The 72,089-nt window shown below is 39.0% G+C and overlaps 2 protein-coding genes across 2 annotated transcripts; both read left to right on the plus strand.

Moving 5' to 3' along the window:
• The first annotated feature begins 830 nt into the window (after positions 1–830).
• pdhx (pyruvate dehydrogenase complex component X) lies at positions 831–25,247 on the plus strand. The gene is made up of 11 exons (XM_044036759.1): positions 831–977; positions 2,850–2,933; positions 5,818–5,918; positions 11,289–11,494; positions 12,645–12,743; positions 16,659–16,824; positions 17,785–17,932; positions 20,383–20,441; positions 21,432–21,590; positions 23,438–23,502; positions 24,330–25,247. Exons 1-11 carry the CDS (start codon positions 842–844, stop codon positions 24,583–24,585), a joined length of 1,479 nt encoding a protein of 492 aa, XP_043892694.1. The 5' UTR covers positions 831–841; the 3' UTR covers positions 24,586–25,247.
• Positions 25,248–33,835: 8,588 nt separating this feature from the next.
• On the plus strand, positions 33,836–43,184 carry cd44b (CD44 molecule (Indian blood group) b). Its single transcript, XM_044035372.1, has 4 exons — positions 33,836–34,038; positions 42,113–42,278; positions 42,839–42,981; positions 43,119–43,184. The coding sequence occupies exons 1-4, from the start codon at positions 33,972–33,974 to the stop codon at positions 43,160–43,162; spliced, it is 420 nt and encodes a 139-aa protein (XP_043891307.1). The 5' UTR covers positions 33,836–33,971; the 3' UTR covers positions 43,163–43,184.
• The last annotated feature ends 28,905 nt before the right edge of the window (positions 43,185–72,089 follow it).

The following is a 72,089-nucleotide window of genomic DNA, read 5'->3' on the forward strand; positions in this document are numbered from 1 at the left end:
TCCTCAACCTCATCATGGAATTCATCTGCCAGGGGTGTCAAACTCAATAGCAGTCCCATCCGCTTCTGTCTCTGTGTTTTCAAAGTCGACATTTAATTTATTTCAATCGGTACAAAATCTGTGAGCCAATGGAAAATGTGGAAAGGCATATGTCGCGGGCTGAATACAATTGCATAGCGGGCCGGATGTTGCCCGCGGGCCTTGAGTTTGACACCTGTGAATACAGAGAATCTAAAAAAAGGCTTGTTGAAATATGACTTATATCTACATGGTAAATTTGCTTCACATGCATTACAATCTTAAATCTTCATATTTGGACATGTATCAAAACACTTAACATAATTCAATGCCAATTACATGGCTGTAATCGGCATTGAAGCAATGGGAGTTTGAATTTGGACATGGGTTGGATCAACAACATGCAAGATTCACGTACAGCAAAAAGCTGATCAGTTGCACATAATCAAATTTTTGCGAGAATGTACAGAAAATAATTTTAATCTTACAACAGGACGCAAATATCTACTTTCCACGTCAGCCTGTGGCAATGTTGACAGTGAAAACTGATTATTCCGAGCATTTGAATTACGATTTGAACGCAACAGAGGAGAAGCGTCCTAGAAGGACCCCAAAAAGAGTGACTTATTTTAGCCTATTGGTTTTAATGTGTTAAAACATATAGCAATGCATTTTACAAAATTATAAATCATTTGAGCCAACTTAATTTGGTGCTAAAAAAACCCAAAACAATATATGTTGAGAAAAGTCACATCAATCCGCTCCATGCTTTTACTGTCAGGCACCTTTACGGACACAACCCACCGAGGCTGAGGACGACAACATGGCGGCTTCCTTGCGTCTGGGTCGCCAAGGAATTTTATTTGGCCTCAGATTTTCTAACTTAAATAAATGTTTGTGGGCAACAAACCCATGGCAGGAGCACGTCCGACATTTCTTTCCATCACCATGGTTCCTCGGTGAGTGCTGACAGCCTCATATAAGGATTACTGATGCCTTTTCAATGCTGACATTCTGTATCCTCGTAGTCTGTTTAGGTCGTGATTGTGATATAATATTACTTAGCTGTCGTTTTTCAGCAATATGACAGTTAACAACAGTTTTGTTAGCTATAGCCCCAACTGTATTATTTCAGGCTTTGGAGCCAGGGGAGGACTTGTAACGCTTGCCCTCTTGTGTTACACTTTTTTATAAGAAAAGCCTAACTGCGGGTTATTCAACAGAGCGTATTTAGGAAATGCTATTAGTGGAAGCGTTTTGCCCTTTTTTAATTTAAAGGCTGCATGTTCCATAAGGTAAACTGGTCACATAATGAGCATGAACCATAAGTGTATATATTGCCAAATGGTTACAATGCATAACTTAATATATATGTATGTATATGTGTTTATATGTGTATGTGTTTATATGTGTATGTGTATATATGTATATATATATATATATATATATATATATATATATATATATATATATATATATATGGATATACATACATACATACAGTACATATATGTTTATATGTGTATATATTTTTGTTCTGGCTGTGTGTTACTTTTCATTCACATGAACAAGTTAAGTGGAATGACTGGTCAGACTGATATTTTTGCTTGAAGTTGAACTGGCATAGTCTAATTATTATTGATATTAATTTTGACTCCATTCCACTGTGGCTGAGTCATAGACACAGCTGTGCGTCATGTACAGAAAAACTATATGGACTTTGCTGACCATTTCAGCTTAATAAAGAATGATGTTGGTGATGATCAAGATAGTAACATAGATATCATAGTTAGTTCACCTGTTTTCTGTGGTGGTAGTTCATAATTGTGTTTAATAAAATGTGTATATGATGTAGGTAAATGGCCATTATCAGCCATACAGAGGGAAGATAACTAGATATGTTTGTGTAACAGTCGTATCATGCTAGAAAATGCTGGTTTGAAGGATGATTAAAGTAAAGACATACATGTTTTGGCCTTCCTTCTGCACTGTGACATTGCCAAATACCCAGCAGATGGCAGCATTGCACAATGTGGAAAAAGTCCTCTGTGGAAAGTTGAATTTATTGGCATAAGGCAAAGGCATTAAACTTTCTATTAAATGAGGGAGAAAAACTTGAAAGAAGTGACAAAACCACTTGCACAGTTTGATTTTTGATGTATTGTAGTGTTGGTACAGTGGAAATTGTACCTCCTGGGAATTGCATTTAATTGATTTAATTGTATATTTAAGAGATATCGACATCCATTTTCAAGTAGGCACATATCACTTACTTTTATTGTTAGTAATTTTATATCTTTGTGTGCTAGTCACTGTGCATACAGAATTCCTTTTGAGTTCAGCTCTGTAGGCTAGTTATAAAGCTGTGATGCCACCACAGCTTGGATTTGTTTGCTTTCCTCAGGACAGCCTCAAGACCCATGGTGCAACACAGTGTTTGAAGTCAGTTAAACTCTGGCTTTAGAGTGGCTACAGCTGGTGACAGACGAGGTCTTTGTTGGTAGCTGGAAGGCCTGCAGGCGTATGTGCATCTCTGTAGCCTCTAGTGCTGTGTCAGCCAGAATAACAAACAAATAAGTCACCTGCCAGCATTCTTCTTTCAACCCTGAGGTTTATTTAGCAGCCAAACACAGTGACTACTGGGCATGTTTCTTGATGCAGTTTGACATTTATACAGCTTAAAGTTAAAAGACAAAGCTGTAGGAAAGTTCTGAAAATCTGTATATATTTTTTTTTGTGGGAATAGTTTTGCCTTAGCCCCATGACCCACACATGACATTGCCACAGCCAATGCCTCAGTCTAAGTTGCATTAATCTCTTCAATCCTCTAGGTGTCAGCCCACTCAAAGTGCAAATGCCTGCTCTCTCCCCCACCATGGAGGAGGGAAACATCGTCAAATGGCTGAAGAAAGAAGGTAAAAGAAATAGACTTTGTTTTACCATCTTTGTTTTACAAGCTTGCTATATACATGTGTTTTTCTTGAATCCTAATTGTCCCCCACAGTCACTCAGAAAAACAAGCTCTGCATCCACTTTAAGCAGAATATTTGACTCTTCTCACAGTGATGGCCCAACATTAGCACTACTACATAATTTAATATGTTACAGTTTCTTCTGTAAGGCGTAGGTCTGACCAGTGGAGCAACTGAAGGTCTCTGGTGGCTCATTGACTCAAGGAAGCACAGCAGTTGCTATTTATCACTGCTTAGCAACTCTACCCAGCCATGCGCCTCAGTCACTCTCTCATTTATCAGCAGACAGCACACTGAATTCTGATTGGCTGCTCTCCTGTGTTGCCATGTGCTTCTGTGGCTCGGGGTGAGACATGTACATGTGTTTGTAAAGGAGAAGGGAAAATAAAGAAAGATAAATTCTCAAGGAAAAGCAAGAGACATCCGGGAAGGAACTGTCTCGCTCCAAATTCATCAGAGCTTGAATCTTATTTCATGTTACAGCAGCACAAATAGTTATTTTATTCTCTCAGCTTTTCTCTGTGCATGTCAACACAATTTTGTTGTTTGTACGGATACTACTACTACTACTGGTTCCATGAGACTCAACCATGTGTTAAGTTTAAGGTCCACTGTATACAATTTGGGTGACATAATTTTCATTGAGCAAAAAATGGAGATAAAGTAATTATACTTGATTTTATATAAATGTACAATTACCTTATTGGGCCTTATGTCACAAACCTGTTCAGATCTACGAAGACAGCCACTTTGGACCACCATGTTTTTATAATAGTCTGCAATGGACAGACTTGACATCTTTTGAGACAACAGTCTGTTTTTGTTTTTACTGCCTTTCCTTCTAGTGCATCTAGGTGAAAAAGCCTGAGGTCACATGTTTAATCTTTAATACTTCACAACACACCTAACCCCTGGGGTCGTACAGTGTTAAAGCCTCATACAAATCCAATCTTAACTCCACTACTGCTTGCTCTCAGGGGCTTCCAACATCAATACTGCCTCTGCTCTTTCAACCTTCCCCTCACCCATCCTGCACACTCTTCCCTTGACCCACCCATTTTCATTCCCATACAAACCAGCCTTCAATGCAATCAGCCTGGCGTTTACAATTTAGATATTAATTTAAGGTTTAACAACATTTATTTTTTACTCGCGTCATTGCTGGCCTTGATTTTTCTGCTCTTTGGTATATCCCCAGATGATGACCTCTTACACCTTTTACTGCCAGAAAAATGAGACCTGACCAGATGTCAGATCTCAATAACCCTTGACCTTTAGCCCATATACCCTTACCTTCTCCCTGCATCTTAACAAATGGACATATGTCAAGAAGATGACTCATTCACACTGTGCATTGCCTCAAATGTCTAAATATCAGCAAGTGCTGCAAGCTGTAGCGAAACCAAAGCATTCACGGACTTCAACATTGAGCTATTGATTCCTGCCAAAATAAGACTGTACAGCCAAACTACAGCAAAGTCTTCTTTTTAGTCTTGATTAATATTTACATAATAAGAGAACATTATATGACTCTTCATTATATACACTATATACAGATAACGTATATTATCTGATTGCACTTGATGCAGTGGCTGTGGTTGTGTTAGACAATATATTCACTGCACTACACCACAGTAGTATAGTATAATAGTATTCGTTATCTAGTGTAGTGATTTGATATTTTTAATAGAGTTGGTTAGTAATTGTGTTTATTGTGTGTTTTTATGCTGCCCAATTTACACCAAAACAATGCAATTTACTGCCTTTTTAGATAAAAGAGAGCAAATTAAATTGGGGAAAATAATAGCCCACCCCTGATGTAGATTCACCTCAATACAGTGAGCGGCTGAAACTGAAAAAAACATTTTAACTTCTTTAACTCCAATGTTTCATTCTAAAAATCTCATAGCAGAAGTTAAAAACAAATGAATTCCTCATAGCAAGAGTGGGTAATGGGAGGAAAAATAATAGCAGTGTTTTTAAGATTTTGGTTTTACTCAGCCTCAGTGGTTTCCTTAGCCATTTATCTCCTCTCATAATTGGCCTAAAAAGACACTTGTGTTTCCAAATCCTGGTCCTCAGTGAGCCCTGTCCTGCATGTTATACAATATTCAAATAATCAGCTTGACATCAAGCTCTGCAAAAGCCTGACAACAACCCGTCAGGTGTGGTGGAGCAGGGAAACGTCTAGAACATGCAGGACAGGAGTCCCCGAGGATCAGGACACTCAGTATAATTAGCGGATTCACAGAAGTACTGAACTTTAATGTACCTTTACCATATTAATTATGTGATATATTGATATCTCACATATTTTCTTTTATCAGGGAAGAGTGACCATCTTCTTTTTTCCACAAACACAAGAGGGTGAATTTGTCTCTGTGTATTTCTAGAAGAAGCCCATGTGGGCTGTTCCACAAACTGTTAATAACAATGTATTTAAGAATATAGAAGAAGTGAGGAGTTGCACTTAATTGCCATCTTTTTTTCCCCACTGCTAAGCAGATGCTAATATATTCCAGCTCTGTCATGTGGTAGTGCAATGGGAATTCACTGGGCCTCGAAGATCTTGACTTCTATGAGATTTACTGCATTTCTGTATCTTACATTTTTTCCCATGAAACATTGATTCGGCTTTTCGTTTGATATGTCAGCCGCAGTTATATTCCTGCGTAACCTTTTTGTACCTTCAGTGTATGAAATGCTCCATTTATAAAAATGTATCCTTTTTAAATATGTTCATAATGGAAATAATGTTTTGGGTTGTTATTTTATAGCCAACTACATTGATTGATGTTTATTGCTGTATTGTGTTTCTTTACTTCAGGTGAGGCAGTGGCTGCAGGTGATGCCCTTTGTGAGATTGAGACTGACAAAGCTGTCGTTACCATGGAATCTAATGACGATGGCGTCTTGGCAAAGATCTTGGTGAGTGAGGAAAAGCTGATGATAAGATTAGATTATTTTATTTACAGTTACACATGAGTATGGCATTGACGTGTTACCTGGAAACTGAGGGTTTAGGTTGCATTATTTAAATTAAAATCTGTTTATATTGACTATCATAAGTTCTGGTGTTATTTGTGTGCAAGTCGTTTAGGGATCATTCTTTGCATGCTAATTGCTACACAAATCTTTTTTTCCCCCATACAGTGATGGCAAAGCTTTGACAAGATGTCTTCAATGACAAATATGTCTCTCCTTCCATCCCCCCTTTGTCCTGTTTGTTGTTAAATTCTTAATAAGCAGCCAAAGACGGAGCAATCAGTTGTCTTTCATCAGTATTCCAGCACGTTTGTTCGTTTTAACAGATGGATGAGGATGTTTAATCTTTAGCTTTTTCACTATTTATGAAGAGATCCAAATACAGTAGTAATTAAAATAATATGCAGATTGTTTTTGGTTTCAGTGTTTTAACTGAAGGATGATGGTGAGATGTTGGTTTTTTTTTTTTGTTTGTTGCACAAGAACCAAAAGCTAGCTCCATGTCATAAAAGAGCCCCCATCTCATAACACAACATGTACCTTGGCTGTGTTATTTAAGGCACCCTAACATTCTGGTGAAGCCCGAATGGAGTGGGGTTTAATGAGGCAGCGTGTCTGTCTGTGAGACCACCGTCATGCAAAAACAACCAGTCGCCACTAGCAGATGTACATAACAAATGTCCACCCAGATACACGCTGCCCTTGCAGTAGTTAAAATATTGAATAAATAATAAGAGGGATGAACTGTCTATTAGGAAGAATAGGCTTGTATTTCATTTCATTGCATGCCTCTCATTTCATCCGCTCCCTTTTTTTTTTTTCCACATTCCCCTACTCCATCCTTGTCTTCGCTGCTGTGGGGATGAGGTAGTTTCCATAGCAACCATCCAAGAACTCGGGGTATAGGGCCTTGCAGCTGAAGCTGGCAGAGAAAGATGGTCTGCATTAGATAAGCCGCCTAGCCCCCAACCCCCTCACAACCCTGATGTAGAGTATGTGTGTATTTATTGAGGAAAACAGTAACCAGCTTGTGGCATTATTTCAGAGATTTGTACACTCTTTTAACAAAGTACAGGCAATGTGCCATCCACTTTGTCTGGGTCCGAGTACATTAGCCCTCAGTGGTGTAATTGTGTCACCCCCAAGCACCCATTAGGTTTCTAATTTAAAGGCTTTGTAATTACCCGCCTGTGGCCAAAATGCTTTAACAGGCTGTAGTAGACATAGAACTTCCTGTGCTCCATAGGGATTATTTATGGGGGTCAAATACTGCTGTGGCCCTCTAACAATTTCCAGCCATTGCTCTCAGGGGTTTGAGAGAAGGGAGAGCGAGCGCAAGATCTTGTTGTTACTGGTTTGTAGGGGGTAGGAGCTCTGGCACTGCAAGCACAGATTACTGAATCTCATCATACTTGTATTGTGTTGCCTTACCCTGACCTGGGGGGCTTCAATCTGAAAATCTGCCTCGGCTACAATCAATCATAGCCTGTAGGAATTGGCACACATTTACAAATGCAGCACATGGATGCACATTGCTCCTTCGGTGCAGATGTATTTAAAAATTAATGCTACAGAGGATGAAATGTAGCCTGTTGTGATTTAAAAAAAAAAAGATGTACAGGTGTATGAACGAGTATGTTGTATGAAGTGCAGATGTAATGAAAAGATACAGTTGATGAATGTATTCATTGATGGAGATATCAACACATTCTGCAATACTCACCTGTCAGTTTCCCTCATCATTCCCTTTCTCCCCCTCTCTTCATCTCCTCACACTGTAAACCCGTGGATCATTCCAAACACCAGCAGCAATGTGTCCCCTAAATCAATATTTAGTATAAATCACTTTCTTAACCCTCTGAGGTCAAAAACATTTGTCATATATCTACCTGCTTTTACTTTAATGAAGATCCTGGTACAATTTAAGAGAAAGACAGATATTGCAATTGTGATTTGTGAACCTTTTTTTTGAGAAGCTTTAGTTCTGTATTAATAATAATAATAATAATAATAATAATAATAACAATAATAATAATAATGATAATAATAATAATGACAATAATGATAATAACAATAATAATAATAATAATTTATCATGTATTCTAATGCAAGGATGAACTTAAATATATTATTAAATCAAGCAAAACCAAGTTACTGTAGCCCTGAAAGAGTCAATTTTGTAATTTTGGCATGCCTTTGTGTTTTTGAATTATAGCAGACGTCTGTTGCAAACACAATTAATGTTGCTGCAATCTCATGTCTCACTTTGAAGAAGTCTTTAACTTATCTTTTTATGTGCAACAGGAAGATAGTACAAATCTATCTTCCTGTTGCATGAAAATCTACTCACACACTACAGGACCTGATGTCTCCTGTAGTTATCAGCCTTTGTTGAATATGCTAAAGGCTTGACAGTATCCTGTCTGATGAAGTTATAAGTTGCTAACTGTGTAGACCAAGGTTAATGTAATAGAGCCATGTGGACTCTCAGGAGGCTTTTATGGCTGTATGATAACAGTTTGATTATAAGTAGGTTAAACCTCTTAAAAAGGTCTAGACTAAATTTCTTATATCATTATCCTCGCTGATGGGCTCTCAAGAGGTCCCTTAAGAGCCCTATCTGAGATCTGTATGATTTACAGTGAGAATGATGCCACTGAAAAGACTAACTGTATCCGAGTATAACAAACTGTCCTTGTTAATGTCACAATGAATTAGTTTGCATTTACCAATGGAGAAAAGATGGACACTACATGAAGATCAGATGTTGTGCATTTCACAAGTTGCACATCATGGTAAAAAAAATCTATTGCTATTCATTTCACTTCGTTTTTGCATCTTTACCCATTTTCATTGTTTTGCTGAAACATGTTATTTTCCAATTTGAGTAAGATTTTTTTTGGCTGTCGAATCCCTGCAGTATTGCGAAATGTCACCGTAATGCTGTTTTGACACACATGCTGTCTTTATCAAATAATTGCAATGCATTTCAAATTTGATATTTCACGTGTTGCACTTTCAATTATTTTGCTATCTTAATTGTGCAGCTTTACGTATTTCCCATTAATTTCACTCCAGAAGTCGTCCCGTTTAACAGGCTATGAAGGACACATTAGCATTTTGTAAACTGTGAAGGACGATTTGCTTTATTTGTATTGTACAAAAATGACTTGAAGGGTGAATGTTTCTAATATGTCATGCTCACAGTGGAGGTGGAATTTTAATCTCACTTACTTCGCTTAGAAATAACCTCTTTTACCAGAAAAAGTTTGGTTATGAGGTGTGAGCATCACTTAAACTTCCTTCCTATAGGTTCTGTTCAATAACCATTTGATGGCAGTGTTGAGCTCCACTCCACTACAGTGCACTAAGCATTTGTTTATGCAACGACTCACTATGCCAACTGTTTTGGAGCCTATGATCTTCCCTTGTGCTATGGCAGCGATCATGCACGTGTGTCTGCATGATTTGCAGGAAATAATGTTATTCCTCCTGGGAACGTTTTTTTTTCTTTCTTCTTTTTTTTGATCGTCACTATACTGCGACTTCAAACAGCTCCGAGCATCACCTGCAAAACTAATTTAAGAGTTCATTCTACTAAGGCTGCTGGGAAATATAATGTATTTATTTACCAATTTAAGCAAGCAACTTGCATAAATGTTGCTTCTTGATGGATATTAAATGATGACCCATTAGCACATGCTGTTTTTGTGTGTGTACATGTAATAATTTCACTTTATAATGAGTGTATGTACTATGTGTATCACTCCCCACTTATCTTATACAGATACTGTATCTTCAGGCTGTCATAAAAACGCATCACATATCGCAGAGATCCTCGTGTCACGATACAATGCTTATTGTTGTAAAATATGTTGCGTGTCCACTCTCTGAAATGTAAGAAAAAGAAATCCCTGTGGGACTGACGACAGGGACTGCGGAAATTTATTGAAGCCCCGATTTCTCAAAGTAGCCCTGAGGGCCTTCCCCATCAATCACCTTCTCCTGCCCAAGAGGTTCTTTAGAGACAATAAAACCATGTAGACCATGTGTTTGCATACACATGCACAAAAAGGTAGTAATTGACATCAAATCAGACCTACTGGTAAGAGTTTCATTTCATCTGAAAGGGTTGCTTATATTACAACCTGGAGCATTTTGTGTTGTGTTGGTTTCTAAGGGTCCGGATAGCTTTTTGTTCATCATAATTCTTTAGAATACTGCTTTATGCTGCACATTGTTATAATAAAGGCATGGACGTTTTATGCTTGGATGTCTTTCAAAAACATTTTTTTTAAGTACAAAATCACGTGGTTTATTGGGCCACAACTGGTCAAGGATGTATCGGTATTGGTAAGAAGAGGTATTGTGACATCTTAATCCAATGTAGGTAATAAATTAAATGGTTGGACCTCAATGCAACTAACTAACTTTAGCACAGTGGTGACCAGTGATACTTACTGTCTCAGGCTGAAAGTTGATTTACAGGAGACTTGGAACTACATTGAGCTGAAGCAGCACAGGATACAGGTCTTTGAACACAGATGCTATTCTACTGGCCTTTCCACTTAGGTTGATTTGTTTATCAGAGCCAAATAAAAGGAGCATAGTATAACTTTGGAGTACTTTGAGTTTTATATCCTTTTTTTGTCAGTTATTTGGGAATTACGCGTTATTACCTCTTGGCTGATGTTTGTTGATGAAAGGCGTTAAATGAAAGAAACATCAGAGCCAGGCTCAGATGCATCTATGTCTTCATCTTCTCCGTTTTCTTCATCTTTTGCTTATATTGAGCGAATCTTTTAGAGCATGGACACTGAGTAGATACCCTTTCCCGAAAGGAGATTAAGAGCAGCCACCCATCTCTGTGCAGTATTGTCCCTGGCCTTTCATTTAGACTGATCAATATTGACTGAGAAACAACACCTTTGGGGAGAGGAGCTAAAGGCTGGCTGTGGATTTGGATTACTAACAAGATCGTGAATCAATTGCTGACAGCTTTGGACCACATGAAAACACATCTACTACACTCCGAGTGTCAATTCCAGCATAGTCAGGTTTTTGTCACCTCAATAATGTGACAACATAGTGATTGAAATTGAGGCGAGTGAGAAAGCAGTGTCCCCTTCAAAAGGACTTCCAATAATGGCTGTCATTGACATCTTTTCATTGACCACTGGTTAACTTCATTACCACTTTACTTTTATTAATGTCCTTTTTTTATTCAAATTATACAGCAGAATATCTTATTCATTGCTCCGCTAATCCAGTGTGTGTTTTCAGTGACAAGTACCTCTCTCAAACTCTTCACAGATGGAGGAGGGCAGTCGCAACGTGCGCCTGGGTACTCTCATTGCTCTCATGGTGGAGGAAGACCAGGACTGGAAGCAGGTTGAGATCCCACCTCCAGATGCTCCAGCTCCATCTGCACCTGCACCTGCTATGCAAGTAGCCACTGCCCCAGTGGTGTCCCCGGCTGCTTCCTCTCCACCTCCAACAATACCAGCCACATCAGGACCGTGAGTGCTGATTTATTAATTTGAACTGTTCAAATCATACCCCACTACTGTATAGATTATAAAATGTAGAGACTTGCTTATACCTCCAGAGTGATTAGAGTTCTATGTACACATCAATGTGGATCACAAGCCAAATACAGTATGATTCAGATTTATTTGCTGTTTATATTAAACAAACTTGATTGTGTCACTTTGTCAATGTGTTGTATAAATAACTAGCCACTGGTTGAGTTTATTATTGGATGAAAGGGCTGTATAGGAGCCGAATGTGTTTGATTGTGGTATGAGGTTTTGGTGTAATTCACTCAATGTGTGTATGGGGTCGCTGTGCTCTCAGAGGGGGAGCTCAGGTGTATATAGGTGGCAATATCACTGTCCTTGTCAGGTTTTTGACCCGGAAGGGCAAACGGTTTTCGACCACTGTAGCGCGGAGGCGATCCCCATGAAACGGTTTTGATTGTTTGATGGAATTTAATAAAGCCAACATATTGCAACTCAATGAACAGCGTGGACATTCAGTCAAATTCAGACAAAGCAGAAAAGGAACGATCGCCAAGGCATAGCGCGTCAACCAGGTTATCCGGAGTTAGAAACCTCAGTAGCGGAAGTTTGAGGCTGAGCTGCTTTAATTGGCTGTGTTAGCATTAAAACCAAGTTATGCCTTTTCATTTTCAAATCCACTTTTTACATTCCCGCCCTGTGTGGTGTAAATATTCACAAGCAATGACAATGAGTAGGATGGTCCCATTTTTGTTTAGTTCAGTTTTACATTATTCCACTACCATCTAAATACTGAATAAAATTATCTTTCTCTGAGAGACTCTAATAGCCCCAGTTTACAGTTTAGATTCTCACGTGAGAAGTCAAAGGAGCTGCCACAGAACAAGCAGGGCTTATTTGTTAAGCAAATATTTTATGCTTATCTTGTCCACATATTCAGATTTGCACCTTGGCTGCATCACTGTATCATACTGACAGCAATGAAAGATGCTGTGTGTAGTGGATTATAGTGTATGATGAAATACATGCAGAAAAGGAAGATATGTTGTGTACAAGTATATGCAGTGGGAAAATATATTGGACAGCTTCAGCTTTTATTGTTAGACACTAAAAGCAAATGTGTTGGTTATCTCATGTTGTCCTTGTTCAGCTTACGCCTGAGTCCAGCAGCAAGACACATCCTGGACACCCATGGTATAGACCCAAAACTTGCCACACCCACTGGACCAAGAGGACTCATCACAAAGGAGTGAGTATAACCGAAGAATGGGTCAGCTTTAACATGGCATCCACACCATCATTCTTAAGTCATAAAACGCACCAATTTTGTCATGTTCGCATCTGGCATTTTCTTTTTTTCACCCATGGGTCTTATCAACCACAATGTATCCTTTCCTGATTATCACACATTGATCAAATAACCCTTTTCTGAAAGAAAAGAAACTACCCAAACTGCCATTAGTGAATGTAATTGGGATAACAAGCCAGTGTGCAGTTTAATTCTCCTCCCATTTTTATTTCCTTATACCCTTAAGTGTTAGTATGGTCACAAAGACAAAGCATGCTGAGGTCCCAATACATATGATACACACTGACATGAATTTAAGAATATTGAAAACTGGTAACAGAATTATATATATTTGCTATAATAAGATATTTCTTTAACGCTTTTTTATCTTGTAATTTTTTGTTTCCGTCACAGTGATCTGAAACAAAGCTGTTGTGATACAGGTTGTGGGGTGATAGATGTATTGTGATATGTTGTGTGACTATGACATGGTTTAGATTTAAGATGCTGCAATCCTGTTAAATTGTGAAGTCATACACACACACGCACACACACGCACACACGCACAGACCTCTAATGGGCACCTGCTGTCAGCAGGGACCTGATTGAATGCTCTTGTTACCCACCTAACACCCTGCTGGGGAAACTCATTTAGCAACTTCTGTCACCATAGCAACCAAATCTCCTGGACCAACTGGTGACCATAGAAACTAAAACCATATGTTTTTGGAGGGGATTGATTTATCATCCAGTAAACCAAAAATACATTGGAAACTTTATAAATCAAATATTTTGGATAAGTATTCGCGTTTCCTTCTTAACAGAAAAGCTAAGTTGAATCTTAATTTCTGATTTAACCGCATCAGTTTAAATTGTTATTTTTTTTGTGTTTTAAAGTCCAAGATTTTTTTTTTTAGAAATGAGGCTTGCATGAATGGCTTGGTTATTCTCTTATTGACATCAAAGCTGGCTAATTAGCTCAGAGACAAATGAAGGCAGATGCTAAAGGAAGGCAGAGGAAGAGTCTGGGGGGATGAGAGACTGCAGGCAAAGAGGGTTTGTGAAAAAAACGTGTGCCTTAGCTAAGAGGCCTTCATGAACTGAATGATTGGCTCCTCCAAACTGTTTTCCATATTCTGGACCAGGCATAGGGAAAAAATTAACAGATTTCAAAGCTTCTTATAAGGCATCTTCTTTTTCATGTATTTCTGTTTGGAGAAACCAAATTCAATGTGTTGAAAACACATTTTCAGAAGCGGATGGAACACAAATCTACACAGTACACAGAATATCTACAATTAAGAAACATCCTTACTAATAGTTTTTATGGAATCTCCAAAGATGACAAGCCAGGGATTGTAAGCTGAAAGTCACAAGCTCTGGTTGCATATGATTTTATGACTGTGGCATTCTCATGGATGCATTGATTATTGATCGGTGTCAGGTGGCTGCTAGCACATATGGAAATCTGCTAGCTTTATAACATCAGTTCATCTAGTTACAACTTTGGCAGCTTTATTCTTTATTATGAAATGTCTGAGATGAGGTATAAAATGTTGGCTGTTGGCTGTTTATTTTCTCTCCAGAAACCCAATCTTCTTGTGTGAATAGTTTCACATAGGCTTAGCTCCTTCAGGAGACCCGATTTTCCTTCCTTTGTCCTTTGGCACATCAGATAACACTGAAACCAAGGAATGGTACCCCTCCCATTCCGCAGTGTGCTCTAGTGGGGCCCCTCTATAGTGGGCATGAATAACTGAGGTCAAGCAAACCAATGCTGAGATCATAGCATGTTACATAATCCACTCCGTGCCAAGGTACCATTGTTGTCATAAATAGCAATGAAAGTAACGTGTAAAGATGATTGATGGTTTATACTTAATAAGGGATCATACCAGTCTTTGCATTTGCAAGTATACATTTGTCATCAACTCACTGATTTCCATTATTAAGTATGGTGTATTGAACAAAATATTGCTCGTTTAATCATTTGCAATGGTTCCTTTTGAGTTTTCTGCTATTTTTGTAAAAGCTGCTCCTTTTTTTATTGTGCTTTTCTGTATAAAATAATCCAGCTTTAATGTCAATATTCTATGATAGTGCTTTACTCCAGCATTCCATTACTGTGTAGTGTAACACTGACTTTTTCTTGAACAACACACTGGTATTTCTAACAGTTAGACTTGTGCTTGTTCCTTTGCTTTCTGATATGGACAAACCTACATCCACACATGATCTGAAGCTCACAGTTCAGAAAACACAAACAACCCAACAGTTAAAAACAATGTGTATGCGATATATCTTCAGTGTTATTCCTCTTTGACACAATGTCAGGCCACAACCTTTTTTTTTTTTTTTTTAAATTGCATAACTTTTTATTTAAGCTTGTTCCTTGTTTCAGTCCAGTGGAGCAGTTTTCAAGACTACACTGCTCTTTGTCCCATCTTAGCTTAGGAGGCAGTGCAAGATAAAGTTTATTCATGTGCATGTGTTTACTTTTAGTGCTTATTTTATTCGTGCCAATGTGTATGTGAGTGCTTCTCTCCTTCTCTATTTAATATTCCAGTCACCCTCTCCCAGTCTCTCAGAAGCTGTCAGTAGTGGTTTAAATAGTTGGTGTGAGCACATGCCAGCCTGCTACACAAAAAGTATCTATGGTGTCATCAAGTGGCTACTGTGCTGCTGCTGCTGCTGTTGACCTGACTTTTTTTATATATATAGACCTCATATATAATGTTTTTTTCTTTCTTGGTTGATCTGTGTGCGACCTTTACGTTGTATTTTCTCATTTTCTCAGTTTTTGTTTTTTTTGGTGAGATGCAAATATTAGATAGTTTTGTTCTCTCAGGCAACCTAGGGGATTTCCAAGTTGCCTCATTCCCTCCACAAACAAATACTCACACAAATGAAAGAAAAGGAGGAACTGGTCATGGGAGAGGAAAAAGGAGAAAATGGCTGTGGGGCCTAGACGCTTCCTGGCTACATGGTGAAGTCAGAGACAGCTGGTCCAGACAAAAGACTGCATGTATATGGGTAGCTGGACCCTAATGCATTGAATTAGAATCACTGAGCTTCAAGCAGGCACACCTGATACCTGCCCCATCCTATTGCTTTGGTTGTGGAAATCAGTGGGTTCCCTCAGTACTGTGCGTAATCATAAATACCAGACATTTATGCAACAAAAAGGCATATACACACCAGAAATTAAAATGTCTGTGCTATTCTTGTGCCTTCTTTAAACAAATATCACTTAAAGGTGTTAATGGGTCACTATACTAGTGGAGAGAGAAATGAATCCATGACTGTCACCTGATCCTTTCTGGTTTGATGGTGTTTTTTGTGACTTGCAAATTATTATCAGCATCTGTTCACACTAGACAAATATAGAAACCAGACAAAACTGCCACTGCATTAGAAACATTAGCTTGTCAGATAAGAGAATTGTGAGAGTTAATAATGTGATATTCAACATTGTTATGTACTCTCTCTCCTTTTCTCTACTTTGATTTATAATGGTAAAGAATAATTTTCTTTTCATCGAAAATGAAATGGTTGAATTCAGCTCTTCAGAGTAAATTTCGACCACCGTTGATTAATATCATAAAAAATGATGAAAAGACAGAATCTGCTAGGGTGCATGCTAATGTCTGACCCCCAACACAAAAATTTGACACTAAAAATTCATCATGAATTAATTTTGCATGCGCCACCAATGTTTTTTTGCTCCATTTTGTTGAAATGTTTTAAATTCATAAATAGTTCTTCCTAACCTGAATGACACTTAAAGTTCTTTTTTTTATGATTTGTTGAATTGTTGGTTTATAAAAATTAACTCCCTTTTTTGTGTCTTTTTCTTTCTTTTTTTTTTTTTTACAGAGATGCATTGAATCTTTTGAAAATGTCTCCTGCACCCAAAGCAACACCAGCTGTGGCTGCCCCATCTGCACCGAGTCCTTCTCCCTCCCTGGCAGCTACACCTCCGCCCCCAGGCAGCAGACCAAACATCCCCCCACTGTCTGTACCAGGGAAGCCAGGAGCACCAGTGAGCACTCACCACACCATCTCTCACTCACATACCACACTGCTGTAGTTTCATAACACTACCGAAACATTTGGCTTGTATCAGAACTCTAAAGGAATTTAAATGCCACTGCCTCTAATTGTCGTTCTGGCTCTTTAGTCTCATCCCTCTACTTGTTTTCCTCCGAGAACATAAATGTTATCATGTAATTTCTAATAGCTATGTTCTTTTATACCCCGTACTGGTCATAAAAACAGTTTAATTCCAAGTTATTCATCAATGGGAATGTGTTTTTTTGGCATTCACTCCCAGGTCAAATGACTGCAATGCATGCAGTTTTTTCAGCTTTCGGCATCAGTGGGGAATGTAAGAGCTCTATTTGTCAGCCTCAATGCTATGCATTAATATTTGCAGCGATGCTTTTTCATTACTATTATTATTATTATTATTATTATTATTTTGGACAGTGCTCAATATTGTTTATTTCATCAGCTGGATTGCTTTAAGGAGAGACTTAAGTAAGAGATGCAAAGTAGTAACCACCGTAACATTATCACTGAGAACAGTGAAGTTGTAATTGTTTTTTCTTCCAATTCCTTTTGTTGTTCTGTGAAATCACAGTTCACTGGAGTTGGAAGAACAGTTACTGGGAATGGGAATCATGAGGTTCAATCATCAATCATCAAGTTTGAAATCCTGGGTGTAAAAAAGTCTTTATTATCAGTATGATATTGTTTTAGTCTTTATGGGTGTGTATGCTGTGAAATAATACCCATTGATGTAAAAGACATATCAATAACCAGATGGACATTTTTTACACAATCAGGCAGGTTTAATCAATGCTAAACTCATTGACAAAATACTTTACGTTGTCAAAAGTTATGCATTTTATTCAGTGATTAATAGCAAGTGGGATACATCTGACTTTGGCTTTGTCCTTCCCTTTCCCCTGTGTTTTTTCTCTCTGTGGTCTTCCTATAGGGTACTTTCACGGAAATCCCAGCAACAAATGTCCGCCGCGTGATCGCTCAAAGATTGATACAATCCAAAACCACAATCCCCCATGCGTATGCCTCCGTTGACTGTGACATGGCCGGCGTCATGCAGCTCCGCAAACACTTGGCCAAAGGTAAATACACGTGACTTGCACTTCCTGTCCAATCCAACTTTATTTGTAAAAAAACAATAAAAGTCGAAGCAAATTGATGTACATCAGACATAAATAAATAAAACTAATCAAAATTATCTTATTGTAGTAATAATAATAATAAAAATAATAATAATAATAACAAAAAATTATGGAGAGCGGAGAAACCCAACAGAAAAAAACTCCCTTTTAACAGAAGAAATTTCTGACAGAACCAGACTCAAAGATCTGCAGCCATCTGCCTCGACCGGTTGGGATGAAAGGAAAAAAGGGGGACAGAGGAGAGGTGAGGGACAGGTGGGGGAGAAAGGACAAGGGTATGACAAGGGTGATGAGGTAGAGACAGAAGAAAATAATAGCCTCGAAAAACTGGATCTGGATCCTGCAACCTGCAAGATGAGGACACAAAGAGAGAGGAAAGAAAGAAAAGACTCAAACTGGGGCAAGAAAGAACAAGGTTAATGACATACAATAAAGTTAGTACAGAGTTCTTTAAAACAACCACAGTGAACCAATTAGCTCTACCATGTATGTGCACATTTTAACGTTGTGTCCTTCAGTAACATTTTTGTCGGTGATATTTTAAAACGGAAGCTTTACCATGAAGATGTGGATTTCAAGGTTTTCACATGACTGCTCATTTGACAAAGATGACAGTCTCTGAAAAGCACCCAAGCATGGCTTATAAAAACACTCCAGTCCTGATCTTAATCCTACTGAACATTTATGCAAAGATCTGAAAAATACTGTGTGCATCAGACACTTTTCAAACTGAAGATGACTAGAGCAGTTTGCTCAGGAAGACTGGGCCAAAATACTTGTTGGCAGAAGTCGCATTTTTTAAAATATTTATTTGAATAAAAAAACCCTGCATAGCCTGGTTTGTGTTAAACATGGAATAAATAATGATGAAAGCCAATTATTTTTGTCATTCTCAAGTTATTTCTGAGATAGTTGCGGGTTCTTGTGAGAGTACCAACATCGACAGATCTGCTCTCTCTTCATGCTATAAATCAAGATGCCAGGCTGATATCATAGCCGATCAGATGTCGATTAGACACACAGTTTGAAAATATGAAATCTCAGCTGTACTATGTTGGTATACATTTTCTGTCTAAAATGGAGTGAGCCATTACAACCAAACAAGCTCACTAACAAAAATTGTATAGGAAAAAAGGTGTTTTTATTCACAAACTAAGAAACATCAGTTTAGTTGTTTTGATGTGCTGACAGACAGGGGAGTTACTGTAAGTAATTATATTTCTATCTGGTTCAAAGTATTTCAAATGGATTCTTGAGTGTTGGCGCTTGTACGTCCTGTGTGATGAATGAAAGTATTCATGATAAAGAAGCGCATCGAAAGGCATATGTGTGAGGGCAGTGTGAGCCACAGGAAAGCAGCTGTGTCCATCTCTGAGATAGGTACAGATGGAGCTTCGGTCTGGTCGAACGCAAATATTAAGCAACATACAAACAGGACACAGTGAGATCTTTCCCATATTTTGACAAGAGAAAGTACACTTTACTTTCTCTACCCCACATCCTCCTGTAAAAAAAAACTGTTATCGAGAAAACCACAGGTTCCTGTGAACACCCATCAGGATGGGTGGTTCTGAGAAACAGCTATGTCACAGCAGTCACCCTTCAGCGCTTTGCTGTGTTAAAGCAAAACGACATTAATGTTTAATAACTGCTTTTTTACACAATTCTTAAACCTGAACTATGCTGCTTACTTGTATTCATACAGCAAGACTGCTGTTTCAGTTTCTTAGTTTTTTTTTTCCCCTCGCTGTCAAACTGCAAATCTCCTCAGTTCCTGTGTCTTTGATGGAGGAAACAGGACGGCCATTCCTGACCTATTGGCGAGGTTGTGTTTGCGTGCGTGTGTGTGTATTAGGGATTCGCTCTCCGGTTGTTTTTGTGGACTGTCTTTGTTCAGGAGCAACGCGATTTCACGGTTAGCTCGTTAATCACCCTGCTCACAGCGTTGATAGCAGTCAAGAGCAGCACTAATGGAGGCAAACAAAAGTTGGCAGCCATCGCCAGACCCAACCTGCTCAGCCCTCTGGTGTCATACAGACAGAGGGGAGGGGAGCAGAACTGGTGGTCATCACTCAGTCCAATAGAGGGCATCAACGGTTTTACACATGATTGAATGTCCAGTATCGTTCATTTACAAAATGTGCATGAAATGGAGATGCGTATCTGCTGTATATTTTCCATCGAGAATGTTGAACCTTTACTATCTAGATTTGTGTGGTATACCATGTCCCATGTCTTGTAATATATGTTGTCATCCCTGTCTTTGGCCTTACAGAGACAATACCTACCACACCAGATAACTTTAGAACTAAATAACTAGATGTGAAAAAGCAGGAAAGTTATTTATTGAGCTTGAATCAGACTCAATCGCTCTATCTCTGTCTTTTCAGAACAAATCAAAGTGTCTGTTAATGACTTCATTATCAAGGCAGCTGCTGTGACGCTTAAAGTAAGTATCGTTTAAAATGTTGTTCCTGGGTTTTGTGTGTGTGTTGTAGTTGTTGTACAACTAAACCTCCCACTATTATCAGGTCGTTTAGTCCTTAAATAGACTCAACACACAGTTCCTAGTCAACACTGATCCCTGTTGTCCCTGTTGCTAAATGTCCAGATGTAGCATCAGCTGCTAGAATTACTCTTGCCCTCTCAAAAAAAGACTTATAGGAAAACTTTAAAGAAAGCATTTTTTTTTGTGAAGTACACATGGTGGTAAATGCCGTTTAAAAACAGATGTGAACCTCTGGTAATTTACTTATTCCAGCAGGCAATGTCCCAGCAGCATCTGATAAGAACAACATTGCCTGTAACCTTTTCTTTTTTTATGACTAGGCATGGAATATCTTATCTGCGTCAGTGAATGTGGCCACCTTCAGCATTCGCATCGACCAGGCGTCACAAGACAAATACAGAGGGGAGACGTTCATAAAATGCTGCTGTAATAATAAGTGTGAGGAATGTGGAGTGTAAATGTCACGCAGAGCAACACAAGGCCATCTCATTGTCCAGAACTCATGTGTTACTGTTGGTACAATGTCCCTTTTTTTGCTTCCGCTTCAAACTGAGGGGCATCATTTGCAGAATTGTATTTTGAGGCTATTTCTTTGATACTGTTTTGATAAACTTGTTATATTTTTTATGCAGATCCCATAGAAATGTTTTACTTTTGCAGTTTCTGAATAGCCTCCACCAAGTCAGGATATCAACATTTTCTAAATACAGAGAATACCTTTTAGGTCAGCTCATATAGTAGTCACCAAATTTAATAATGATTTCTACTGCAATATAATAAATATTTATGCTGTCATATTTCATCAATGTAGATGTTACAGCTCGTGTCAAATATGTTTTTCCTCTGCTATGAAGACCATGGAAGCACCATGTGAGCAGCAAGCATATCCCCATCAGGCTGACTTTGGACGTTTCTTTTTAATCTTTTTAGGAGATGCCAGAAGTAAATGTGACTTGGTCTGGTGATGGACCCCGTGCACTCGATTCGATCCACATTTCAGTCGCTGTGGCCACTGACAAAGGCCTCATCACTCCGATCATCAAGGATGCTGCAAACAAAGGAGTGCAGGAGATCTCCGCTAATGCTAAGGTAAATGTTACAGGACCTGAGATGAGATGGGTCGATCCTGGAACAATATGGTATCGTATCGGGGTAAACTTGTGATGCGTTATTCTAGCTGTGGGGGCGTTCAGTGCAGGTGAAGACATGGAGGCTGTCTGTTTGTATGTGGTATTAGATATGGGAGTTGAGGTTTTTGAGTGTAGCACAGCTGTATTGGAGCACTATCCTTGTGTTTATCTGGCTACAGCTCACATATTTCCCTCTTATTGTGATTGTGATGAGAAGAAATCTACTTCAAATCATGTAGACAGATCTTGTTAGGTCCCAGGTAGCTTGACATTAGGTTCCAGCTCTCACTGAGCACAGTGAAGACATAAAGGACGGCTTTTTTTTCCTGCTCACAGAATATACAAACACACTCATTTTCCTATTGTCGTCATTTGGAAATTTGTCTTCAGCTCAGCAAGGCTAGACCATTAGCATAAAACACCAGAAAAGTACAAACTCAAAAGTGGAAAAACATCATTAAAACCAGTAGCAAAGAAAATCAACATGCCAATAGAAGTGAAAAATAATGCATCAATAAGAAAGAGCTGAGTTCTTAAAGTGATTCGATTTGTAGCTTTGAACTCTGTATTGCACATGTGATTTTCTGTGGTTGTTGAAATACATGCTGGTCAAATGTGAAAGGATTTAAAAGATACAGAAATGTTCCCAAACCAGGCAAATACTGTATGCCATATCTAATAATACTCTCCATGACAACCTGATAAAACATAAACATATTTTCATGATTTACATTTATGCATGTGCAGTCAATGTAATGTCTACTTGCCCCGTCTTTCCGATCTAATCTTGTTGGTAAATTGTGCAGTCACGTGCAAGCGCATATGCTGGTAAACAATGCCGTGGTAATTATTTGTTCTCATCTGGCAGATAGCTTTTGTTTTCGGTGTTGTGACAGAACATGGATTCACAGACCCTGGTTGCTCTAATGTGTTATTGTTCCTCCTCTGAGTGTTTCTTTCCTTCATTGATTTCATTTCTCAGTGCAATCATTTTCATTGATCTAAGCATTTGTTCTAACCTCCGTCAGGGAGGTTATGCTTTTGGCCTTAATTGTCAAACTGTGAGCGGCATATCTTAGACAGTAAAGGATGGATTTTGGCAACGTTTAATGTGGGATGTAGGTTATGGCCCAAGGAAGAAACTATGAGATTTTGGAGGTGAATTGGTGTTGATTAAGAGTTTAGAGAAGTGTTTTGGCACTGTGGGAAACTGAGTGACCTTGGCGGAGGTTTACTTTTGAGTGCGATGTCCAGTTGAAGTCTTTCAACAAAGAAATGTATCTGAAAAGCAACATTTTTGATTAACTGTCAAATTCTTTTTACTTACTGCTTGCTTTTAAAAATAGACCAGGTCTGCGGTGATAAAAATATAATAAAAGCTTAATTGGAATATTTATTTGTGTTTAGCTTTAATAGGAAAAGATGTCGCTTTGTTTTTACATCTCTTTAATACTAAGAATAATACTTACGGTGATAATAATAATGATGATGATAATATATTATTATATTCATATAGCACTTTCAAAGGTCCTCAAAGGCACAACTTTAGCTTACATTACTTTTGGGAAGACACATTTTGATGCATCACCATGAAACTATTGTGCAGATAAATAACAACAGGTCCAAGTTTTCACTGATCCTGTTAATAAAGGAGATAAATCCTGAGACGGTGCCTCTTTGTTATGGTATTGTATAACAGTTAGAGCCAATACTTAGTGTTTGCTTATGTCTTTTTCACATGAAAAAAAATCAAGAGCTCTGGTGATTTATCGTGTTTGAAAGTGATGAGTGATTCTTCTTCCCCAGGCACTGGCCCAGAAGGCTCGAGCTGGAAAACTTTTACCTGAGGAATACCAAGGAGGCTCATTCAGGTAAACATAAGAAGAGGCAAATAGAAAGTCGTGACTTCATAAAATTTGATGTTCTCTTTTTTCAATTTTCTCTATTCACTACATGTTATTTTTTTATGTGCAGAACAGAGGCCTTTTCATGTTTATCATTGTCTGTCTCACAATTCCCCTTCCTGCCCGTTGATTAGATAATCATCATCAATTCCCATTATTATCCCTTATTTCTGGTTTCATTGAGAGTCTGTTCATGATGCATTATGTATTCATTATGTATATTCATGTTTTCCTGTGGCGCTGCTCCGTGCTGTGGTCGTGGAGGGTCTTCAGTTACTGTGCCTTCAATTGCCACAAATAAAGTGAAAGCCAGGCTTTTTCAGCATATTAGAATTAATGGTGTCATTGAGACATAAATGGGGTTTCTGTGTCAGGCAGGAGCGATGTATTCCTGTGTGGAGATGCAGCCAATCCACTCATCCTCCTGAGGAAATGTGTGTTAGCCCTTCCTATATTCATTTCCCTTTTTCCCCCTGAGCTACAATTCTCATTAAGGCACAATTGCAAACTGACCTCTGTTCAGTTTTACTGACCATGCATTTTAGGGAGAGATGTGGAGGCTGGTTCCTGATCTGTGTTCTTTTTTATAAGTTGCTCACCGCGCTTTATATTTCTACGTTTAATTCACGCTCTGCTTTTACTCAATCACTTCAAAGAGTAATTTCCTTTTATTGCATTGCTGAGAGGGTTTTAGAATCACCATTATGTCCACTTTAATGCTTATTTCCCTCGCTTATTTGACCATTGATGTAATATGTCCGCTGCTCTCTCACCACCCATTCCCTCTCTTACAGCATATCTAACCTGGGGATGTTCGGAATCAGCGGCTTCAGCGCCGTCATCAACCCTCCTCAGGCGTGTATCCTTGCCATCGGGACATCCCGGCCAGAGCTGCGGCTGAGCGAGGATGACCAGACCCTGCGCACCCAGCAGCTTATGACCGTTACGTTATCCAGCGATGGACGACTCGTGGATGACGAACTGGCCTCGCGGTTTCTTGACAAATTCCGCGCCAACCTCGAACAACCACGGCGCATGATTCTAGCCTGAAAATTAGATAGAAAAGACGCTAAGGCACAGTAAAGGCTGCCTCATGTTTTCACAGCGAGGTTCCCGTTTATTTTTGGTTCAGCGTTACAAATTAATTGTGTCAACTTCAGTTTGTGTATTAACTTCAGCTTGTAGTTTGCTGCTCAGACGTAATTAACAAGCCTTTTTGTCTGAGGAGTTAAAATTGGCTCTTGCCAGAATGATACAGGATTCTCTCCCAGGGCTGCCAAATATTCCCAAGACAGCTCTTACAAAGCAGGAAGTCCACATACTAAAATAGGGACGATCGTTCATCCACACCAGTGTTGTGTGTGCGTGTGTGTTTATATTTAAAGTGGAATCTCCAGTACTGGTGCATCTACTCTGTTGTATTATTAATACACATACAATAGAATGTGGGGTTGTAAAACCTTCTGTGTACATTAATTACGAAACATATTGCAGCGTAGTGCCCATTAAGGGTAAACTATTATACAGTTTCCAGTTGTTACAAATTTCAAAACAAAATCTAAGCACTTGTTCATGTTAATATATTTTAACTTATTTAAAAACAGATGCTGTGACATGCCATGAAACTGATCCTTCAAGTCCATATATTTTGTAAACGCAGCTATTCAGGTTTTGGTGACTGTAGATGCCAATAAAACACTGTTCAGCCCTCAGATGTGTATGTGTGTGTGTGTGTGCGCGCGTGTGCCTCATTAAAGCATCTTTCTCCCCATCTACATGATGTAGCACTGCTACCAGGGAAACCACAGATGGGTGTATATGTGTGCCTGTGTCCGCGCGTGTCTCCATTTAATTAAAATCTAAAGAGATTACACAATTGTTATTTCAAACAAGCCAATTAGGATAATTTGCTGAGTGGAGTATACAGGTCAGTGTCTCCTGGCAGATGTGTGTCTTTGCTTTAAGCTTGGGGAGAACAGCTGTTTACATAAGGTACTGTATGTATCAGCACCAGTCAGGCTGAGGTTATGCTGGGTATGTGTAAGCTTCTTTTTATAAATCCTGAAGAAGTGATCACAGATTGTTGTTTTCTTCAGCCTCAGATTTTAATTTTACCACAAGATCCGTCACTAAAATGAGTGGGCGCTTTTGGTTATTAGAAACTCACAAATTTATAGCATTTACAAAAAAAAAAAGGTTGAATACTTTGGAAAAAGAGACAATGTTGAGATGGATCAATCACGTGCAGAGGTAGCATAGTGATTATATTGGACAAAGGATGTTGAAGATGGAGCTGCAGGGCAGGAGGAAAAGAAGAAGAGCACAGAGAAGGTTCATAGATGTTGTGAAAGAGGACATGAGGACAGTTGGTGTAACCTAAGAGGACACGAGGGAGAGGGCAAGATGGAAGCAGATGATCTGCTGTGGCGACCCCTCAAGGGAGAAATATTTTAGAAGAAATAAGAAAAGATGTGGTTTCTAAACAGAAAACGGAGGTGCAGGAGCTGCATTAATGTCCAATATGATGTGACTAATTATGCCCTTTTCTCTGCTGTTCTGTATTTGCCGCGGCTCTTGGTGTCATTTGGTGTTTCTCTTTTCTTTAAATAACTAGCATGAGGACGGATTGTCCTGTGCTTGCTTTGGTATCAAGTAGAGGATGCGTGCATTCTGAGTTGAGGAGAGAGAAATGCGGGCATAGCACATACATCTTCATTGTTATATAACAGAGATATGGCGGGTAAACAAAAAATATGGTAAAAGAAAATGAAGACGGGACAAAACCGTGGCCTCACACAGGTAAAGCTGCAATACATATTGTGACGTTTAATTTTGTTGTTGTTGATGATTTTATTTTTCCTTCATGTGAAAACAGGCCCTATCAAACAATACTATATTATAGTATTTATGAGTAAGAAACAAATGAATGGTTGTTTGTCTCGATGTGTGGCCCTGCGAAGGACTGGCGAACTGTCCGGGGTGTGGCCTGTTGCCCTATGTCAGCTTAGATTAGCAGATAATGGGTGGATGGAAGTCTGATTAAAGGTACTAAACTTCAGAGAGGGGTACACAAACTTACTTTAACAAAATGTGCTCTTGATTTACGCCTACTACGTTTTCAGCTGTTTGCTGGATGATGTCCTGACCATTGTAAATACCTCCTTACAATCTGGAATATTTCCATCATTTCTTAAACGTGTCATTGTAACACAATCGCTAACAATAGAATAATCGATCTGTATTAAAAAAACCTTCTCTAAACTACCATTTCTTGGAAAGCTTATTCAAAAAAGTGATATCTTCATAAAGTCTCAATTCTAATTCATCTGAAATTCAGCTTCAGTACCTGGAGAAATGTCTTGGCCTACGTGGTACTTCATTGGCTCTCCTATCTCACTGGATGATCATGCTCAGTCTCTGTTGGCGCTTTTGTATCCGAAAAAAACAACAACAACATTACTTGTGGTGTTCCTCAAGGGTCAATTATTGGTCCATTACTGTTCGATCTCCATATGCTTCTACTTGTGTCCCGTCATTCAACAATCCAATATTTCATGTCCCTTTCTGCGCTGAGACGCAGCTGCAAATTTTTCCAATTTTGGTGAAAATGCATCAGTGTGAGTTAAGGGCTAAAGATAACCATGAAAAATGTTCTAAATGTTTGTGTTGGGTCATTATCTCCGTCACTGGTATGCAATATCTCTCAGGCTTAATATTTTGAAAGTGCACTAGTCTCACTGCTAAAACTCTCTCTTTCTTTATTGCTGTTATTTGCCCATAGTTGGTGCAGTGCTGCATTGTAAGATGGTGAAGTCATGTCCCTTAATTAAACATTTTGCTATCAGCTTGACAGCCGTTGGAGCTGTTAAGCAGATCAGTTGAACAATGCCCTTCCAAATATCAGCTCTGCGTACGTACCAAAACAGGTTCTGACATTTCCTTGGCTCTCCTGTCACAGTGTGACATTTACTCTGCTCACTGCTGCCCACGAATCTCTGTCCGACAATCTTATTCAGAGTAACAGCTGGATAAGAGGGCCAACAGACAGGGGGAATCAGATTTGCTCCCACTGAGGTTTTGATGAGCTGTGCCCAGGTTCTCGACGATGCCTGGGCAGGTGTTTAGGTCAGACTCATGGACACGCAGCATGGTGTAGAGTGATAGAGGCAGTTGCTATGGAGACCTAAGTGGGCAAGTGTGCTCTTCTGCTGTGCTGATATTTGGATGTCCTTCAAACATGTTGTCTGATGAATGTGTCGGTCCAAATAGCACATGTGGTCTGAATGGTCTCTCTTGTCTGAGAGATTTTGGCGGCACATTCAATGATGAGCTGGAAGGAGCTGTTACTACCTCGGCCAAGGAGGTCTTGTTTTTGGCCGTGTTTGTCTGTCGGTAACAGCATAACTAAAAAACAAGAAAACAATTTTAACCTTGGGAGATAAGGGAGGGTAATGACATTGTTGGAAACTGGGAGACATGTGGTGGAGGTTTGCACTCTCTGAGCACTTTCTCTAGTTATCTTATTATTGATTAATGTACAGTTACTGACATCTTCACAAGTTTGACCGAAACTGAAGTAAAGAAAGAAAGAAAGAAAGGAAATGGTGGCACTCTGCCTCTCTCGGTCTTCCTTGACTGTATCCCAAAGCATTCTAAATGAAATGAAAAATAGATTTTTAATAAATGTCTTCACCCACAATTCACCCATTTGTATCTCAATCGTTCACTCGCTCACTCGAGATATTAAATTAGCATGAAGTGTTAATGAATAAAAAGCGAGTGAGTTTGTCGCTACGATATGAATACCATACTATGCTCGTCACATGCTCTGGGTCAGTACAGTAGCTTCCCAAGGCTCTTATGACGTCTCATCCTTGTGATTAACTTGTGACCAATGTGTTTACAAAAGAGTTACATTGATGCTGAACATTAGATCTTTGTTGGGATCATGAAGTTTTCAGTTGGCTGACTGTCTTTTATAAGCAACATAGGGTGGCTCATTAGCGGGGTTTTTTTTCTTTTCTTTTTAACTATTAATAGTGAAATATTTGTCTCTTCGTGGAGACTGTGGTGCTGAACAGTGAACTCTTTCTCTCGTCTCTGTCTGTCTGTCTGTCTGTCTCTCTCTCTCTCATACACACACACAGAGAGAGGCACATATGCCACTGCGCTGTGTGAATAGGCTTAGCGAATGATAGCCAGGGTTTGGCAGTGGCTTCCTCTTATCCACATTATCTCACACTAATGTTTTTTCTGCCATTGTTGATGGGATTTCCTCTTGTCTCTCCATTTTCCCGTCACTACCAGCAACTTCACCATTGCAGACTTTATATGCAAATCCAGCCGTTGCATTAGCACCTTGTACTTCCACTTCTGTCTTTTGAGTCCCATGGCGACGGGTTGCAAATATTTAGACATTTATGTCATTTCTTTGAAAAGGCACTTTTACTTGAAATTTGCAATCCGTTCAGGAAAAGGGGAACTTTGTGGTACATTTATTTTACAGTTATTTGTGAATATGAGTCGTACTAAGCCCTGTGGTAATATCAGCCAAGATTTCCTCGAATCAAAAGCTGTACTGCATGTATGAAAACACTGTTAAAGACACGGTTGTTGGAAGAGGACTGCAATGGCACCATGGCTGACAATTCCCTAACTTGGCCTCATGCTGCGATCTTGTTTTGATTCAGATTGATATTTGGCCCCTGAGGTCTGTTTTTGCCTATATGGCCAACTTATGTTTTATATTTTGTTGAGTTGTACATTTCCATCCATAGAAATCTGTATTTTTACATCAGGTAATGGATGGAAATTTCTTTTTGGTCACCTTTGAATGATATCCTCTTTTCCCTTCTGTCCAAAACTTCCGGGTCTAACCCCAAATGGCCGTTTTTCTTTCAATCCTTTGTGTATAGTGGATCACAGCTTCTCTTTGTTTGGTGCACATTCTGCCACAGAAGCTGTCCACAAAGCGAGACCAAGTGAGACAAGACAACAAATCCCCTGGTCTCATGCTGCTCCCCGACAGCAGAACTTACAGACTGTGCTTTGAAGTTTTTTTTTTTAAATTACCCATAGAAAAGACATTTCACCGGTGAGATCACTGAGGCCGATCGTAACTGAAATGACGACCCAGATGGAGGATGACACAGGACATTCCTGCTGTCTATACAGTAGTCTGTGACACTCGGCGTGCTGAGCTGTCCCAGTAGCCAAACATAAGCGAGGCCTTTGCTTTGTTGTTGTTGCACAAAGCCTGGCCTTTTGAAGCCGTCCAGCATGACATGACATGACGCTGGGTTAGATCAGATCACCGCAGGGTGAGGCAGTCCCAGTCTTCCGGCCAAAACTGCACAACAAGGCACACGCTCCTGACAACCTCACCATCCTCACCTCCATGACCTCCAGCACACGCTGTGACGATTGACCGCTCGCTGAAGACACAGAGAGACACCAACAAGTGTTTTGACGAGTGTTCACGTTTCTTCTTCTTTAAATGCATGGCTTGATTTACTGAATGTATATGAGGTGATTTTCGTCACCAGTTGATCTTTTACACAACTAGTTTGAACCCGTTCTGTAGTTAAAGGTCCAGTGTGTAAGAGTTAGTGACCTCTAATGGTGAGACTGCAGACTGTTACTCCTACACTCACCTTTACCTTTACCAAGCACGGGACCAGCTCTGCTCATATGTGCATTTTGGGCTGCTGTAGAAACATGACAGTGCAAGATGGCGGCCTTCTTCAAGCAAGACCGTTATTCTGCTGCCTTCATTTTTACGTATCAGGTTTATGTGGATGGAGCCATTCTTCTTTGTTTGTGTAGTAGGCTTCCACTGTGCAATGCCAAGCTCAAATTCAGGCTGGTTGTTCCTGTACAAACCTGGCCTCTGTAAAGCAAGGCCCTTTCTAAAGTAAATCTTAAACCCTGCAGTAACCAAGCAATAATTATTTAAAGGTACTTGCTCTTATACAAATAAAGTATAAAGTAAAGTGGAACTTTTCAAGTCTGGATGCTTTTTTTTTGCTACAGTGCTCCCTCTACAGTTTTGGAGTACATATTTTTACTGCATTACCATAAACATCCCCCCTCCCTTCCCCTCTCCTGGCCATGTGCATTTGTTTTCAACGGAGCTGGTGAATGCAACTCGTAGAGCCGTGTCCATGCTGCTCGGAATATGTTTTACATCCTGTTTTAATTATCCCCTTTCCTCTTCCTCGCTTCCTCCGACAGCGGTTTTCTCCGCCTCTTCATCGCCAACTCTTCCATGATGAATGTCTAATGCTGGTTTAAAGTTTAAATTTTGCCAACAATCCTCCTAAACGTTACACACTGGACCTTTACACCACACACAAGTGCTCCATGTTTAGACAGTGAATGCTGGATTTCCTCTCGCTGCTCTGTACGTATATGGACATCTTGCATTCTCTCACATTCCAGTGAGTGCGCCGGTTGGTGGGAAGCGACACATCGACCGAGTGGAATGCCGCGGCGTTGCTGTTCCTCAGTTATTACCACAAGTATGTCACCACAGTGGAAATTCTGTCTTCCTCTCTGGATGACTAATGGTTGACTCAACAGTCTGATGTTAATTTAAGGTGCAGTGATGCCTACGATACATCTGTTCACCCCCTGTGTTTTTCTTCTGTCACTGCGGTGACATCACACAGCAAAGATGACCAGATAATGAGCCTTGAGCCTTTGACTGTTTTTAAACAACGTCCAAGGTCTGGTTTCAACACGGCTTTATCCCTCCTTTCTCTTTTACATTGTCTTTCAAAGCCACCTCGCTATCAGGTGACAAATATGATCCATTTAGGTCACATTCGTGTTCGCACAAGCTCTTGACCATTGATGCCCGGGTTCAACCGGGGTGAGCGAGTTTATTTGCACGACAGCGATCGAGAGTATTGAGCATGTCAGTCGCCTTCGTGGGGGAACAGTGTGAATGTCAAGCTGTTTGCAAAGAGATGCATCAGTTGCAGCGACTGACTTTCACACTCACTCAGCTCTTCTTTGCAATTTGTGACAATGTTGTTTCTCTGGAGAGAGAAACTGGGGCAAACATTGTTCAGACTGGTAAACAAACTCAGGCTGAATCATCATTTAGCCTTCGATGGTTTCTTGTCAGTCACGCTATTTGGATTTGGATATTTGTTGCCACTGATTCATTTTTATTTTCAGTTTTACTTTACAAGCGTGTTCATTTTCATACCACAGGCGAAAAAAAAATGTATATGGCAATGTACAAAACTGTGAACTAAATACAACCTCACATGTATACCGTACACTTGTCTATTTGGTGTTTTGCTCAACTATAAGCAAATGTCACTATAGCAACAGGTCAAACAGGACGTTGCTGGTATCTGGTGTGTTGGAGGTGTGAATCATTTTCATGTTCTCACTTCTTTATAACTCTCATTTCTTGGTTAAAATCATAGGTGGGTGTGAAAGTGTCAGAGCAGAAATGCATGTTAATAATCTGTGTGTGTAATCACAACCTGCAGTCAGTGTGTGATTAATAATGACTTGCATATGTAATGTGCTGGGCAAACTCCCGTCTAAAATGCTCCATACGTGTTTGCACATACCCAGAGATCATTTGTCTTCCTTTCTCTTTCTCTATCTCTTACAAAAACTACACTTCTTTCAGTGATTTGCCCCAAACCAGAGGTCAGTGAAGACGAAGGGAAAAGCGGGGTCAGCAGGGTCGTTCCAGTCATCTATCTATCTATCTATCTATCTATCTATCTATCTATCTATCTATCTATCTATCTATCTGTCTATCTGTCTGTCTGTCTGTCTATCTATCTATCTATCTGTCTGTCTGTCTGTCTGTCTGTCTATCTGTCTATCTATCTATCTATCTATCTATCTATCTATCTATCTATCTATCTGTCTGTCTGTCTGTCTATCTGTCTATCTATCTATCTATCTATCTATCTATCTGTCTGTCTGTCTGTCTGTCTGTCTATCTGTCTATCTATCCATCTATCTATCTATCTATCTATCCATCCATCCATCCATCCATCCATCCATCTGCTCCCATGACGACACAGATACAGTTCATGCTGAGCCATTACACATTCATTATCATTGGCTGATTAGAAAGTCCCGACCGTTCACAGCTGATGTTTGAGAAAATACGCATCACATGCAAACAACACAAGGTTATGTTGCCGGGGAGATTCCTGGTCCCTGAGATGACTCCGTCTGTCCGGTGAATTGAAAAGTGGAACCCGAAGTAAGAGTGATGGAAGTGGAAAATGGTCTCGATGTTGAGAAACTACACATGGCATGGAATGTAAACTGTAGACGGTTCAATTTATTCTCATGTATATCTCATGTTTTTTCTTTAAAGAAATGTATTAATTAAAGATTTGGGTTATGGAATGCACGTCCCATGCCCCTGTGCTGCACGGACTCTGTTGATTCTTCTGAGAAGGAGCTGAAAACGTATCTTTGTTTCCTTCAGGGACCCTCCGTACTTTCAGCACCCCTCGCTTAGTTGTGTCTGACCGTGAATCCAGTCATCTAAAAAGAGGCTCTGCATCAGTCTTACTTGTTCCTATATTCCTTTCCAGTAACAGCATAATCTCTTTTTAACATCTTCTTCATTGACGTCTTCTTTGCCGACTCCGTCTTTAACCAAGAGCAGGGCCAAATGTTGTAATAATTGTGTACATCACGGGCTGATGACGATGACGTCTGCAAACTGGATGCAGAAAGTATGATTTTTGAGCAATGTCCTGTCCTGTGCATCTACACAAACCTGGAGATGAGGTGTGTTTGTGTGAAGTGAAAGTGACCTTTTTTCAGCACACACTCAGGGATACAGCAGGAGAGAAAACCTGGTGAATGTGGACACAGAAACCCCAACCAAATAGGCTTTCTAAGACTGATGTTATTGAAAAGACAAGTTCATGGGAGGGATCACCTTCTTCTAATCTTACCTTCTCCGCTCCCCCCAAAGCTGTTTCCATCCAAACAGGAAGAGGGAGGGTGGAGAGAAGAAAAGAGAGGCTACGTGAGGTGGGGCGAGACAGGAGGTGGGGCAAATGTGGGAGTGGCAGAAGGGTGTGTGTGTGTGCTCACACAAACTACTCTTCCCCTCCTGCATGTGTGTGTGTGTGTGTGTGTGTGTGTGCCACTTGCATCTGTGTCTCTAAGGGACAGAACAGAAAAAGTTGAGGCAAAGTCTGAGTCAGCTGCAGCAGCCACCAGACACACACAGCAACTCCCTCCACAGTACCAGTTTCCCTCCCTCCTTCTCCCCTCTCTCTGTCTTTTTCTGCTCTGACTCTTTCACACACACACACACACCTAAAAACACACACACACCACTCCTCACTCCTGGCAGAGGGAAGACAGGACCACAGAAGATCTGTTGCACACCTTTACGAGCAGATAATCACCCAATCATCGCTTTTGCCAGGATGTGGACACTTCTCTTGGGGGTCACCCTTGGATTACTGACCTCGTCCAGGTCAGAGCTACATCAAGGTGAGGGGACTGTGCCTTCGCCCACTGGATTGCTCTTTGTTTATGGATTTTTGCACCTCCTGATCTTATTCTTCCTCATGTGTGCCTGGCTGACTGTCTGGCAAAATTCTGGGACCAGACAGTATTTTCTTTTTTTCTTTTTTTTGTCTAATGTTTTATTTTTCGCTTCATCTTGATCCTAGTTGAGAATTTGTGTCCATGTGAGGATAAGCCGGTGAAAGACAGAGGCTGTGCTGGGCGTCTGCTACTCATATAATGGACAAGTGGATGCCGGCAAGAGAGCGCGTGTTACACCAGTACAGACAGGCTTACGTCTGGCAGTCCCAGACTCCTGATAGACACAAAGGAGTCACACGCTCTTGCTCATTCTCTGTCTCACATGCGCTCACATGCTAGAAAGTGAACCTTGTTCATCAGGCTTTGGGATGATGAGTCTTGCTTTAGACGGCTGTACTTGGGGTTTTTTTTGAGTAAGAAACAGAGGTTTCTCCTTCCTTTTTCCCGGTGAGCTGCAGCTGGAGTCTGTGCTGCCATGCTTTAATGCTTTATCCTCTGACACAAAGGGTGATCAGCAGCCGCTGAAGCTGTTCTCCCCTCACTGTCTCCCTCTTTGTCTCTGCCTCACATGTGCTGCTCTGTGTACGGCTTTTGTTGGATTTGTCGCTCGCAGTGATGTAAACCTCTGGAGGTGAAGTTGATACTGATTCAAACAGGTCTAGGCTTTGCTTTGTTCCCTGAGGAGGTGCTGGTGGGGTTTTTCCACAAAGATTCCCTCTGGCAGTGAGCTTTAAGAACAATGATGATCAAGCTTCAAATGTTTTTTTGTTTTTTTTTGGTATTTGCAGAACTTCAAGACAAATAGGAAATTGCTACACAAATTGTAAGGGCACTGTATGTGGGAAGAGGAGGAGGAGGTGCCACCTCCCCCTTTGTTAGTGGTTTGTTATGTGTCTTTACTGTTGAGAGTAAAGTAGTGTCTGGTTAGAAGACTCTTGAGGTGGTTATTGGTCATCACGGCACAGACATTGTTTCCGAGGCTGTGGCTGAGTTTCGTGTGAAGCACAGCATTTGGAACAAGGCTTGTGGACTGTGGCCGGGCCAGACTTCCCCTCAAAACAGGGAGATTCAATTAAAATTCAGAGAGGAAAAGGCACATGTCTTATCATCTTATGAATCAGTGCAGCAGGCTTTATATCTAAGTATGTGCCTCAGTATCTCTGTGTCATCAACAACTGACAGTGGTGTGCACAGACATTTCATTGGGCATGGTTTCAAGTGAAAAGGGGGCACCCTTTATATGTTGAAAAAGTAACACAACTTGCACTTGCGTATTAATTTATTTCAATAACCAAAAAAAAAAAAAATGTCTATAAATGATTTGAAATGATGATGAGAAATTATAACTGGAATTCAATCCTCATATTGAATATAAAAATAAATCCATCTGGGTCCAGATCTGCTCTCTGCTGTTAACCACTGGGATTTATGGAGGAGTTCTGGTGTCTGGATACTAACAGTAAGATTTATGAGCGTGGAGGTTTTGATGAAAACTATAAACAATTATCAGTAAAATTAGAATATTTGGTAACTTTGGTAATTAGACACTGAACCTGCCCTAAAGACATTCAGATGAGTCAATAAATGAATTAAACAAAAGCCATTTATGATGTGACCTCTGGGGGGAAAGTAATAAAAATCCAATTTAAACTCATCTAAATTCATTGCTGCCTTTTAGTTAAGTTGATCATGAGGGAGTCAAGAATTATCACCAATCTGTGAGACTTTATTATAATTTCTCAATATCCAGTCTGTATAGCACACAGTGCAGGGGCTTTATGATCTGATGATCAAACTGATCAACACAAACTCTCCATAACCTTACGGATGTGCAGTGTGCTAATTCTGTACGAGATTAACCATAACCACAAAGCATCCGTCATAAATAAAATATAAATGTAACATAAATGCATTTGTGCGCACACCTGACCAACCTGACCATTGGATTTCCTTTAAATGCTCTATTTACCTCCCTGGCTTTAACAACCCTTCCTACATGTGTCCGTGTCATGTTTCAAGGTTGACGGGTGAGGGTCAGGGGCCCCTTGGACTGGGTCTGGGTCGTGACAAAGGAGGCTTGTGCCTGTGCAACATCACAGTACCGTCTCTCGCCACCTGAGTATTTTAGACATGATGTGTTTCGCCTTCCTCTTCCACTGTACCCTCCTTTGCAAAGCAAATACCCTGAGGCTTAACAGCACTGCACCAATATCGTCCTCTGCCGGTTCCTTTCCCTCAAAACTAACTCGACTGGTCTGAAACGATTAAGAGTTCTCGCATTCCAGGATTTTCCCTCCCCTTTGTTTGCTGTTAAAGCTGCTAATTTCTTTTAAAACCCTTTTTATGAGTTTCATGCTCAGTACAAACTCCCCAACCACCCGCCGGCTCTCCCTTCTCATATACAGTACAGTCTTTGTGTCCCTGGTGAAAGTAACAGCTTTGTAATGTGCGCACGTCTTCTAGCACGAGGCAGGGATTTCCAGTGTCATCGGAAATAGATATCGACAGTTCATTTTGATTTTAAGAAGAAAAAACACCGATCAATGGATTGACTTGTTTCACTTCTTTTTTCAGACATGACAAAACGACACTAGGGTGACAAAAGAAATGTGTCTCCCTTCCTTGTAAATATACATCTTGTGCATTAAAGGACCAGCATGTTGAATGTAGAGACACCTAGAGGTAAAGTAGCGTAATTGCAACTAACTGCTCACAAATATGGCAGAAGACGACCCACTAGTGCAATCTAAAGGGCTCAAAATATGTGTGTATCGTAGTTACAGGTACATGTATGAATACTTCTATGGATACATGTACGTCCAGTGTGTAACATTTTGGAGGATTTACTGGCAGAAATTGCACATACTATAGGTTTATATAAGTAATAATAATAGCTGTTTTTTGTAATAAGCTTTTTAGGCGCAGGTCGTGCTTTCACAGAGTCTGCCATCTTTTGCTGCCATGTTTCTCCCGAGGCGTGTCACATTTTGATGTGAATGCTCTTGTGGAAAGATACGCAGCTTTAAATGTGCTCGTTAGCCTGTAGTTTCAAAATCAGTGCGAGGTTTTCAGCAATTAAATCTCGTACAAATCACCTTAAAAAGACACAGTAGTTAAAAGCCTGGATTAAGTATGATAACACGTGAAAAAATGTGAAGAGCGTGACACATATCACAATTTGACAGTTAATTACTGTTAGTATTAGGTGTAGGAAATCAGGTCATTGTGACCTTTACTAAGTGTGTGTGTGTGTGTGTGTGTGTGTGTGCATGCACACAAACAAGAAGCCATCTGTACAAATAGTTAAAAGGGAAAAAAAGATAAACGTATACAATACACATTATATTCAGTCTATGTCAGGGTCATGCCCTCACATTTTTGATCAATTGTATTTGAGCGAGACAAAAGCCCTAAAAGGAAAAACAACATAATGAGCATATTATTCTGCTGTGGCTTTGCATACTGTGCAATCGCTTGATGAAATTCAAGTGCATGTGCATTTATCCGTGTGTTTGCACACCTGCATGCACGAGGTTGTGCGTTACTGCAAGCATGGCAAAGATAAGCACTGTGCAATGAGAGAAAACAAACAAAACAAACAAAAAAAGAGTAGAAAGAGAGCGACTGTGGAAGTGGAGTGACAGGAAGACTTGTCTATTACTTTTAGTGCAGCTGGAGCTTTTGGCAAGACACTGTGTTACAGCTCCCTTTCTCTCAGGTTCTGTACGGCCCAAACTTTGCAGTCTCCTTGGTTTCAACTCCATTAGCCGACAATGGAGCCTTCAGGAGAGTCAGTGCTCCTCGACTGTATAAAGACACCCATGACGGCTCCTTCTGCATACTAATGGTGACGCCTCAGATTCATGTCAGCTCACTCATAGCTGTGCTGTCTTTGATCTTTCTGGGCAGGTTTACAGGACCAGGACTGTTTTTCTTCCCATTTACTTTTAAGGGACACGGTGCCATGTGGCAGCATGTGTTCAGGTCCCTTCAGTAGAGAGTGTGTGTGTGTGTGTGTTAGAGAGAAAGAGAGAGGGAGAGAGGGGAAGAGACAGAGATGACAAAGAAGGGAAACTACTTTGTAAAACTAGTGTTGGCTCTGGTTCTTGTTGCCCAGCTGCTACTAACGGCAGAGTTTAACTTCCTGCTGTTGCAGTCTCTTTTTTTTTTGTATCTAGTCAGTGAAGTTTTCCACAACACACAGATGAGAAGGAACTAGAATTGATACTTATTTTAATATTTAACTCCAACACACGATATCTTTCTTTTAGACAAAATCAAACATGTTTTTCTCTGGTGAATTCATTTATTGCTGCAATACATGAGTCAAGTTCAGGGTGCAGTCTGAGAAATGTGTGCAGTGTGTTGCTCAACAGCACACTTCCTTCCTCACTGAGCCAAAGTGAACAGTTTCACACTTTAGAGTGTTTATGTTACGAGAGAGTGATTGTTTTACGAGCACAGACCCGACAATCAAATCTGCAGCTTAAAATAATCATAGAAAAAACTGTACTGTATTCTATTGTTTGCTGTTAGTTACTTTATTGTGATACAACAGGTTTTATAGGTAAGTTTTTATTCACTACAACAGATACACAGCTTTTATACAACAGTTCTACAAACACTAATAGTTTTTTTATTTATATGATATGGCAAATTGTATAAAAATAACTCAGCAACTGGACCGACTTGAATGTTGCCTAGCAACACAAACAATTACCATATCCTGCACACTACACAGGTTACGTCCACTCACTTTTACTCAAGTACATATACAGTATGTCTGTTTCCATTAATTGTGCAGCCAGAAACAAAAGGTGTCATTTGAGAGGTTGCATTATAATTCCATCCATCCATCCATCGTGTACCGCTTTATCCTCCACACGAGGGTCGCAGTGTTGTCGGTGCCAATCCCAGCTGACATGGGGCAAAAAGGCGGAGTACGTTCTGGACAAACAACCATTCACTCTCACACTCACACCTATGGGCAATTGTTCAATTAAACTCCATTCACAATGGAATTGAAATGTTATTTCAATTCCATTTTCGGCATATTTTCTAAGGTCTGGTTCACATTGGATGCGTGTATGTGCGTCTGCTACGTCTGCTACTCCGCTAATATTATTTATGACTTTAGTTTCTGCTCTATCGCTAACTTACACAGAGAGACAGCGAGAGAGAATCTGCTTTTTATGTGATATGATTATTACAGCTTCTAAAATAGTTTTGATAATATAATATTTTGGTTTTTCACGGAGACACCTAGACACTTAACTTAACTTAACTTAAGTGTCCATATTGAGGCTTTAAAAAAATATTTTTTTCCATCTTCTTATGTGTTGTTGATATAGTATTTTTAGTGATATCAAGTAGCAATAATTGTGCAGAAGACACAAAATTAGACTGTTTTTCTTTTCTTTTTGTTCACAAAAACAAACTTTGTACAGGGACATATTTAACATTTCCCAAATTTGATGAGATTTTAAACATTTTAAGTACTTTTTGCTCTGGTGTGTTTACATAGTTGGTGAACATGGAAATCTATAGTGCTGGAAAAATATAAAACACTCTATATTGCACATTCTTATAGCCTCTGTATATAATGTACATTTAAACATAATAATCAGTCAAAATGCTCTGTGCTCTAAGGGTTAAAACTACTGTGGCAGGTGTCAGTTCTATGTAATATCCCTGCATATGTGTATCAGCAGATCTTTGCTCTGTTTATCTTTGGTGGCAACTCAAAAATTGACACAGGCACGTCTCACACGTGCAGTGTGTGCGAGACGCTCTAATCTATCAAGATGGCCGCCGAAATTAAAAAAATATGAAGCAAGGCGGCACACACACACACACACACACACACATCCAGTGTGAACCAGATGTAACAGTGTAGTTTGATACACTATTATTATGAAGACCTGTGAAGTGTAGTGATACGACAGTTAAAAGTCCCAGTGCTGCTATACTTATACTCATTATTTTCTTGCAACTACAGTATAGCTGTTGTATAAGTCGTATTTAAGGACCCCAACATGATTTCTGTCTTTCAGTCCTTGCATTTCCTGTTTCAATTTTTCCAGTTCAATTTCATTATTATACTTTTCTGTTCAAGTTGAAGGCCGTGATATTTGAGTGGGGGAAGTTACATGTGAAGTGTCATGTTTCTGTTGCTGCTGAATGACCTGAGTTTCCCAACTCGAGCGTATGTCACCACGACAACACAGTTAAACATCAGCAAACAGATACGTCGTCATACAAAGTGTTAGCTGTGGAAACTCTGCTGATCACTGATATGAATACATGTCATTAAATGTCTTCTCTTTTTTTTTTACTATTAATGGTTTTATTTTTGTTTTTAGTTTCCTAATGCAAATGTGCACCTGCTGCAAAGAGAGAGAGAAAAAATCAACCTTATTCTTGCCCATGTGTTTATCTGTGACAGACCGTGCATGTATGTGTGTTGCTGTTTTTCACTTTGATGACACGGAGTCGTTTCCCCCGAATTTCCGCCTTCAGTCAAGCAAACTAAATCAACAAAGATAACACTGGGTACGGTGACACTTGTTAACACAGAGGCCGGGAACATGTTTTTCTCCTCAAGGGCCTTTTTCAGTTGATCACATCCTCAAAAGGCCATCGTAAATTAAAGAACACTTTCATCACATTATCTTTAGTACAACAGCTGAACCTGCGTCTCAGATGTCAGGTGATAGTGATGATGGTGAGTCACTGCTCAGGAGAGCAAGATTGTTGTGCTTTGCATCCCAGTGGTTATGTACAGTAGTTCTAATGTATAGCAGTTAAATTTTATTGGTTGAAAACCTGTTCACTTCCTGATAGCAGTCAATGAATAAAGCAATCTATCATCCGCAGTCCTCGCAAATACTGTAAAATATATGACCAGTGATTTAGTTTGAACCGAGCGGATTGATTCACTGGTTTACTTGTCACTTGCTGACCTACATTATTCATTTTGATCATAGCATGTTCTTACAGGTGATTCAGACATGATGTACAGTAGTTCTCACAGTGCTCTCTCTCTCCCTCTCTCTCTCCCCTTCACCCAGTTTCATTCTGTGTGTTTTAAGAGGGAAAGGGCTGTGGAGGCACTATGCGTGGCGTCGCCAGACTGCCGACCACTGATTGGTCAGAGTGCCGTCACAGGAAGAGATGTCCTGACACAAAAAAAATCAAGCCGAAACAATGCCAAACTGTAGATCAGTTAAAAAGACTTAACAATCCTAAAAAAAGCGTGGGTTAATCTCCAACAATTACCAGGGAAATGTCTAAATGCTGCTGTATTTCAGTCCAGTGAATGTGTCGGACGCCGTCATGGTCATGGAGGAAGTACTGAACAAATAGTTTTTAATTAACTGATTCTAATTATTCCGTTACACTGAAAACAAATGCTTTACAAGTCACTAGTCACAGCAGTTTCATGCAGCCGTGTAGTGATGACTCCGCCCACATTTAATAAGTACTATTTTTAGTGTTACATTTGCATCAATAATAGTCAAGCCTCGGCTAGTTCAAGGTGGTGGGAGGGGGCCCCCCAACTCAAATTCAGCTTAGGGCCCCATAAAGGCTTGAATACAAATATTCTGCTTTAGGTGAGGGTATAAATAAATAAATAAGGTTCTAAATAAATTAGCTCTGGCATCTGAGCTGTTAGAGATATGAAACAGATCTGCAGAGTTCCATAGCATCCTGGTGAGACAATCATTATCATTATATTTGCTTGCAAAATAGCTCGTCCCAGTGCAATTGCAATATTTCAGCATATGATATGCAAGGTACATGCATTGAGTGGAGTAAATATTCCCTGGAATATGGTAACAATCGCTTCTTCCCAGATGACCTGTAATGGCAAGTGCAAAGCAGAAGAGGAGGTTGTGGCCCTGTGAGGTGGGACGGTGTGGAGCTATGCACTTATTTTAGCTTTACCCTCACACTCGCGCCCATATACTGGACCTCATGAATACTAATCTAAGAATTTATTTCTCCTTCCTTACAGTAAACTCCCGGAGCTGCAGCTATGCTCGGGTTTTTCTGGTAGAAGGAGCAAGCCGTCACTCCCTGAGTCTTCCCGTGGCTCACGAGGTGTGTGCGCAGCTTAAGACCACTTTGGCGAGTCCAGAACAAGTGGAGGAGGCCTATCTTAACAATATGGAAACCTGCAGGTGAAATCATTATTGGCTCACTGTTGTTTTTCCTTTGAAAGCTTGAATCTGTCATTTGTCTCTAAATCACTTTTTGTACGAAATCACAGGTCTTCAATTCCTCTTCACTTGACCAACAGCAATAGGATAATTGGATAAATCAGACTGTATGGGAAGAAACACGTTATAATAAAGCATTATATGAATGTGATTATGCTCAGTGTCATGAAATAACAAAATAAATAAGCCCTGGAATTGAACTTTAACTTGTAATGCACAAGTTTACCACTTATATTGTACTTAATAAAAACAAACAACAAACAGGAAAGAGTAACAGGCTCTTCCTGACAGACAAAATAGATCCACTACATTTTAAATCAAGTGGCAGAAATCAAGAAAACTTCCAATAAAGGAATAACCTTGTGTCTGTGTTTGTCTCTATTTCTCTGAGCAGTGAAAGCTAGTTCAGGTTTTGGTGTTTGGACATGGCTATTTGGAGTCAGATTGCATTCTGTATCAGCAAATATCTCACACATGTGTCCAAAATGTCCTCTAATCAAAATATTGTCGTGTGCATTCAGGAATGGCTGGATGACCAATGGCAGCATCGCCATCCTCAGACACTCGCACCATGAAAACTGTGCAAAGAACACGACTGGGCTCATTATTAACTTACATATAAGCCCTGACAATCTCTTCGATGCCTACTGCTATGATGACAAAGGTGACTATAACCACAGTCAGTTACACTCATCAACAGCTCACTCCTGAAACTCAAATCACTTACACATCATGTGTGTTGTTAGTTTGCAACGAATAGATCTGTTTAGTAATATTTACTTCCTGTTTCCCATGTTCCAGTTGGGCCTGAGCTTAACTGTGAGGAAGCCTTTCGATCAGGTTAGTACAATATGCACATTCGCTCTCAAATTACACAGCAGCCACTTGTCACCCAAGTGTCTTAAAGAGGAAAAACACATGCAGGACTCCCACGTTGTTTAAAGGGGACATGTTATGCAAAATCAACTTTTTAATCATTTTAATACTTATTAATACTTATTTGGGACTCTGGAGGCCCTACCAGTCGCCAAAGTGTGGGAAGCAGCAGTTTATGCAGCTCGGACAGCACCGCTGATCGCCAGCGGCGAGCTGCATAAACTGCCGCTGTATGTGACTGTATCAGACTGATTCTGTGCTCCGGAGCTGGTGATCAGCTGTGGCGATCGCGACAAAAAAGAGTGTTCTGAAACGGGTTTAGCAGGGTTATTGAACTGCTATGGTGCTTCATTCTTATGGTATTTTGACCAAAACATGTCACAGACATGTTCATGAGGACACCAGGGAACTATTTTAATTGGGGAAATAGGGTATAATATGTCCCCTTTAACTCAGTTGCATTAAGAATACATGTATTTAAAGTTAAAGCGGAAAAGGGGATTAAAAGTGCATGTTTAAATACAAAGTCAGTGAAAATGTAGTCAGTCGCACTGGGCAAAATGACTCCCACGGAAATACAGGATTTGTCTTGTTTGCTTCAGTTGCACCGGTTGTAGCCCCAGGTGAGCTGGTCGTGTTTACCGCCACGTAACTTAAGACAGGAAGTATCTTTGGTTTTGGTTAAGAATGCATGATAATCCATAACACATAACAAAATGACAACCCTTACAGTGCGTTCGCACTGAAAGTAAAGGCATTTTCCACATAAAATGATACACAGTGATTTATTTACCCTTAGAACACAGAGCATTTTGACTGCTTATCCATCGCTATGTTTAAACGTACAGTGCATACAGAGAATGTGCAATATAGAGTGTCTTATATACTCTTTTTCAGCACAACCCAGGCAATCGATAACCAACTATATAAACACACCTGAGCAAAAAGTACTCAAACTGTTTAAAATCGGATTGAATTTGTGAAATTTGATCATACGTCACGGTTCAAAGTTGGCTCATTTTTATGAACAAAAACAAAAGAAAAAAATTCTATTTTGTGACTTCTGCACAATGATTGCTACTTTATATCACTACTAAAAATGCAATATAAAATTAATCATAACATTAAAAAAATGTTATTAAAAGCGCTCACGAGGCACAGATCTGTTTCACTGGTGCACCCATGGGAATGATACACAACTCCTTATATGGACATCCTGGGGGTGTGTGTTTATGGGTCACATATTCAGGCTTTAAAAAAAATAGTTTAGTTGTCTTTGTTGAGTCAAAGTTATGATTTTATTTATATTTTATATCACATTTTTAGATGTGATATAAAGTAGCAATAATTGTGCAGAAGTCACAAAATTAGACTGTTTTTCTTTTCTTTTTGTTCATAAAGAACTTTTAACATACAGTATTTCCAAATCTCACATATTCAATCTGATTTAAAACATTTTGAGTACTTTTTGCTAAGGAGTGTTTATACAGTTTGCCTAGATTGTACTGGGGCTTTCAAAATTTGACTGATTTTTAGTCTCCAAAATATCACAGTTTAGTATGTTGTCCAAAAAGTCACCAAAATGTCATAGTTTAGTATGTTGTCCAAAAAGTCACCAAAATGTCATAGTTTAGAATGTTGTTCAAATGTTTTTATAAAAATGTCATCGTTTAGTATGTCTTCCAAAATTTGAAAAAAATGTCAGTTTAGTATGTCATCCAAAAAGTCTCCAAAATGTCATAGTTTAGTATGTCGTCGAAGATACACTAAAATGGCGTCTAGAGCAGGAACCAAACCCATCAAAATGTTGCAATTGCAATAGAGCTATCTGTTTCTAACAACTACACCACCATGGTGCTTGGGTTATACAGTCAAATGCCATAGCATAGCATGTAGTCCAAAATCTGTCAAAAAGTCATAGTATAGTATGTGGTCCAAATTTTGACAAAAAAGTCATAGTATAGTATGTCATCCAAAATCACTCAAAAAAGTCAAAGTATAGTATGTCGTCCAAAATCTCTCAAAAAAGTTATAGTATAGTATGTCGTCCAAAATGAGACAAAAAAGTCATAGTATAGTATGTCCATAGTATGGTATGTAGATCCAAAATTACTCAAAAAGTCATAGTATAGTATGTCGTATAAACTCACTAAAAAATGTCATAGTATAGTATGTCGTGCAAAATCACTCAAACAAGTCATAGTATAGTATGTCGTCCAAAATGAGACAAAAATGTCATAGTATAGTATGTCATCCAAAATCACTCAAAAAGATTAAACTCATTTGTCACTAAAGGATTCGAACCAGTGCCCCTTAAGGGCAAGTAATACAACAGCAGCATCACAAACAACTCAGCCAAATAAGACAGCTGATAATGTTTCCAAAATTACCCAATTTGTCACATTTTATGTTGTCCAAAAACACCAAAATGTCTTAGTGTCGTCCAAAATTTGACAATAATGTTATAGTTTAGTGTGTCGTCCAAAATGTGACAAAAATTTCAAAGTTTAGTATGTCGTCCAAAATGAGACCAAAAAGTCATAGTTTAGTATGTCGTCCAAAATGTGACAACAATGTCAAAGTTTAGTATGTTGTCCAAAAACTCACCAAAACGTCACATTTTGTGTGTCGTCAAAATCACTCAAAAACATGTAACACATTTGTCACTAAAGGGATCTGAGCCAGTGCCCCTTGAGGGCAAGTAGAACAGCAGCCGCATCACAAACCAATCAGTCAACTCAAGGAGTTGAATATATCTTCCAAAATTACCCAAAATGTCATAGTATAGTATGTCGTCCAAAAAGTCCCCAAAAGGTCTTAGTTTAGTATGTCGTCCAAAATTTGAAAAAAATGTCAAAGTTTAGTATGTCGTCCAAAATTTGAAAAAAAAATCATAGTTTGACAGTTTTGAGAAAACCCCCACATATCCTATATCAAAATGTGTGGTTTGATCGAGAATGGCGGGCTATTAGTTTTCTAAGCGTTTCGAGCAACCATGCGACAAAAATAGCAAAAAACTGTGAATAATTTCATGCTCCCCATAGAGTCATGTTCTATTTTTTACAGTATTCATCATTATTTGAAAATTTGGCTTTTTAGTCACCCCCCAGATCCCCGGCTTCTTCAGACTCCCTTCACTAAAACTCTGCCAAGCAGTAATATGAAAAGCAAATATCATCTTGCTTTTGTTGCTGGCTTTGCCGCCTCTCAAAGACGATGCTGGCTCAAAGTAGTGCCTAGAATTGGATTATCTTAAATACTTAGTTGCATTATTGATTTACTCGTCCATTTCATTAGCACTTAAGTGAAAGAGAGGCAATCATACAGTATGCCAAATGTATAAGGGGGGTGGGGGGGACCTGAGAGTAAGGCTGTAGTTCACACAAAATTAAGTTTTATTATCTGGCAGATACTGCACTGCTTTAAATCAATGCACAACCTGTGTGAAGTGATATTAGAACCTACACAAATGATTTATGCATTACACAAAGTCAGAGTATAAATTATGTAATACCTTTTCTACAATTGGCTGTTGTCAACCTGTCTCACATGAATGTTAATGTACAAAACAGAAAGTCTTGTATTATAGATAAGCTCTCTATCTCGTGTAGTCATACACGATATATATATATTTTGTTCTCTTTTAATCTTTTTGTCAGTTTTTTTTGTTGTTTTCAGCTTCACTGCACTAAAGATTCTTATCTGCTATGTACAGTTTAATATACAGCATGTTTACATCGGAATGAAAAGTGACAAAATCCAGCTCTTTGTTGTTTGAAAATGTGATGTGATATCAGTAATATTTGACTTTCCTCTTAGCATTATGAATGGGGATGTGGTCTCGCATGTATGGACATCACTGTTGGGCACAATAAATCATATGCATACAAAGTATAGCACATATCTGCATCATTATTGCCTTCAGCGTTTGATGAATCACTACAATTTTAGTTATATTTTGCTTATAGTTGTCTCCATTTACCTAGTGGCAGATGATAAATTAAGTTAATATTGTGGCTTTTCTTTTTTTTAAAGTATCTTTGAGGCTTGGAAGTCCTATTTGTATTGTTATTTTGCAGTTAAGCTTCTTATAATTTTTAAAGAGCAAAAACAGAAATCATAAGAACGTTTTATAGCGAGCATTTCACTAGCAATAGCCAATGGGTATTGGCGACTTTGCTATTTCCTCACAGTATAGTCATCTGCCATTGCACAAGGGATTCACCAACAGTAATGCTACACATGTATTTGTGTATAAAATAAGCCTCTCGTTTCACTGATGAAACACGAGGAAAACTTCGCTCCCGAAGCCACGAAAAAATGGTCCATATGATTTATTGCATATTGTGATTGTTCATCAAAAATGCAGCTGCGAATGAGCGATCAGCGATCAAGATTGCAGGGAGTATGAGGAGAACAGCAGCAGCCACTGTGAGCTGTTAGATGAAGTGCTGCAGGCAACATGCTACACACCTCCAACTTCTCAGGAAAGCCAAACACCCCCCACTGTGTCCTGCCGTTGTGAGGAAAACTACTTGTGCATTAAATCCAATCGAAGTTGCTCTTGGCATGATGGACAAAGTCCAGTTATTGAGCGACCTCTTGATTAACACAGTTGTTTGGTTGCGCTGTAAACAAATACAAGAGCTGCACTTTGCCGTCTCTAATACTCTGTCACCTGTAATATCAGACTGACTGTTGCCAACACTAACAGTGGCAGAGTTGCCAAGTCTTTCAGATTTTTCTTCTTAATGCCACGTGTGACAGAACAGTACCCACAATTAAAATCCATCATGATCACTTGCCCAGATCTTCCTGCCAATATTCTGCATGTTATGTTCTGTCTATTATTGCTTTTATGTATCAGCTAATTAACACTGAAAAATGTCAGTACATATATATATTCAGGTCATTCCGGGTGGTAAGTACCTGTAGCTGGTCTGTGTGCTCCAGCTGTTGCTTTTGTGACAGGGCTTCTTATTTCACCTCATTTTTAGAGGACACAGAAGAACGACTGTCAACACTGTCTAGACATTAAAATAAGAAAAAAAAATCAGATGATTTAGCGATGCATAATTTCAGAATCTACCTTCTTGGCTTCAACAATCAATACTCTGAAAATTAGGACCCAGAATAAGAGTCCTTGGCCAGTGTTGTACCCATTAGTCAAGGAGAGACAAGCATTTTGGTTCAAAGAATTTAAAAACATACCTTTTAGCAAATGACCCAGAGACGATTACGAGGCTTTCTGTCATCGGTCCGGAAGTTTCATAGGACATCATTTTGACCAGGCAAAAATTAAGAAAAGTACTTCAGGAGCATAATACTAACATGGCAGCTATAATTGTAACAGTTTTAGTAAAAAAAAAGATTTCAGTGTGGTGTTAGGACATTCAAGGTCGTTTTAATCAAGAGAGACACTGCACGCATGAAAAGTGAATTTATTTATACAGATTAAGCAAAATAGTTAAATTCAATTAGATTTTATTTGTATAGCACTCAATAACAACATAGAATATATCAAGGCACTGTACATAGTAAAGCAGAAACATTTACAATAATAGTGTTAAGGTTGATAGTGCGAAGAGAAACCCAACAGTTCACACAATGAATCAGTGGAATAACCTCTTGATAGTCTTGAACAAGACTTTGACTTTTAGATATTTGGATATATAAGATTTATTTGAGATTGAGAAATGAGTCAGACATGTTGCATTGCTATTGGAACAGATTTGATCAGCTGAACAGCTAATTGACACCCAAGGAATTGACTGTGCAGGCTTGATGGGCGATGAAAACAATGTCTGTGAGATTTAAATACAACAATTATTCTTTGTTGGCAAACAATTAAATAAATGTAGCTATAATTTCTTGTTTTTCTACTTGGTCATTACCATAGAATGTAGTGCCAACATGTTACATGTTTTTGTTGTATTCCTTTTATTTCTAAAAGGTAGGTAACATGTTGAGGAAGATTGAGTGTATCAGTGGGACCTTGACACCTCCACACAAGAAGCCATGCTTTTTTAGATTGCAATTTTAAATGGCATCAACATAGCACTGTGGCAGCAACATAATTGAAATATTATGGTTAGAACATAACACAATAGAATAGAACTTTTTTCTCCACCAAGGTGGAAATTTGCCTTCAGCTCACCAGCATAAAATCGTAAAAAGGAGAGTAATAAAACAACAATACACACTTAAAATAAGATAAGGTATGGTCATAAAACAAGACATTTTGTAAAAGACAAAAACAGTAAGACTGACACAGACAGGGTTAAATTACATGAAAAACTGCTCTTCACTGCAGCTGTGGATTAAAAGCTCGGTGGTCACTTTGTGGAGTTAAGAATACATATTGCACTCGGGACGCAGGATTAGATTATACACTGGAAGATGCATTGTCTATTTTTAGTCCATGATGTTACAGTCATCTCACATCGACTGTCCTGATAGCTTTTCACCTTGTCTTTTAATAAAAAGCTGCGATATAGCCTACATATATTTCAAGAGTATTCATTAATATTGCAATGCAGTCAAAGTAGAGAAGCAGTTTATTAGCATTTTGATATTTCCTAACAGAAGGAAAATTATGACTATGGTACCCCTGTCTTTGCCATGGGCTCCCATGCTGTGATATAATTTTATCTGTACTAAAATTCAGCAATGGGTGCACCGAGTAGGTAGTATTTTAACACTTGGTTAAATGGCCACCACAAGAGGACTGTGTTCTCTGCAGCTGCCGGGCTTCAGTTCAGTTTCCTCTGTGTCTACCACCACAATCTCTCCCCTTTTCACACTAACTCGGTCCTACCTAAGAAAAATACAATAAATAAATACATACTTTCTTCTCGCCTTTCTCTGTTTCTTTCTTTCTTTATCTCTGCAAAGTGGTGGAGCAAATATTTTGGTTTTACATTGTTCAAATGATTTATTTAGGCAGTTTAATAGCAATGTTAGTCAGGCTAGACCATGTATTGGCCCTCACTTGGTATTCTGTTCATACGTTAACAATCATATAAACAATACCCTTCACCTCAGTGACTAAGTGCATTGATTTTACCTGTAATTGCTATCCATGGTCTTTTTGATTCCTGAAGACAAGGAGAACCATACTTACTGAAAAGTATAATGGGTAAGTGCTATTTATGATCCTCTGCAAAATAAAGAATAATTAGCCTGGAGAGAGAGAGATGCATCTGGCCCCACCTGCAAAGTTGTGTGTGTGTTTGTGTGTGTGATTAGTTGCCAGCAAGGTTATCAAATCACAAGCACTGTATTACCTGAGTGAATTTACTACAGATAGGAGCAAATCAGCTTCCCCTGCACAATTGCTTTAGTACAGTAATACACAAAGAAGAGGTCATAGGTTAAAACTATCTTCAACAGCAGCATGTTTATGAACAAAATGTACAAACACATCGAGAAGCTTTAAGAGGAAATGTTCCTCATCAGAACCTCCTGTTGTTGAACTTGTGTTGGGTTTGTTGGAACGCAAAAAAAGCCAATCTAAATGTTGATGAAAATTTAATTAGCAGCATTAGAAAGCAATTCTGAACATATAAATGAAATAAAAAAAAGGAAAAATACAAAAATATCATTAAAGTGCTGAGGCTTACCTAACTTAATGATACATTTAGAAAACTGGAAAAGGAGAGAAAAACGGCTCTTAGCTTTCAAGAGTGTTCGTCATTGCTCCATGGGGCCGTGCCTCAAAGCCTGGTGTCCTACAGGGCTGGTGTTCTTCTCAGCCTGTACCTCAATGGGCAACTGTCGTCAATGGCTCTGAAGTTTCAACTGTGCCATCCTTCAGCTGAGAGTTGCATTCTCTTTGAGTTAAGATCTGAAAGAGCTGCAGAATTATTCACGGCACACTGTGGTTAATTTTCCACATTTACCTTCTCCACTGAAACACAAGGAGGTCTCCTTCACTCAGCCCAAATGACTTTGGTACAATGTGAGAGGAGAACAAGAAAGGGAGTCCTCCAATCAGCCATCATGGATTTCATTCTTTAGCTTATTTGAAAAGTTAAATTAGGTCATAATGTGCTAAATGTCATAACTTTGTAACAGTTGGTTCAAAGGTTTTGCAGTATTGTCCAACAGTTGGTTACGAATAATACATTTCCTCGAATCATCTGACTGTTCCCTCCTTTTACCCATGTCCTTGGTAGTAACAGTCCGGACAACTGACACATAAGTGAACTTCCTGTTTGTCACATTTGTAATTACTCAATAGGTGAATCTCATCAGGCTCCAACCTTTTTTTAACATATGTGATTTAAAATGTAGCAAAGTACTCCCAAGAAAACATTCTTAATAAGGAAAAGTAAAATTACACAATTCAAAAACAACTTTAAAAAGTACAAATACACAAAAACAATAAATCGTGTGTAAATGTACTCTGTAAAACGAGTGCGACCATTATCAGTCATTCTGCCTGTGTCAGATCCCAAACTGAGATGGAAACTGAACTGGACTTGTTAAAGCACATTTAAAGGTCCATCGTCTAATATTTAGGAAGATCTATGAAATATTTATATCAGTATGTTTGTATAAACATATAATCACCTTTGGGTTCTGTGTACATGTACCTTAGACAAATTCTTATTATGCATTCCCCGACACACTAAGATAAGTGAAGGTGAGAGGAAGAGTTTGGTAGAGTCTGCAGTTTTATTATTGGATTTCACTTATTCTTATACACTAATGCTGAACTTTAAGACCTGTCTTCTTCGACTTATTTGCCCTAATGACTCATAATCATCCAAGAGGATTGAAATCTGCTGCACTTTACTTCACATTTTATTAGCTTTGACAAACTGGCTCTCAGTCAGTCCTCTACTGCAGCTAATAACAAGTGCACCAGTGAAAGGTGGACTGAGGGCATGAGTTATAAATAAAGATGGTTTGTGAGACACAGACAACTGACAACAATATAAAACACACCCTCTTTACAAACCTACTTTAACCCCTGGCTGTGTTATTTTTGCATGGGCATTTAACAGCATTAGGGCTGAATGTGTTTTAAGTACCCTGCATGTTTTATCTCTTTTAATGCCCCTTAGGAAAAAAAGAATGTGCATAAAATTATGCAAAGTGATTACAACATTCATTCTACAGTATTTCATTTATTGTGTGTAATTGAATGTCAGTTGTGAATAAAGTGCTCCAGGGTGTAATGTGGCTTTACAGTACACACAGTACCGTTTTCTTTGTGAAACGCCAACATTGGATTTTTTTTTTTTTTAGGCAATCAACTTATTGCTCGTCGGTCTGTGGAGAAGTGTCTGACAACAAGCCAGAAAGCAGTGAACACAGCTTGGTTGGAATTGTGTGTGACGAACGCCTACAGAGAACAAGGATATATCATGATAAAGCAGGTTTCTTACTCAGCAGGAACATTGTTCAACCCAATTAAAAGTGCATCTGTGTTCAGCGAGACCCTCTTTGAATACATTTGACACCAATTAATTAATCATTTACTAAAAGCGTGTTTGTTGTTTTTCTGAATTGTGTGAAAGATATATGTATGTCAGTAAAAAGGAGTTCAAATTCAGAACAACAAAAACTACTGTCTTTATTATTATTGAAAATAAAATACATTTCCCCCCACTGAACATCTTAAACAAAAAAGTTCACACATGTACTATGTGCTTTACACTTGGGCTATTTATTGTCGCATACTTTTGAAAGCACTGCCTGCTGAGTGTTGAGCCATGCCAAAGATGATTTTCTGTCATAACAGGTGATAGTTTTTCTGATTCTGATTCTAATCAAGGTTTTGTATTTGCATATCACATTTTCATTAAAAAGAAAAACATATAAATAATGTACTTTGTAATGTATGGATGCATGCACAAATAGAACACTTTCTCAAATACTTGAATTATTTCGTATTTGAAAGTGCAGATCGGAATTTTACCTTCATGAAAAAACTGCAGCTACTTTTCAGACATGAAGTATATACGTGTAATATACTTATATATATGTTATGGTGTGATCATTTTGCAGATTTACAGTGGAAACTTTTCACTTTCAGTCAGTCAGGTTCATTCTGGTGACACATTAACAATAGCATGTTCCACACTTCAGTGAAGACAGACAGCAGCATACTCAAAACTATAATCATCATCAGTCCTGTGCTGCACTGTCAATCCTCACTCAAAGGCCATAGTTCTGTTCTGTTCTTAAGGCACAACATGTAAATCCTGCTTTTATACATGTCGATATGTAGCATAAAGGTACAGGCAAATAATATAAAATGATAAGGTATGTTTATATAGTGATGCTTAGTGACCCATTCACGCAAATTCACTCACACATTTATACAGTGCATCTATGTGCAGCGCTTTTTTTCCATCCTGCGTCTTTCTTATACCTTCACATGCTGTTGGCACAGCTGAGCGACTCAAAGAGGGTTTGCATCAGTGCAGTGTTGTGAGCATATGTCTCAGTCTCATGTCAGCAGTGATTTTCTTCTTTGAGCACTAAGTTGCATGTGTGTGGTTTATTGGCAGACATCCTCATATGACCTCGAAAACAAGAGAACGCCACTAACTGTAGGGGATGTTCGATAGCACAGGTGTCAAACTCGCGGCCTGTCGGCCTCATGTGACCCCTCACTTAATATCTTCTTATAATGAAAACACAACCTCCTCTTACTTTAAACACAGTTTTTGTTATAACACTAATAATAAGACGTTCGGGTTGTAGTCGTCACATTATTAAATGTATTACATTCAACATTAAATTAAGCTTGTTTGGTGTTTGAATTGCACATTGTTATTTACTTTGTCTTAGATTAAAATCTCTGTTTTATATTTACATTACATTATTATACATCATACATATGTAATTGTTGTGTGTGTAAAAGTAGACATCTTTCCATATATATGTGTATATATGTACATGTATGTATATAATAAAAAGCACTTTTGCTTTGAAATACCATCATGAATATCTTTATTGTCTTTTATATACAGTATATATAAAATATTGACCACCTGCTACTGAACAGTTGTTTTTCCCCATTTTTTTCTCTAGACCAGACAAAAAGCTAATTGGCCCCCAGGTCATTTACATTTGACAGCCGTGTTCTACAGGGATGTATATTAAATATACATCATATCATAGGGTATATATTAGGGGGTAATACAGATGAAGCTCTCACATCTGATAAAATGTATCCTCTACGGAAATTGCCGACTTGAAAACTATTATTAAATGTTGAGATTATTCTGCTTCTGTATGTGCTGTGAATGTATGCCTCAAGGTTTTATAATGTGTCCAATACAGTGTGACATATGCTGTGCAATACCATGTATTGCTTTGTCTGACGTGGGAAGCCAAAATTTTTTTAAACATGCATACTGTTTTGACATGAATACATGCACCCACATAAATGTGGTGTTAGGAATACGGATTTGAGTGTTCACACATGTCAACTTGGAGGCTTAATTTTAAATAATGGTCTTTTACATAGATCGAAACCTTGGTCGCCATTGAAGTTTACATTCTAATCTCATAGCCTCGATTTCTCGTCAATATTCTTGTATATGACTCTTTTGTCTTGCAGAGCTCCCCATTTTTTTTTTTAAATCTATATTAATTTTTCCATGTGAAGCAAACGTACACTCCCCCTGCACAATTACAAAACCATGACAGCTCATTTCAGCACCGCCCAACCTCTCACTGTTCCAAATCTATTACCATGCTGATTGGTCCATTTATCCTCGACTATAAAGCACTTGTTTTCAAGTGAGATGTTGTAATTTTTTCTGTGTCGAAGTGGGTGGTTTTAAAACTTTTGATCAAAAACCTCTCTGTTGCTACAAACAGAACACTCTTCTCCTATTATATCTGAGTTAAGAAATCAAGCTGTATTTATTTTTAGAGCAAACGTGCACAGTAATAACGCAGATATGACTTTATAGGACCTTGATAATGTGTCAAAGTCATTTCTCTCTGACATTGGCTTTGTCTTTCAAGCTACCACATCTGACAAATAGACATTTCAGCAATCATAGTAGGTGGTCTTTACGCCACAGTGAATATTACTGTCCTATTTCCACCCTAAACCATTGATGCCCCTCCTCTAGGTGTGTTCCCCTGATCCCAGTCCTGACAAGGACCTGCCAAACCACAGCTACTTTTGATCCCCCGGGCTGACAAGCCAATCCATCTTCACCTGCGGAGTCCAACATTTGTCATGCGCAACCCGCCCTCTATCAAGGAGAATTGAAATAGCTATGTTAAAACATTCGCTGCTTCTTCAAAAATCATGATGGGATGCAAGTGATGGAGCTCCTAGACATTTTGCTTCATGAGAATATAATTGTTTTAAAATCCCTGATTCACAATATACAGGTTTACTACATATGCAAAAAAAAACCTTTCCCAACTCACATTTTGTCCCTGTTACAGCAAATCGGCCGTATCAGTGAAATGGCAGTAAAGTATGAGTGTAATAATTTAATTCCATACAGTATATTTAGAGGGCAAACAGTTAGGTCCTGAATGTTCACACTCTACCACAGAGCCAATAAGCAGTGTCAGGTTTGCAGCACTAACAGGATTAAGCACCAAGACTTTATGTCTTTTACAGCCGCTGCCAGGCAGAAGCCTGGAAATAATGGGATCAGTTTTGTAGCAGTTCATCATGGAGGAAACCACCTCTTCCCATATTTGCTCAGTGTGAAGGACCCTGCTGCATATATGTACCCTGGTATATGCCCATAAATTGTAAACAAGTAATGACAAAGTGGGGAAATGCACATGGAGATATTCATGGGGTGAGATGAATATTAAACACAAGCAGTAAGTGATTTTACTAACATGACTAACTGTAATGGGCGCAAAGGTTCATGCAGGGTGCCAGTCAATCACCCATGCATTGTTAATAACAGCATTAACTGAACACGGTTCATAAAGTCTTTATTAATTGGACCTGTATCTTAATCAGAGGGCTTGTGGTTTAAACCAAATCTAGCCATGGTCCATGACTTTAAATCCAGCCTGGACTATCTGCAGTGCATCTGCTGTAAAACCAGATGAAAAAAAAGACCTACAGAGAGAAATACAACGTGTAAAGTGCACAAGTTGTTATGGTTAGGGTGATTTTTCTAGAAGTGACATTAAAAAGACAGATGCTGTGCTGCTTGAGCATGATTTACCAGATTATAAATTCCTATTTTTTTTATTATTTCACTCATGATCACTAAAGGAATGAAATAAAATTAATTAAGAGATGGAAGGAAACTAAAAAAGGAAAATGCCTCCTTGTGGTTTACGTGCTCTGATAGCAAAATAACTATTTAGTCTATTTTGTTGCTGGGAAAAGAGTGTACACTGTGTTTGTGACAGCAATTTTGCTTAAAACAGATGTGATGAGCAGCTGGAATCATGGCTGATAAGAGGAGTGGGAGTGAGTCCAAACAACTACGGCCCATAACACTAAAACAATGAGCTTAAAGATGTTAAAAAGCTCCATGACCCCGAATGATACTGTGGAGGCACGATATGATGCACTGTATGCTGAACTGTAGCACACTGTCATGATTCCCCATGATTATTTTCTAGTCTTTTTTCAGTGCATGCTGCCAGTGCATCTGGCAAGAAAACACACTTATGAAACTATGAAATAAATATAAGTATAGCAACCTGTCCTTGTAAATTGTCAGATTCCACCACATTAGATTAGAAACAATATTTATGCGGCTTCATCGTTACTCACTTTTTTTTAATATACACTTTATTGTTAATAATATTAACAATATTGTGTATTTACTGTTATTAACTTAATATAAAGTATCCACACATGTCTTAGCAAAGATGAGCAGAGAGCGGCAGGGGGAAGCGGCGCTCCTGTGTGTCACCGAGACAAAAGACTCAACATTCCCCATTTGCTTATAAAATTGTTAGTACTGATGTCAAAATATTGATATCAGAAGTATTGATGGGGCGGTTGTAAAGCGTGACATTTACAACATTTTACTGCACAAAGCTCCAAAGAATCTGAGTCACATATTTTTATTTATCATCTCATGGGGGAAAATCGGTTTCAGTTGCTCCAATAAAGAATCAAAATATATGTTGTATATGCACTGCAGACCAAGAGAATACAATATTATGGTAAATAAACATATATAAGATGTATATATATATAAGAATTTGAATAAAATGTGTGATATAGCAATATAACAGGAATTCATTTGTTAACATTAAGTAATATCCAGTATTCTACCAAAGTGATGCTAACTAGGTTTGCTAAATTGCTCATTAATGTGATGAGCGCATCGCCGGTTATTTATTTTACTCAAATGATCAAAATATTATTTAGATTTTTGTGTTGATACGGCCCTTGACATGCATTACTCATCACCTCACACTAGGAGACGCATGATCTATGAGCTCTTTGATGTCAGGAACGCTTTTGTGAAAACATTAAAGCACTTCAAGTTCTTCAAAGAAAGTACAACAAGAAAGGGGCATAATTATTTGTTTTGCAGAGAAGAGAGATCCTTCATTCCAAGATGAACAGATAGACACCATGTGGCAGCATTTCTTCCAATGATGACTCAGCAGATGTAAAGACACAATTTTACAGACAGTGACAGGTGGTATTTTCAAACCTGGGCCAAATCGATGAAACAGCCTCAATTAGACCAGTAGGTATACGATTCTGAAGTGCTCCGACCTCCCCATGGTGGCTCTCTCATCACCTGACAACCATGTAATCACTTTCTTTCGTATACTAAGTTTGCACATTTTACTGTTGATCCAACTGAAAACATTTATATTTTTCACACTATACGGAGTAAAGTCTGGCAAAATATTGGAGTAATAAGAGGGATGAAACATTCCTTTAAAAATGGCATTGAAAAGTGTGACTGAAAGATTTCTCAGTGTTAAAGAAAGAAAATCTAATTCCCCTATAACCACAACTATGTTTGACCCTCTTTATCACAGGATCTGTCACTATTATTTTGCAACTCTTTGGGCAGACATGGGGAAATCATTCCCAAGGGCACAATGATTAGCCCAGGGGGAATGGTAATGAAATACAGTACCTGCTTGAGAGAGTGCCTGTTTTATTACTCTATTATACCTGAGAGAGGCTGAGGGCTCTTAGAAGTCCTCCTTCAATGCAGGAATCATTGCCTCACATTGCTCTCATGCCTGTTTTCATCCAGGAGTCATTAATTGCAGTGTATTTTACTTTTGCTCCATTTTTTGCAAATGAAAAGAAAGCCATTCCAGGCTTTGAATTTATTTATTTGTTTGGTTCTTTGTATGAACCTATAAAGAAAATTCAAAAAGTGTGACTCAAAACTGTAGTGCATAACTTTTGAATAAATTTCCACTCTCAATTGAGTGCGCGCAAAGGCTATCAGCTCAACACGACTCCATGTGTTTCTCAGTGTAGCAGTGTTTAGATCTTTCGCACGCTGCACACAAAAGGTGATTTTTTTTTTATGTCATGACAGATGGAGGCTACAATGACATTGCAGCACTAAAACAGAATGATTGAAAACACACAAAGAAGTGCCCGCAAATGGTTTTTGAGTTCCTAACAGTACGAAGCATCTTGTCCCTGCCCGTCCCTGCACTGCTGCTGCTGCTGCTGTATACGCACAAATACTCCCTTAGTCACTAGTCAGGTCTGATAGTATTGTGTGAATGAGCGTGTTTTCAGATGAAGGAAGCAGAACACAAATAACATAATGACTTGTTCTTCACGAAGAACAAACTAGCAGAATAACATCGGAGATCAATGTCGCTTAAACGTTATGCAACTGTAAGTTAACTGTAAGTGTGTTTGCAACGAGAACAAACAATATACTTTGTTGATTTATTAATAGTGAAGAAAACCATATCAATATTGTTATTGGTCCTCTTGGTGGAGGTCTGACACCACGTGACGACCTACAGGCAACTATTTATTTTTTGCTGGTGTTTTTTTATGTGCAGTTGGTGTCCGTTATGCTGTTCTGCCTCTTTTATCTCTTTCATCTTGTTCTGATATCATCATATTGGGAACTATACAATAAACAATACATATATAGTGATGGAAGTGCTGTGCAACCACAAGAAAATCTATTGAGAAATAAAATGTAATAGATGACATTTCAGCATCGGCTGTGACTCTTCAGCTGTTGTTGTGACGAGATTGCAGTTGTGTGGTCAAAGGCTAGCACAACGATGGATACCCAACATGCCCATGAGATGCATAGTGTAGCCCTGAGTGTGGCTGGAGGCAGCTTATAGATGAGGATGTGTTGCTCCCTGGAGCTTGCAGGGCAAATGGGAGGAATGCAAAATGCATCACTGTGGGAGGGCGACACACAAGTGCATGAGTTGTACATGGCCAGGAGAGGTTTAGAGAGAGAGCAGATGTATATATCTCAAGATAGATCCTTCAGATATTTACCACAGACCACTTCATGGAAAAAAAGAAGAAAGATGCACCATCTGTTGCCTTTTTAAATTAAGTATTTTTTTTTATACAGACAAATGAAAGAATAAAAAATATAAATGAAAGGCAAGAATAATCAATAATATAAAATGTTTGCAGCATCACAACAAAACAATTTAAAACTAGACTGAAACATAAAAAAATAACACCATTCTGTCTAAAAGGAGATGGGGAAATAAAGGAAATAATTGTGAACTTATCGAGCCCTCTACCCCTTTTAGAAATCACAGGGTAAGCTCAGTTGGACCATTGGGCCCAGAGAGGCAGAGTAAGTCTGATGCAATTAGGTTTTTTTTGTGTGTGAGAGAAAGTAATGATGTGTTCTGTCCTAGTTTCAAGCAGCATTTGGCAACACGTCTTACGTTATTAGGGTAACGTATTAAGGGTGATCTTGGTACACCGATGAGAAACAAATGTCTTCATTTGTGGGAAGGGAAGGCAAGGTGGGAACTCCAAAGATAGAGGGGAAACAGTCACTGGTGTCCTAAACATGCAATCCATACTTCAAAAAAAAAAAAAAACCTGAATTGCACAAACATTACATTACGCAATGACTGATGCCTGATTTCTGATTGACAGGCTTGATAACAGTATACCGTAGCAGCCCTTCATCGTTATTCACGACTGTTGACTTAATAAGCAAGTGGATGATATATGTTCAGTTAACTTAGACCTTAGGGCTAATGGGGTGTGTGTGTGTGTGTGTGGTTGCCACAGTCAAACACTTTGCATGATTTTCCACCTCCTCTTGCATTTGCCCAAAATGTCACACAGGAGGCAAAGAAAGCCTCTGTGCTAATGTAACCTCTCTGTATATCTGTCAGTTGAAGGGAGTAAGAGCTTGCACATGAGCCATAGAGCTGACATCTTATATTATCAGGGTAATGGGGAAGATTCTCACCTGTTTGCAATAACGACACAGTTTTTGGCAAAAGTTGCACACAATCTAACACTGTATGAAGTGTATTACATTTTGTATATGAAGTGTGCCATAAATGCAAAATCCTGGCTTCATAAGAACATCACAGTAGCCCAATAAAGTAGTGACCAGTAGTAACATCGCCAACAATCTTCTGAATTTACGTTCTGAATATTACGTATCTATCTATCTATGAACAAAGATCTCCATCTGTGGGTCCTCACTGTGGACCCACATTGTCTACATTGTTTTTTACCTTTGGAGGTTTGACTGGCTGGCTCTTATTCAATCCCATTGTCATGTTGTGCTCTCCTGTTCTCTAGTGGCTCGATGACACCTGACTCAAATTAGCACAGTTTGCTGTTAATCTCAATTATGTACATAATGATAATGGACGGAAATGCAAGTGAAGAATTGCCCTAAATGAAGATGGATGGAAACCTAGTGCAGTCGGTGAGTACATGAAGAGAGTCTTTGATGCAGCTGGGTTTTGTGTTTTTGTTTGTTTGTGTTAGTAAATAAGCAGTGACAAATAAGCATGCAGGATTACATAACTATGTGCTATTTAGATTCTCCAATTGGACCAAACTTCAATCTCTCGAATGTTAGCAATGTACTCGTACGTTTTGATGTTAGCCTGCTGAATGCTACCCTATATGTTCAGCACCTTTTCTGTGCCCCCAACATCCACAGCTGGTCAATATTACAACACTCACTAATCCAATCCACTGTAAATTTAGAAACTACACAATGCATCTTCTTCCTGCGATAACTGCGATGCACATCGTCCACACAGCGGCTCTTTGTGTCCACAGCGCCTCGTGTGATCAGCAGATACTCGTTCATGTGTGTTTAAGTAGTGTAAATGCTATATCATGTTCATAGACGGGACAGGTTTACAAGGTTACATTGTAATGATGTCTCTCTGCCCGGCCATTGTCTCATCAGATATGCTACAGTTGCTGCTGTTAAGAGCTCAAATTATGCTATCATTGTGGATACAGGCCCAGCCAGGTCTGTCATTAATACGGCTCTTATCACTGTGCCCACCACCGTTTTCATCCAAGGCTTGGTTATCAGTGAGACCTGTACCTAACCATGTCTGTCTTGTTGGGACATACGGTAGAAGATTTGCTACCAGACACACTGTCTGTTCACTGGTGCCTGTTGGCCAAAAGAAAACACAACCACAAACACAACCTTGACACAAATGATTCAATGAGCACAGTAATTGAGTGCCGTTCTCATTTCCTGGCAGCAACTATACAAAGCTGATGGTGGAGAAACAGGATACAGAAGGAAGAGGATAAGAAGGTGAAAGAGAGAGGCTCAGGGACAGAAAAAACAAACTAAGAGATAGGAATGAATGAGGAGGATAAGACATGGAGGGAAGGAAATAAGGAAGGCGAGTAAAGTGTGAGGTAGGATGAGTCGAGGATCAGAGGCAGAGGACAGCGGGGAGAGAGATTGCATTAGCTCATCATCCCAGTGGGCCTGGCTGTGCTTTGAGGTTGACAGTCCTGAGAGCTCCTGTCCTTCAGCCTTCCCATGTGCCTGTCGCATTATCTCCTACTTATTATAGGGCCAGCCACTCACTGCTTCAAGCCACATTCTTTTTTTCTTTACACTTGCTGCAGAAATAATATAAGACATTTGCTATGATTCCAGACATGAGCTCAATTAAGGTGTGCATTTATCTGCAAATTGTATCTGAACCTTTCATTCTGCTGAAGTGGTGCAGTAGCAATTGCGATGGGTGAAATTATAGGGTCATCTCTGGTGGTAATGTTCACAGGGTATTCCACTGAAAAAAAAGATACACCTTGATTTTCTGTCTTTTTTCCTGAGCACAGACTTGGATTCAGTGGTTTCATGACAACCCATGTGCCTGCAGGGCCACCAGAAACACGGTTGTACTGACGGTTAATTCACAAGAGGACCTCTCCAACACAAGTAGTCAAGACGACAGTTTTTGTGTCTCGATTGTGTCTTGGATTACATGATTATCCACTTTTTGTTGCTGTGAGCAACAAAAAGCGATGTGTGGAAACAGACATTGGATTGTTTATTTCAATTTTAAACTCGGATTTCAGAATGTAGTCTTACATAAACAGTAATAGATCCCTTATTGATTCCAATTCAGGAGTAATAGTAGCCCTGAGTTACTGTAACAGTGAAAAAGGGATTGCAATAAAGAAATACTACTACTACTACTAATAATAATGACTATAATAATAATGGAAAAGGAGATGTTTGTGTATGTACTAATCCAAGAATAGTTTCACTCACTCACTCTATCTTCCATCACTTTATCTTTATTATTTTTATATATAACTGGAGAACCTGGAGAAAACCCATGCACACATGTGGAGAACATGCAAACTCCATGCAGAAAGACCCTTGTTCCAACCGGGTCTTCTTGTTGCAAAGGCAAGTGTACTAACCACTACAAGAATAGATTCATGATAAAACACTTAATTGTACACAGAAATAATTTAAGTTTTGATATGCCTATAACACAAAACAGAGTTGTTATCATTGCAAAGCCAAACAGTGCCAGAGGAGAGGGCTGTCCTGTAGAGCCGCGACAATTTCTGACCATATCTGACCATATCTGAAGGTCCTACTTTGTGTCCCTTTGTGGGCCTAACCCTACTGGAACACAATCCTGCACCTCACACAGTGGGACCAGAACCTGTTGAAGTGGATCCGGCACTTAGATCCTACTCCTCCTAAATATTTGACATTGTCATCATTACTATCATCATCATTGTTCAGGATCAGAGACAGCTGCCTTGAAAAGGCACTTTTTTTAAACACTCCAACTTGCAACACAGGCCAGGGTGAATCCCTGTGAGTGTGCAAGGTCAGCTGCTGTGCGCTCCCTAATAATGATCATTTATTTATAAAGGCTGCTTCTTTTTATCATGTCAGTCTCCGTTGCCGTTCAGTGGACATTGGTTGGTTTGCTGGTGGCACCTGGTCGTCATCAGTGCACACAGCGGTTGTCAGATCAGCTTCAAGGTGAGATCAGATATTTCACTGCACTGTAATCTCCCAAAGTCTCCACTTTCTGATTTAACTGCTGTCATTTTGGAACATGGTGCATTCTGTGACGTTTGTCTTTCTCCCCTCACTACTGCTGTGTGAGCTGACCGAGCAACAAATTGCCCATATTTGATTTTAATTTTAGTTTCAATTTTGTCCCTTTAGGCAAAACAGAATAAATTCTTATTTACAATGGTGGAGAGACTTAGAGAGGTGTAAACAGGGAAGAGGGAGAAAACAAGACATTCAAACACAAATTAAGTCTTTAGAAACTTAAAAACAGTGTCAAATTGTGTTAAAACATTTACAAGTCATTAAGATTTGTCTTTAGACAGCCTTTAAAAGCAGAGGCAGAGATAAAAGCAAGCTGTTTCAGTGTTTTCTTTTTGTAAGAATTTGATGCAGCAGACAGTTGTCCAAAGCAAAACTCGAATGTATGAGTCATGTTCTCCACACATTGACTTCATAGCTATGTGTGTGTTAACATTATTCATAGTGCACTTGCCTGCGATCAGAGAACACGTGTATTGATAGTCTGTATTGATAGTCTGACATCAGCACAATCAGCTATAGGAAATGATATGCAGTAAATGTGTTTTCTTGATGTGCTGTCAGGAGCAGATCCACCTCGAGGCTCCTGTTCTAATTACTTCACCCCACGGAGTCTGTGTGTGTGTCTGTTTCCGCACTTGCTTGCAGTATGAGCAACAGAGGCCCAAGAATTGTGACCCTGACGTGGATTTGAACACGCAATCTTCTGATCTGAAGTAAGAGTGGTTTGTGACGCATGGTCTTAATGCACATGGGTGCCCTTTTAGAGAACACTCGCATTCACGTGAATGGCAAGACATTCACATCTGAACTCTAATGAATTGGAACTGAACGATGTGGCTGATAATGTGAGCGTATTCTTAGACTAAGAGGTTTTGCCTGTGGGACATAATTGGCACAGCAGCGTTTTGAGCTAAATGCACATGTAACATATAGATGTTTACCATTGTGCACCCTCTGACAGGGTTCACACAATCTTGGTTGACAACAAATTCATTGACTTTTCAAGGACTTTTTACGGGACCAATTCCCTCAAATTCAAGGACCGAATGGGCTGACACAGCTTAAGATGGGAGGGCAACTTGTAAAGAGCCGCTTCGCCCGTGGCGTCCACTTTTATTGATTTGCAGCACACTCTGCATCTGGACAAGTGATTGTCCTTGTGATCTCGGGCAAGTCAGTCTCTGTAATTTTTTTTTTTGGTGAGCCAGAGTTCTTGTAATTTGCATTTCCCAGGCATCATGTCATTTGCACTTGCTCATTGTTCTGCATGGAACGTCAACGGTGGAGAGAGACAGTGTCCACAACAGTAATAAAACGCTAATTACGAATTGGCGATTGTTCTGTGTAGGCCTAGTCTACATACATCAAGCAATGCAGGGTGTGAAACAAACAAGGAATTTACCTAAATGTACACTTGGATTTTTTCATGCACAAAATTCAAGGACTTTCAATGACCCATGTCTATTTAGGCTTGAATTGTTTTGTTTTTTTTCCAAATTCACAACCAAAAAAAAGGATTTCAAGGACCCCTGGGAACCCTGCTCTGAATGTCCTTATTTTACAATTTCCGGGCTTTCCAATGAATTTTTGTATAAAAAATTATACAAAAAAACAAAATGTAAAAGGACTGTGAAGCATTTATGTCATTAAATCCATCTCTAAGTGGATAAAGATTGTGTCTATCATTACATTTTCTCAGCAGCCACTTCTGATCGTCTGAATGTCAAACTTGCTAGGTCTAATTTCTCAGCACTAGAGGAAGTAGAAGTGTTCTTGAAAAGAAGCTTCTGCAGTAGTGCAAAGTGCATACACATGCCAGGGGGGTTCAACTGCATGGCATAGTGGGATGTGCATAAGATGTTTCACCCCATTTATTGTGTAACATTGCATTTACTCTGCTCCTCAAGTCATTCCAGTGTGTGTCGTTCTCTGAGTGCACAGTTTGCAAACTTGAGGGTATGGACTATGAATAAGCCACAACAACAGATTTCCAAAAGGAGCCTGTATATTTATGTACACATCAAATTGAGAAGAACAGACCCTGCCTAATAGAACCGCGCCACGATTGTCCCAGAATAAGGCAACCAGAGCAGAACTCTAAGAAAATGTCTCTTAATCTATGATTATGTGCAATCTCCATTCACCCTAAGTGTAGTTTTTTTCAAGTACACAGAGCACCATCACCCCAAACAGCAAATCAAGGTTTCTCTTTTCTGCTTTCTGTCACCACAGTAAACCATTATACCAACAGCTGCCTTTACATTTACTCTGGGACCTTATACTACAGACAATTTGGGCAATAGACCATAAAATTAAACTGAAGATTCCAAACCTGAGTGGTACTTTAATTTTCACTGGAGATATTGTACACTGAGTTCTTTCTGAATCACTGAGGGCAATCTCTTGCAGCTGCAAAACCTTAGTACACACAGGACATTAGCGAATTAGGTGTAAGTGATTTACAATTAAATAAGCTAGAGAAAATATCTGAAGCTATCAGCGGCCTGCAGTTGCAGAATTGAAAGAAAGAAATTGCAAATGTTGTGAAACTGTTAGGTTGTAGGCTACCTGGAGGGGCAGTAAATGGTCTGTTTTTTAACAAGTGCTTTACGCTACAGTTTTGCCATTCACCCATTCCCACCCAGATTCATACAGTGTGTCCATGTGCGGCGCTTTTATTTCTATATCAGACATCATTCATACCCTTTCACACGCTGCCAACGCAGCTGCCTGCAGGAGCAAGCGTGCCGACGCGAGAAGCCAGGGATCAAACTGCCAACCCTCTGGGTTTGAAGACAGCCCGTTCAACATCATCTTGAATCACAGTCATACTTCAACAAAATGTACTGCATTTTCTCAGAGCTGCTGGTCAAAGATAAGATGAGATGCACTTTTATTGATCCCCCATCGGGGAAATTCAAATTGACACAGCAGCACAAAAGGAAGCAGCAAAATGCAATAGAGAGTAACAACAATAGACATTTGCACAGAAGCACAGTGACAACAAAATATAGGATAAATAAAAAATATAATAGATAGATAATTCACAATGTACTGAATAAGCAGTATAAAGGTGGCAGTGTGTGCATTTTTGTACAATGCAGTATGATGCAAATGCCTGAGTTAGTCTGTCTTTCCAAAAATCACATGTCCTGCTTTTAATCTGTGCAAATGTTTGTTTACTCTTAATACGATTAAGTGTGTAATACTGGGTTTGTATAAGTTTAGTCCAGTACCGTGTTTCCGAATTTATGAGAAGAAGTAAATCAGTGAAACATCGCCGATCAGAGGGCATGGCCCTTTTCTCTACACCAAAGACATTCATTCATTCTAACCCCCCATCTTGTCAATAATAGAGTTGTAGTCTGATTGGATGGAAGAGTCAGCCTATGTTATACTGCAAATTAAAACATTTAATTTAATTAATTAATACAACTTTTGCAAGTCCTTTTTTATTTTTTTTATTTTTACATTAAACACCATCACGCATTAGGACTTTCTGGTTTTCTTTGCCACTTAGTGGAGGGGGTAATTACCGCACATACTGCACGATGGTAAGTGCAATGCATATAATATTGATGTGGCTGTCTATTCAAATCCTTGTTAATAGACATTCATTATTTCTGTGATGATAAATGAACACATGCCAGCATGGCATACATCAGTCCAGTGAGTGTGTGAATAATTTGTGACCTCTCTCACCTTTTTTTTGTTTCAACATATTTGCTTTTCATGAAAATTAATTAACTTCAGTCCTCATTCATTAGGAAACTAAATTAATTGTTTTCTTCTCCCCATACACCAAGACAAATGACAAACAAATAGGCATTCATCAAAATTAAAATGACCAGGAAACACAATTAGGGACGATTTTTTTTTTTGACGTTATAGTTGTAGGTTTGACTGCTGATTTTGACCAGTTTCGGCGCCGATAGACACCTTTGTATCCTATCAGGGCCGTAGATATGTTCACTTCTCCTGAAGCTGAGAAAGAAATTGTTCTTGTGATCACTCAACATGTGTAGGTTTGTGTAAACCAGTTCATTTGTATGTCTTTTCATTTGTACTCTCATCTCTGTGTGATATTGTCACCCCTCAGGTGCGACCTGCCATGTTCCATTATTCACACCCGAACATAAAACTTGCAAATGTCAACAAAGTTCAGTTGGGGGAAAAAAAAAAACATTCTCCAAATCAAAACAGCGGAGGGTTAATTGCTTGAACTGTGTTTGTTTGTTTGCTCGGGGAATGTGGAGACAGGAGCCTACGCTCACCCTCCCGCAGTCGAACGCCCTCAGAAGAATTGACAGCCGTGCCCAAAAATAGGAAAAGTTTGTTGTAATTCAAATGAGAATTCATACATGACGCTTTGAATGTGAGGAGCGCTGCAGTGTGTCGGTGGTAAAAAATTACAATGGATTAATTAAGATGGATGTGTGCTACATGCGCATTTCCGAAACCCACAGAACATTCTGTCTGTTTATGGACAATAATTCACACTGCCAGTGCAGCCGTTTATGAAGGGTGGGTGGAGGACGGAGGAGGGAGATGTCTCCCAAGAGACAATGCTACACGTTGCTCTCAGCTTCCTCGTGTGCCTGGTCTGAGATGACTGTCCATGACAGAAATGAAATATCCTGTCTTCACTTCGTGAACTACAGAGAAAGGAGACGCTGCCCACATATATACTGTGCATGCTTTTGCTGCGGATACTTCGGATTTCAATAAAGACTGACCTTATGTCATATTGATTCTTTTCTAAAGCTGTCATGTACTGTAACAGCAAATTGACATGGTTGCTCTAATGAGCAGTCTGAGTGTCTATTGTCAAAAGACAACAACTGGGACACAACCCTGGCAGTGCACCTGCATAAACTTATCGCAGGTTGGTGGAGCCGTTTGCCAAATTAGAATGTGAAATGTACTGCATGCATTTACTGGATGAAGAAAGGTTCACTTTTCTCTCACATTTATTTTCATTTCTCAGATCTCTTTATGCAGTTCAAAGATGTTTTGCTCCCGTACTAAATCAGGAATCCCATTGTGTTGCACCTTGATTGTAAGTTGTAAGGCTGCCAAAAACGCACCTGCTGGTGTAAACAGGTTGATTCTCTCCACTGCAGTTGTTTTATATTCAGAAAGTACAAGAGGAGCAGGTGAAACCAAAACTGAACGGAACTGTTCAAAGAGGTTTTTGTTCGCAACTAGTCAAGCTGTGGTTGATAAGAAATAATCAGGAACTATGTCATAATGTCCATAAGTCATACAATTCAGCCGTGGAGTTATCAAATGAAAATGAATCACGCAACCTTCTCAAAAACACAAGGTTATTGTGGACAACAGACATATCCAGAGAACATTATTGCTTCAAAAAAATCTGACACATGATACATTTTCCATCAAGAATCTTAGGTAACACTTTAGATTAGGACACATATTCAGCGTTAATTAGTAACATATTGGCTCTTAATTAGTCATACAAAATTAAGTACTTATTACTAGCCTTATTATACAACCAGTAAGCCATTAACTTGTCCCTCAATAACCTCAGAATTATTGCTTATTTCTAGTAAGTAACAGAGTCGATCTCAATGTGCTTTGCTTAGTATGGACCTTATAAGGTGGTAGTATCACAAGAATATACTTTAGATTAGGGAACATGTGTTAATAAGTGGTGAATTAGTGATCAAGATGTCACTTTAGTATGGGGAACATATTCTAAGTAACAAAGACTTATTTTATTATTATTATCATTATTATTATTATTATTGTTATTATTATTATTATTATTATTATAATATACACTATTAACACTTGTTAGTGTTTTGTTCATAGTCCATAGTCCATACTAAGCAAAGCATATTGAAATCGTTAGTCATATACAACAACTTCCTTACTTACTACTAATAAGAAATAATTCTGAGATTATTGAGGGAAAACACTTAGGTAAAACAAAGTGAATAATACATTATCGAGATAACATGCAATCACATTCAGTGAAAAAGGATATTATTCGTAAGCTAAGCTATTTTCTCCCCTTTCTCTGCAATGCTCAGAGATGCCTATCACACACACTGCATCTCTGATGTTATTACCCACTGCACTTGATACCTTGACTAAAGCTTTCACACAATGTTTAAACATTTTATTCTGGACTTTTGTTTTGCCTTATCGCATGCGTAGTTTAAACTCAAAAAACAAGGCCTCCAAAGCAAATGGAAACAAAACAAACTAGTAAATAGGACTTGAATATGGAAATAAGTAATCTTGGTAATTGAAGGGATTACACGTTAGTAATCCTTTCAATTACCAAGACGTAAAATAAGATGTAAACAAGGAGAACTCACAATCTAATTTAATTTAATTAATTTTGTTAAAATGTCCTCCTTTCAGTTGTGCGTGTGATGTCGGACTAATTTGTCATGTGTTGTGAAGCTTATAATCCCAGATTCATGAGAGAGTATGAACGTGAGCAGACAGACAACACACCAAAAAAAAGTCTCGCACAACAAGAGCTATGGGTTGTGTGAGTGAACAAGGAAGGTAAATGGGTCAGTGAGTGTGTGTGTGCGTGTGTGGGTGTGTGTGTTCGAGTGTGGCGCTGTGCATCCATTCTCAGGCCAGACCGTCTGATTCAGCCGTCTGTCAGTAGGCAGATGGGAGACATAAAACGCTCCATGCCTTGACAAGGTAGTCTGTCAAATTTAGGGAGAACAGTCACAGGGGTAATGTTTTGACAAGGCATTAAATGTCTCCTTTGCAGACGTCCTGTATGTCATTCCATTATACTGATGTACAGATACAGATGGCGGTATAATGCATGCCTGTAGGGATTCTGTGTGCTCATGTCTTGACTTTTGGTGGGCCCACATTTGCCTCGTTCAGGTAACGATGTTATACCCTCATCACTGTGAATCTCAAACTTTGCTTTAATCACTGAGTGAGTAAATGCTATTAAAAATGACATTTCATGCCTGCATTGTGACATTGATGTCTTTGGATACGACCATGGAGCCATTTTTGCACCATGTCAGCTGGGATTGACTCCAGCCGAAGACTGTTTGTGCTATCCGTTCCTCACTGACACGTGGAAGAAGTGCAGATTGTTTATCATGATTATTTTTGGTTGATTCATTCATTGTTGGACAAAGTAGCGACACAATTACAAAATAATGCATTTTTGACACTTCTGTCGAGCTGTGTTGCTTTATATTAATGTACCAGATAAAAGGTATTGGCCAGGGAACAAAAGCTTCCCTTCCATGACGATCCCCTGGAAGGACACCCTCAAGTCCTCTCTTGATAATACTCAGCGGGGTGAGACAGACTGTGTAATCATTTGATTACCTCTTCATCTTTTAGGGTAGGCATGCATAAGTGTCTGTGTGTAAACACTGCAGCCGTTACAACTTATTTCAGGGAGGGAGTAAATAACCAAGCAAACACATCACGGAGATACTATGTTGCTTTGTATTAAATGTCCCTTTTAAGCAATAGTTTATTTCAGTTCCTCAAATTCCGGCATGTTTATAGGCAAAGTGTCCGTTACTGAACAGCACATACTATATATATATATATATATGTATATATATATATATATATATATACATATATAATGGCTTGAAGGCATTAGACTAATAAGCTATGCTGTTATTCCAAGAAACTGCATGATTCAAAGTCAGCATTGTGAAAGTCCCAAAGTGAGGTTATAATTAACATATTGCAAAAGAGCCAAAGAAGCAGCTGGATCAGAGAACAAGCTGCACACTGAGCTGCAGGTTCAGCTCCCAGTTAATGGTATATATGTTTAAAATGTTTATATTCACTTTAGTAAGAGCCAAGGAATGTAAAGGGTGGATTTGAGCCCCACTTGTGTATGTGTAATATGATTAGAAAGATTAGCACTGACTGTGTACTGATGACAAAATAATCATTTCATCTCACTTCTTAATCAGTGATGACAAATACGTAATCCTTAAGCTATGACTCATCCAATCACTTCTAATGTCAGTGAATTGTGCTCCACCACTTTTCTATCCCTTGTTCTGACTTCAGAGATCATTCATTTCAGTGAGGAGCAGAGTCAAAGCAAAACTCACTGTTTCATTCAAAAGAACATAGTTTAATATTGAACTAACTGAATCAAATCACTTCCTGAACTGACCACGTCATTTTGCCAGTTCATCAAATAAAATTACACAGATTAACAATAGTGAGTGGACAGTGAATGATGTACTGTGTTATGTGTATTGCCTCTCATTCATCTGCAAACACATTTCTGTGTTAGTGGTAGTATTTTTACCGCTCTATTTCTAATATACAATTTTTGGGCTATTTAAAACAAACAATGACTTCTTCTATCTTGAGTCATATCGTGTGTATAGTCGACACACCT

This window comes from Solea senegalensis, linkage group LG10, assembly GCF_019176455.1.
Source record: "Solea senegalensis isolate Sse05_10M linkage group LG10, IFAPA_SoseM_1, whole genome shotgun sequence".
In the NCBI taxonomy this organism is placed as follows: Eukaryota; Metazoa; Chordata; class Actinopteri; order Pleuronectiformes; family Soleidae; genus Solea; species Solea senegalensis.

Excerpts from the sequence above, each read along its gene's own strand:
- pdhx (XM_044036759.1), top strand. The coding sequence starts at position 842 with ATGGCGGCTTCCTTGCGTCTGGGTCGCCAAGGAATTTTATTTGGCCTC. Across the intron at positions 5,919-11,288 it reads GCGTCTTGGCAAAGATCTTG|ATGGAGGAGGGCAGTCGCAA; the intron begins GTGAGTGAGGAA and ends AACTCTTCACAG. Across the intron at positions 23,503-24,329 it reads TACCAAGGAGGCTCATTCAG|CATATCTAACCTGGGGATGT; the intron begins GTAAACATAAGA and ends CCTCTCTTACAG.
- cd44b (XM_044035372.1), top strand. The coding sequence starts at position 33,972 with ATGTGGACACTTCTCTTGGGGGTCACCCTTGGATTACTGACCTCGTCC. Across the intron at positions 42,279-42,838 it reads AACAATATGGAAACCTGCAG|GAATGGCTGGATGACCAATG; the intron begins GTGAAATCATTA and ends GTGTGCATTCAG. Across the intron at positions 42,982-43,118 it reads CTACTGCTATGATGACAAAG|TTGGGCCTGAGCTTAACTGT; the intron begins GTGACTATAACC and ends CCCATGTTCCAG.